We start from the raw sequence: 71,607 nt of genomic DNA on the forward strand, positions 1-71,607 counted from the left end.
TAGTATCATAATATAGTTTCACTGCCCTAAAAATCCTTTGCTCCACCTCTTTGTCCCTTGCTCCTTCCCCTCAACCCCTACCACCCACTGATCTCTTTGGTGGTTGTTTTTTTAAAAGATTTTATTTATTTATTTGACACAGAGAGAGCACAAGTAGGCAGAGCAGCAGGCAGAGGGAGAGGGAGAAGCAGGCTTTCTGCTGAGCAGGGACACGATGCGGGGCTCGATCCCAGCACCCTGGGATCATGACCTGAGCCAAAGGCAAATGCTTAACACCTGAGCCACCCAGGCGTCCCTGGTGTTTTTTTTTTTTTCTTTTAACATTAGTATGAACATTTACCTGAGTATTACATAGTCCCTAAAAATATGGTTCTGTTTTATGTATGTTATACTTAAGTCATTTATCTCTTTATTGTTGGACATTTAGGTTGATTCCAATTTATTTCTATTATAAAGAGTAGTACTGCAATGAATATATTTCTACCTAAGTATATTATGTATCTCTAATTTTTAAATAAGATTTTATTTATTTATTTGACAGAGAGAGACAAGACAGGGAACACAAGCAGGGGGAGTGGAAGAGGGAGAAGCAGGCTTCCCACTAAGCAGGGACCCCAACGTGGACCTTGATCCCAGGACTCTGCGATCATGACCTGAGCCGAAGGCAGATGCTTAACACCTGAGCCACCCAGGTGGCCCTCTCTAATTTTTTCTTAGGATAAAGTCTTAGAAATAGAATTACTGAGTCAAAGAGTTTGAACCTTTTCAAGGCTGTTGATACATGTTGCCAAGTAGTCCTAAAGAAAGATTGTACCCAATTATAAGCCTTCTAGCAATATATAAGAATGATACTTTTCCTACACTCTTGCTAGCACTGGGGATTACTTTTGTTAAGAATATTTACCAATGTAGGGACACCTGGGTGGCTCAGTCGGTTAAGTGGCTGCCTTTGGCTCAGATCATGCTCCCAGGGTCCTACATTCGAGTTACACATAGGGCTCCTTGCTCAGCAGGGAGCCTGCTTCTCCCTCTGCCTGATGCTCTCCCTGCTTGTGCTCAGCCTCTCTCTCTCTGAGAAAGAAATTAAATCTTTAAAAAATATTTACCAGCTTGATAAGTGAAGGATGGCGCTTTAGTTTTATTTTGCATCTGTCAGAATACTGTAATTTGGGGAAATATTTGTTTATGTCCTTTGCCTTTTTCTATTCAATCATTAGCCTCATTAATTTATGTAATGTATTTCTTTTCTTCCAGATCCTTTTATCCTGCCACACCAGCAAGTTGATAAAGGAGCCATCAAATTTGTACTCAGTGGAGCAAATATCATATGTCCAGGCTTAACTTCTCCTGGAGCTAAACTTTACTCTGCTCTAGTAGATACAATTGTTGTATCCTTCCCAGACTGTAACTGCTGAAAAAATGTATTCACAGTATTTTTGTCATTACTGAAAGATCTTTTGTTCCAGAAAAGATTAGATGTACTTTTTGGAGGTTACTGTTACTGTTATCTCATCCCTTTCTGGTTACATTTCAACATGTGGGAAATAATATCTTTTCTTGAGACTAAATTATGTCCCATCTTAGAAGTTAAATGGAAACAAGTAATAAAAGAGTCCCAGCTGCATTGCAGCCCAGTTATGGCCCAGTGTTATCAGACTCAGGACACAGTATAAAATTTGATTATGGGGGCACCTGGGTGGCTTGGTTGGTTAAGCATCTGCCTTTGGCTCAGGTCAAGATCCCAGGATCAAGCCCCGCATGGGGCCCCCTGCTCGGTGGGGAGTCTGCTTCTCTCTCTGCTTCCCCCTCCCCCGCCCTGACCCCCACAACCTGGCTTGTGTTTTCTCTCTCGCTCACTCTCTTTCTCTCCAAATAGATAAAATCTTTAAAGAAAATAATAATAAAACTTGATTATTAATGGAGAGGATATGTATGATATGACTAGATCACTTCTTTGGACATCGGCTTGCTACTTTTACTGTTGGCTTATCCATGTACACTGCAGTAAAAGCACTCAAAAGGGAAAAGAGCTTAAATATCAGGTAGGGTGTTAGAAGTGGGTAGTGGGAAATATGGACAATTCCCAACTTTCATTTTAAAGTTCATTTTTAAGTTGGCTGGGCCTCAGAACATACTTCCTCAAAAAGAAATGTTTAAGTTTCAGGTAGTCCTTAAAACTCAATGATATGGCTGAATAATTGTACATTCTTTTCATTTCTACAGCGGTGGTTAGCTATATTCTAGATTAACTAGGTTTTTGTCAACTATCTGGACAGGAGGATGTCTTGTCATGGATAAAGTGGCCATTTGTTTCAGGTTGAGAAAATACTTGGTAGGAATAGGGAAATCACTGTGGAGTGGGAGGGCTGTTGGAGTGGGTTTAAGAGTGTGTCCTGTACTCAAAAGGACAGTATCCTCTGTTGTGGCAGTTATATTTAAGGGGTAATATAAAGTGTATGTTTATATCTTAGGAACAGCTTATATTCACATAGATACTGGTCGCATAATAGGTGCTCAAATATTTTTGGAACGTCGAATGAATGTATGAACTGAAAGTGAGGTGGAGAAAATGGAGAATAGTATTCTGTGAGGACAGGGTTTTTTTGTTTATGTTTATGATTTTTCTAAGTGTTGTAGATTAGTAGTTCTGGAGTTTCCCTTAAATGGAAAATTTAAAAAGCCTTTGCTTTCTTAACAATTTTTATTTTGGAAATAATTTTAGACTTTTAGTTACAAAACTAGTACAGAGAGATACTGTGTACCCTTGAACATTTACCTTGTAGAATGTGTACTGCAGTGTTTAACATTTTATGTTTTTTTAAAGATTTTATTTGAGAGAGAGAGAGAGAGCGTGCGTGAGAGGGCACAGGCGGGGGTAGAGGCAGAGGGAGAGAGAGAAGCAGATTCTGCACTGAGCAGAGAGCCCCCTGTGGGGCGTGATCTCAGGACAACCAGGATCATGACCTGAGCTGAAGGCAGACACTTAACTGATCGAGCCACCCATGCGCCCCACCATGTTTAACATTCTAAATGCTTCAAATGATAACCAAGAACATTTTGGTTGTTCTAGAAAGGTTGAAACACTGAGTTCTTAAAGATAGATTGGAGATATTATTTTAATGTGTCTATTACATAAAACCATCATTCAGTGATTAAAACATTAGAAAAATTCATATTTATTTCACAGTTTTTAATACTTACATGCAAGAAATTTTATCTCCTTTTTTGCATGGCTTTGTTGGCATTGAGTTATAGTGTTAGCATTTAACTTAACAACCAAGAATGATAATTAGATTCATTCATTTATCGTTTATTGAATATTTACCATGAGCCTACAGACTCTGCTAGGTCCCTGTCCTCAAGGAGTGTTGATGGTCCGGGTGAGAATACAAGATGGGTTCAAAGTGACTTTTACTAGTAATGTGATCATTGTTTGACACCCCCCCTTAAGGCATTTTGATAGATAATTAGTTTTCTTAGCTGTGTGTTTTCAGGCAATCATGGCAGAAGGAAAACAGCATGCTCTGTGTGTTGGAGTCATGAAGATGTCTGCAGAAGATATGTAAGTCTCATGTTAGTCTCCCTTAAGCTTTTGAGATATGGGTAGCCTACTCAGGAAGCATCAGAATTACAGGTGAAATTTGCTCTCATTCATACCACATCTTACAAATATTTAAGCACAGAAGCCTCATTTCTGATTTTTCCTAACACTTAAGAAGCCATTGAAACCCATTTTCTTTTTTTTTTTTAAGATTTTATTTATTCATTTAACAGACAGAGAGCACAAGTAAGCAGAGAGGCAGGCAGAGAGGGTTGGGGGGGGGGAGGCAGGCTCCCTGCTGAGCAGAGAGCCCGATGCGGGGCTCGATCCAAGGACCCTGAGATCATGATCCGAGCCGAAGGCAGAGGCTTTAACCCACTGAGCCACTCAGGCTCCCCTGAAACCTATTTTCTCTCCCAGATTGCATTATTTCTTAAGCACTCAGACAAGAACTGTGTGCCAGCACAGCTGTTCTATATGTATGTATGTGCTATTTTAGGAACATCTTATTTAGTATGGTTTAAATTGGGTGGGAGGAAAGATGTTTTGCTATTAGTTTCTTTTATTTTTTAATTAAAAAATATTTATTTATTTATTTATTTATTTAGAGAGAGAGAGAAAGAGAGAAGGAGCAAGGGGAGGGACAGAGAGGGAGAGAGAGAATCCTTGAGCAGACTTCCCACTGAGCACCGAGCCCGACGTGGGGCTCAGTCCCAGGACCCTGAGATCATTACCTGAGCCAAAATCAAGAGTCTGCCACTTAACTCACCGAGCCATCCAGTCGCCCCACTGTTAATTTTTAAACCAGCGACATAGTTCAGTACTACAAGTGTTTATCTTCTCTTTTGACCTGGTGGTATAGAATATTAAGGAAATATTAAAGATATATTACCAAAATATAGTCAATATACTGAAAAACTTTGGAACTCATTTGATGACCAAATTATTCCTATTAATTTTGTTTCACGGTTAGGTATAACACTTTGATGTTCTCCTGGTATGGTGACATCATTACTTTGTTTCTTTCTTTTTTTTTGTTTTATTCATTTGACAGAGAGAGAGAGAGAGAGAGAGAGAGATCACAAGTAGGCAGAGAGGCAGGCAGAGAGAGAGGGAAGCAGGCTCACTGCCGAGCAGAGAGCCCGATGCAGGGCTCGATCCAAGGACCCTGAGATCATGACCTGAGTCAAAGGCAGAGGCTTAACCCACTGAGCCACCCAGGTGCCTCTCATTACTTTGTTTCTATAGACCAACTAGTTAGATCACTGGAATCACTTTAAGACAGGAACTGCAGCAGAGTAATGTAGTTTAATGTAGTCAATAATGTTAATGTAATATAAGTAAATTCCCTATACGTGGCTCAATAATTGCAAAATAGCAATTCATTTTGAATTATATTTACCATAAGTAAGCCTATAAAAATTCATAACAATATGTTTATATGCTTTTTTCCTTCTACAGTGAGAAAGTCAACAAAGGAATTGGCATTGAAAATATCCATTATTTGAATGATGGGCTGTGGCATATGAAGACCTATAAATGAGCCTTGGAAGAAATGCACTTGACTAAATACGGATATTGTGCTGTATCTGTGTTTGTGTCTGTGTGTGACAGCATGAAGACAATACCTCTGTGGTTATGCTGAATAAATTCAACAGATGCTAAAATTCTGTTAGCTTCAAAAATTAATTTTTCTTAAAGTCAACTTAAAATTGGGTGGCAAACTTGGACATTAAGAGGTATCTGGTAAGTAATCAAACTCAGACAACTTGATGTCCTTTCTTAGGCTAATGATGTAAAATGAAGGGCAGGACTTGGTAAATGAACTTGATAGTATATGGCTGACCCTCAGAGACTCTGCCTACTTAATGGGGCTGGAAGATAGACTGGAAATTTTCTCCCATTACTCCCTGAAAATGCCCTTTCTCTTTTGTGTGTTTTTTGTTTGTTTGCTTGTTGTTTTTCAACTTTTCATTATGGAAAATTCCAGACATATATGAAAGTATGTGGGGAATAGTATAATGAACCTTTTCTGTATCCATCACCCAGCTTCAATTCATGGCAAATCTTACTTCATCTGTATCTCATTACTCTTTCCCACTCTACTCCCCAATTATTTTGAAGCAAATCCCAGATATATCATTTTATCTAAACTTTAATGTGTATCTTTACAAGATAAGTGGTTTAAAAAAACTATCATCACACCTAAACTTTCGTTATCACACCTCAAAAATTTAACTGTTTCTTAATATGATCAAATATCTGGTTCAAATATGTGACAAGTGAACTTGATTGCCTCTTTATTTTTTTAACCATTTGTTTGAAATTGGTCCTAGACAAGGTCCATATATTGCATTTGGTGGTTATTTGTTTAAGTCTCTTACGTTAGAAATTCTCCCTTTGTCTTTTCCCCTTTAAATTAATGATTGAAGAAATCTGGTTGTTTTGTCTTACAGAGTTTTCTCCTGCATTCTGGATTTTGTCAGTTGTATCACTGTAAAGTCATTTAATTTGTTTTTTATGCCCCCTTGTGTAACCCATAAACAGATAGGCTTGATGAGATTCAGGTTGAATTTATTTAGTGCCCTGTCCCAAAGCTGGGGAAACTCGTACTTGGAACTTTCAGATTTGCATCCCCACTGTATGCCCCAGAGAACATGTATCTCCTATCATAAGTATTCTATGAAGGCCATGGACCTATTTCAATAAGAACAATGAACTGTTTTGGGAATTAAATGAGAATTAAATGGGAATGTACATAATGACAGTGGGTATTTCTCAATAACCTTGCTGTTCTAGTGTCTCAGTCATTTTCATTTGGTTGTTTACCAATATATGACATGTGATTTTATTTTTCAGATGGATACAGACATTTACAAGACTGTGGTGATCCGTGTTACAGTTAGAAGTTGGTGAGAAAGGTGAGGGTGGTTAGTAAAAAGAGAGAGGCCGTTTGGCTGTTGCAGCTTGGCCCCCAAGATACAACATAGGTGAAGGTTATTGATCCGGGCTCTGACCCTCAGACTGAGAAACTGTTTCCCACTAATGAAACTTGTAGGACTTGAGGACTCTCACATTAAAATGTGAATGTGTTAGTTTATAGCGGTATGTCTGCTTAGGGTACACAATTAGGGAACAAGAAGTTTTCTTTTTTTTTTTTTTTTACCAAGAAGTTTCTTGATATACATAGATAAGAGTAAAGGAAGGTTGAAATTTGGAGGAATATTTCATCTGGGCTGGCATAAGGCTTAGAGAATTTTTCCTATTTCATCATTAATTAGAATGCTTATGTCTGCCACAATCTTTCTTTCCTAGCCCGTGGAGGAATCCTGATATTTTACTTCCTATATCCTTTTTAAGTTCTATGTAGAATATTTTTCTTCATCATGACAGTAATATTCTACAACTGAGTATATTTCTATATTTTACTATTTATTCCTGATGGAAAAAAGTGTAAATAGTTTATAAATCATCTTTAAGGGTGGGTTTCTTCAACAGTCTCATTTTATGCTGACTTACTGGTTTCAAATTCTGATGTCTCTCCACTTGATGGATGAGGCACCCTATTTGAGGCCTGTAGCACCTTACATTCTTAAAAAGAGAATATCTGAGTCATTTATGTCATAATCAAACATTGAACTTCTATTTTTGGTGCTAAGTTAATGTTAATTGACCAAGATTGCCTCTAGAGTGTTAGCAATAAAAAAACAAAGCACACACATATTAGAGAAATGAAAACCTTTAATTGCCTGGTTTCTGAAATAATTTATCCTTATTTCTCACCACTGTTAACAGTGGGTGTAGGGAACACTTTAAAAATATTTAACATCATCATCTGTGCTTGTTTTTCCTACTATGCTGAGGTACAGTGACTCTGTTGCCTTGGTGATGTGGACTAAATATATATGTTTTCTTCTTCCCCCTGGGTCTGAGGCCTCAGGTCATGGTGTTAGTCAGGGGTGTCACTCTACATGGGGAGCCTGGTCAGTTTCTCAACATGAGGTCATGCAGAAAAGCCAATTCAAAGAGGTTAAACTAGCATCTCAGCCTCTTGAGGTCTTACTCTTAAAGGAACCTAGTCTACCCACATTCCTGAGAGTAGGAATACAGGGAGAGCCTGTTTTCTCTCAGGCAATGTGTCTTCAGTTCATTTTTAGTTTCAAAATTAACTTTGTGTCAAGCCAGCCTACAATCTAGCCATTTCTGTGTATCTGACATACTCAGCCAAGGTCAGTTCAGCTCAATGAACATTTATATATTTTTTAAAGATTTTATTTGTTTAGTTGACAGAGAGAACACAAGCAGGGGGAGAGGGAGAGGCAGAGGGAGAGGGAGAGGGAGAAGCAGGCTCCCTGCTGAGCAGGGAGCCCGATGTGGGACTCCATGCGGGACTCCATCCCAGGACCCTGGGATCATGACCGGAGCCAAAGGCAGACGTTTAACTGACTGAGCCACCCTGGCGCCCCCAACGAATATTTATTAAATACCCGCCAGGTTCTAGGTGATATGGGACAAAGATGAATAATACACAATGGCCCTTGCCCTTAAGGAGCTTCAGGCTAGTGCGTAAATTTACATTTAAAAAAATCTGGGTAATGGTGATAGCCCAATACCGATTGATAAAGCCACTGGGAAGTTATTAATACTTTTCCAATTTCGGTGACCAAAATTTCAAAATTACACATGAGCTAAATATAAAAGTATTCCTTAGATTATATCCAGTGTGAGAAGGTTAAGAACATCCAGATGTCTTGGAGTTGCAAGGATTCAGCATTCCAACTCAGATGGTCGTCCCATTGTGCAGTAATAGAAAGGCCTGATCAGCCCTCTTCTAGGAGACTATTACAGTGGTTTGGTGGTGTTCTGTTGGCAGCTGCATTTTTTCTTTCTTTTTTTTTTAATTTTTTAATGTTCTGGACCCAAAACAGACAGCTGGATTCATCCCAGGGGTAGTCTTGAACATTTCCAATTCGAGGGATTTGATAGTCCCCAAACAGAAGGTCATATGGCATTTGTCAAATAATGATTATATCCAGCCAAGTTCCTCCTCTGGATACAAATCAGCTACTGAGGATACAGTATTTCTAAGCATAGTAGTTCAAAAAATATAAGAATGGCAAATGACTCAATTTGCACAGGTATTTCATTACAATAAATATTTTACTTTTTATTCATGAGAATATTAATAATGTAGCAATCATCTATTAATGGGAATATGAAATGAATGTATGTCCAAACAAAATGTGGTAAATATTTTAACTTTGTTTATCTAGGTTCCTTAATTTTGAGACTATATTTCTCAAGGCTCTTCATGAAACTCAAAATGTTCCAATTTCTAGGAGTAGCCACTAGAACTGATTTATAATGAAAGGAAAAAAATGAAAATGTATGCATCCTGTGTCAATGTAACCATCACTTCTGAGGTCTCAAGCAATCGGAAACTTGCTCAAGTTATAACCTGTAAGAATTAGGCCATTAAAATATATTTGGAAAGCCCTTCAGAACACTTACATTTAGAATGTTATTGGTTGTATTAAGGCAGTAAAAATTAGATTAAATATAATTGTTCTTAATATCCCAGTCTCTCAGCAATAGTTCCTAAAGAAATCATGCCTGTCAGCATGGAGACTGATACATGTAAAGGTATACTTTGTATTGTATGTTTTTATATTTTGTATGTATACTTTGTTACCCTCTTTGTAACAGGTAAAAGAATGATGATATATAATGAACTATAACACTACTTTAATATTATATTAAAATTAATTAAGTACTTGTAAAGGACTACAACTCCATCAGAACAGGAGTGAATAAATGTGATTGAGAACCAGTTTTTAATCTGGAAGACTATTAGGCAGGCAGGTTGGTTGGTTGGTTGGTTTGCTTAAGAGGCAGGCCTCTTGGAGAATATAATTTATGTATGGGAAAACATACAGGAAATGATTCACTGGAATTCTCCTAGTAGTATCCCGTTCATCCAAAGTACTTAGTACTATTAATATTTGCCTCTTGGAGTAAAAAAAATGAAAGGACACTCAATCTTATCCTTGAACACTTTGACAGTAAAAGATCCATTAGTGAAATAATTTCTAAATAATACCCTAATTGTTACAGAGAATGACATGCTTCACTATTGTTCAGTTCTAATTAAACAGGTTTTCTTACACATTTTAAAATCTCATTTTAAAAGTAAAACAAATTATGATTTCCACATCCTATTTTTTATTGCTCTTGTTCCATTCCTCAATTTTAAAGTACTTTAATTTCAGCCAGTATGTGAATAGAGGGGACTTTTGGGGCATAATTATTCATTCTCTTCAGGTTCATTCTAAGTTTTCCCAGAACTCTACCATAGGGGGAAATAACTCTCTAAATTTAAAAGATGCAAAGGTTAGTTTTCTTTCCTTCTAATTTTATTTTTTTTTATCACAGGACATGATTGTGAATGATAACTATGAACTTCCATTTAATCTTCTTTGGTGAAATAAGTAAATTCTATTGATTTTCACAGGTGTATGAGCAAAAGACTTCTAATAAGCAATAAATCATGTAAGCACTTGCTTGGAGGAAGTGCCATTTCTCCAAACATATGCCTTGGAAACAAATAAAATTCAGTTCCCTTTTTGCCTCCGGGAAAGCCATATTGGAGAGACTTTTGAGGTCAGGCAATCTTTTTATTCTTCCCACTCTATTTCAAAAGGGGACACTCTCGGTCTTTGTCACCAAATGCTGGGGTTGTCCTTCTATGCTGATGCATGATGAAACCCTGAGGCTTGGAAATTTGCAAACTAATGAGATGGTTTTGTGATGAAAGTGCATGTTGGATTGATACTGCTTAAATCTGAGACAACTTTTAAAAGGAGCCGTGCACTGTCTTCTAGTTTTGCTTCCCTATCCACGGGGCTTGAAATGTCTGTTTCTGCATACAGATGTCTTAACAAAAATTTTTAGTTTCTCATGATCTGAAAGATTTTGTGTGCACTTCTTGGTCTAAATTCTGTTTTTATCAGGTCTAATCCTGAATAACTCATTTTGTAAAGTCAAAATTCACTGTTCACTTAAACATCTGGACTAGATTGGGCAGGATGAGGAGGATGGGAGGAGAGTCCTTTTTGCCCTGTAGGCTCTGGAAGGTTTCTTGGAGAGTTGTCTTATCCAGGATTAGGAAAAATTAGGCTTTTTGCCTGACTAAGATATTTCTAAAAGTTGCTTGTGTAAGCATTTTAGATTTCAGAAAGTTCAACCTGAAATGTGAATATAGAGTAGAAACAGTTTCATTTAGTGGGATAACCCGTGTCTCTAGTCCATCAAGTTAGTATGTCTCCTAATTGCTTTCAAAAAGTACAGGACTAGAAAATATTTTTCACTGGCAATGCTTTATTCTGTTTTAAAAAGAGTAGGGGCTAAAGTCTAGTAAAAACTTGGACACTTATACGGTACTTATTTTATTATTTTTACTGTACTTATTTTATATTGTGATTTATAAGGTACAAATTTTATATTTTGTAAAATACTTCCAAAAAGTCTATGAAGAAATTCCCCTTTCTTGCTCCCAAATGTGGAAACCTAAGAGAAGGCACATGGCCTCATGAGTTTTTGGGTGTCGTCAAACCCAATTCTCTCTGAACTACCAAATGCCCAGATACATTTACTGGGGATGCAGAAGTCTCACTTAAGCTGTGGTTTTTGCCTGTATAAAGAGAAACATCTTGATTAAAGTGTGAGCAGATAGAAACCATACCGATTTGGGCAGTTTGGGCTCAATAATATCTAATTTGCTGTGAAAGGGGAACTTGCTCTAGATTAATGTTCTTAAAAGCAACTTCTGAACTTCTCCTAAAGAAATATTTACTTTATAAAAAAGCTGTTTGAGGAAGAGCTGTTTTATTGCATGGCACAGATTAAATGTACAGATGTTATCTTAAAACTTAAGGGAGTTCCCTTATGAACTTGAATATTCAATGCCAGCTGTTATTCTCATCAACATTTTACTATTTTACCATCTAGGTATTTAATAAAAGGGATTGATACATATTTAGCTGTGTAAAGTGTTAGTTGAACTTGTTCATGGGGCTAAGGAAAGGGAAATAACATTCCCTGAGCGCCTACTGTATGCACAAGCTCTACTTCCAGTACCTTGCTTCATCTTTAGTATGATTCCATGAGGTACATTTTAATTCTCATTTTATAAATGAGGAAACTAAGGCACCTGAGGGGTTATATAACTTTCCTGAAGATACATGACTAATAAATGGTAGATTTGGACCTAGCTCTTCCTGACTGCAAGCCCTGTTTTGCAGAAACTCTCCCCTCATATTTCAAAAAATTACCTCATCCCACAGTCGTTTCGCCGTCTTTATTTATGGGTTATTGGAGGGGAGTCTGAGTTGGCCAAGCCTCTGTTCCACAGTGGGAAATAGGAGTAGGATTTGAATGTGGTGAGAATGGGCTGCTTGCATGGGGTCTTCTTTGTGCTTCTGAGGGAATGTTTTCCTGTTTCCCTCTTCATCAGTGGGGTATATGAAGAGAATCTTTTGAAATTGGACCCAGTCCTGAGGCCTGAACTTTTTCTATTAGTCACCTACAAGCCAGATGACTTGAGACCATTTAAATTTTATGCCATTTAGAAGCCTTGGCTGATAGGCCATTTAGAAAAGGATACGAGGGGGAAGGGTTAGTTAAGTGCAGAGATTATGGGGTATAATGTGCAAGGGCAGGGCTAGCAGCTGCTTTGTGACTATTGATATATCCAAAAGATAAATGGGGGAAAGGAATATTAAAATATTAAAATTAATGACAGGAGCAGTTTGGTTCAGTTTTAATCTAAGGAGAAAAGCTGAGGGGGTCTAATCTCTCTATTGCTCCAGATCCAGTCATTGAATTTTCAGAAGGAAAGTCTAGTGATTAAACTCATGTGAGGAGATGGCCTGGGGCCTACTAAAAGTCAGGTTGTAATTTACATAGCATTCAAGACAACGAGAATAATAAACAGGACTTTTAGAAGGAACTTCAAGTTTTCTGCCATTTCACGTATGAGCCTTGGGGGTGGGAGTGGGGTGGGGGGGGTCTTACACTTCTGCAACTGGCTAGACCTGTGCTATAACTCTAAAATACATACTGGATTTCAAAGACTTAAATAAAAAAGTAATGTGAGGTATCACTAATTTTTTTCTGCTGATTACATGTTGAAGTGACAATACTTTGGATATACTGGGTAAAATAAAATACTAAAAGTAATTACACCTGTGCCTTTAATTTTTTAATGTGGCTAGAAAATTTAAAACAACATGCGGCTCACCTGTTTCTGTTGGATGGCACTGGAGTGGAGAATGGGCAGTAGTCCCTGAAGCTTCCCTCTAGTGGCGAGTGCCTTAGAGTAGTAAACATGGATAAGATTCCCAGTGCCAGCATTCCCTCTTCCATCAAGCTAGGAACAGCCTTTCCCTTTTCCTTTCAGATCATATGGGGCTGGTGTTTTGACTATTAGAACATCCCCATTTATTCAACACTCCAAGTACCTATGTGAGTGTCTCTTAATCACTCACTAGATCAAAGCATTCCATTTCTTAAAAAATGCAAGCCCATCCCATTAAAGACTTCCTTATTCCATCACTCCCATCCATCCATGCATCCTGTGAAAATCTGAGTCTTATATTTAGGTCTTGCTCTTCCTGTTAAGGCTTTGGCCAAATTGCCAAAGCAATAGCCTCATCAAATGTGGCCGTTCTTGCATGGAATCAGTGAAAACAACAAAGGAAATGAGAATTATGTGGATTAAAATATGTAGCATTTATCATTTTAAGGCAAAAGGACCACCATATTCCAATAATAAACAATAGCTTGTTTCATTGCTCATGCAGAGCTTACATGAAGTGACTGTTTGACTCCCTGTGTGAATTCTAGGAGTTTGCTTCCCACAAAATACCAGGCCTAGTGTTGAGCTCACAGATAATTAATTTACTCAAGGAATATTTACAGTATACAGGTGCCATATGAATAAAGTTGGATTTGTCTTTTTTAAAAAAATTAAGTAATCTCCACATCCAATGTGGGGCTCAAACACAACGACCCCAAGATCAAGTCTCATGCTCCTCCCACTGAGCCAGCCAGGAGCCCTAGAAGTAGATTCATCTTTTTTAAAAAAAATTATGGTAGAGACCCCAGATACATACCATCATTTCATACCTTCCAAACAAGTAATTTCCCCCATTGTCTTTTACATATTTTTTCTCTGATACTAGAATTATTGACTGATTATTTTTTAATGAAACTTCAAGGGACTCCTTTGTGGGGAGGTTGGCAAACATTTCTGAATTTCTTTGTATGCCAAAAAAGCACTGAACTTCTACAAACACAATGCTCTTCACATAACCACTCAGACCTTCATCATTCCAAGTCAGCTGGCAGTAAAAGGAACACAATATTCTTAACAAATGAGGGGAAATTAGTGGTACATCATCACTAGACTCTGTGCTTTCAGTGACTTTCCTAATCTGGTGTGGCCTGCTTTAAGAAAGCTCAGTAGATGGGTTTAAATGCATTACAGAAAAACCTGGGCATTATAATTCAGATTGGATACATAAGCAACCTTTTAGCTACATAAAACCCAAAAAGCCAAGAGGTCTAATCTATATTTTCCCCCAAACCCAATGTTTTAATTTGGAGAAAGGAGATCTAGTGATTAAATTCACACAAGGAGATGGCCTAGGGCCTGTGAAAAAGGCAGGTTGTAGTTTCCACTGCATTCAAGATATCCCGGAAAATAACTTTTAAAAGAAAGCTTAAATTAAAAAAAAACCGATTTTATTTATTTGAGAGAAAGATAGAGTACGAGCTGTGGTGGGAGGGAGGCAAGAGGAGAAGCAGACTCACCCTGAGCACGGAGCCTGGCCTGGAGCTCAATTCCAGGACCCTGAGATCATGATGTGAACCAAAGGCAGCTGCTTAACTGAGCGACCTAGGCACCCCTAAACTTTCTCTTTCACATCTCATCCAGTGGATCTCACACTTCTAGAACTGGTTAGGCCTGTGCTGTCCAATGTGGTAGTCACTAGCCATTTGTAAAATACATTCACAACCATCATTAACTTCCATTAACCTCCACTCTTTGCAATTCTTTCCCCAGTAACAGGTAACGTTAGGGTTACAGTTTTTGGCTACTGAATGCACAATGATCAAATCTATAACCATGACCCCAGTAGTACTGTTTTCTGTATTACTGAATCAAATTTTATCTACAAGACTGGGTACAAATAAATTTAAAGAGAGAGCATGTTAAGACAAGTAACATTTCATAAAGGAATACTTGTGTATAAAAATACAACCAAGAACATCAATTTGTTTATTATAATTGTTTAAAAAGATTTTATTTGAGAGAGAGCATGAGTGGGGGAAAGCAGTGGGAGAGGAACAAAGCAGACTCCGGGCTGAGCGGGAACCCTGACAGAGGGCTAGATCCCAGGACCCTGAGATCATGACCTGAGCTGAAGCAGATGCTTAACCAACTTAGCCACAGAGATGCCCCTTAAAAAACAAAACAAAACAAAAAAACAAAACAAAACAAAAAAACAAAACAAAAAAAACTTAAGTAATCTCTACACCCAATATAGGCTCAAACTCACAACTCCAAGATCAAGAGTTACATGCTCTACCAACTGAGCCAGCCAGGCACCCCCGAGGAGCACCAATTTGGTTTAAAAAGCAATTGTTACCTTACCACCCACCAGGAACTCAAACAATGGAATGTATTCTGATATATTTATTACAATTATATCTCGATACACTAATGTAATTGAAAGTGATAAATGCATAATTCTTTAAAATATATTGTTGTTGGGGCAAGGTGACACTTATAAGTTGGGTGTCACATTCAGGGACATGCTGTTTATCATTTTACTTACACTGAACATGACTTGATCTTTATTAGTTGCATCCGAGACCATATAATAGAGTGCTTGATAAAAAGTTTTATTATTTTTTAAAATTAATAACACTTCATTTTAACCAAAAGCCCCAATAAGGAAAATCAGATACAATTTTTAAAAAGCACTTCATGCACTGATGATCGATAATTTGAAGCCTGAGGCCCTCTTGAGGAAATTCTCTTCCTGGTTTGTAAAAGCTGTGGGAGACCATTAACATCATGAGGCCAGTTTCAGGAAGCATTGATCTCTAATATGTCATGGTCTCACACCCCGTGGGGGGGCTTATGGATTTTACTTAATATAGCATGTACAGTCCCAATTCTAGGACAATTGAGCAGTGGATATTTCGTACATTTATACGCCCAAGAGCTATTGTATTCATCCCTAGATAAGCTTTCTGGGTAGCCACTGCAATTAGGCAAAGGGTATGGTCCAAGATGAATGGTGAGGTTGGGGCCTCCGCACCTGAAACCACTGGATATGATGCAACTATGAATATGGGGAAAATCTCAGAATTTGAACAGGTGAACAAAGACCAGATGCCACTCAGGTAAGTCAAACTGCCAGACCATCAAAACAAGTTCTTGAAAGGAGACTTCCACAGAACTCATTTGCCCAGCAAAGTAAAGAAATTTCAACGGATATAGATTCTTCATAGTGACCACTTCAATTTCAGTGTCTGCACAGAGAAGTAGAGTGTCAGACAACTTGTGTATGCTGAGGAATGCCACTAAAATTAGCTCCTGGGTAAATGATTAACCTTTATAGGTAATTTTCACTTTTTCTCTCAGGGACAGAATTCAACTTTCATGTCAACATTAGTTTTGGGAACGAATTTCCTTTGTTGCTTGGTTGTGTATTTTGAGAAAGCAAATCCATGAGCACTTGCAGAGGCTTAGAACACATAACAGCATTACAAGTAATGGAAACACATAGCTCCAAGTTTTACTTTAATCACAAATTCACAACTAGAGACTGTATTTGCATATCTTAGAAAGCTAAAAAGACAGTTAAATTTTTTAACCGATCAGCAAAAATATGTGCCACAGATCCATAATTTAGGATTTATCACATAAATATAATATTTATAAATATACCTTTTATTTGCAAAATTAGCCTTAAAATATTTCTTTCCAATATGTTTGAAATTTTCATGTGTTTTAAGGAGAAAAAAACCCCACCCTCTTTCAAAATGCACCACTAAACTTCAATGTTCAATTAAACCAGTATCACCAAACTAAAAAAAAGAAACATACTGTTATGTTGGATATGTAGTTGTAACTACAAACAGTGACAATACCTGTCCTATACGGTGATCATATACATGCTCTTCTTTCCCTTCTCAGTCATTGTCAGAACCATTTGGAGGTAAGAAAACCAACGCATCGTGGAAAATATGCCCAAATGCCCTAAGACGGTATACCCCATACATCATCACATGCATCTGATTAGGGGTCAGTCCATTAAAAGTAACAGCCATATCTGAACAGCATCCTTCTACAACAAGGTTGGGGTGATTAGTCATTGCCTCTTTAATAAAAAGCCCAACGGATTTGGTATTAAATACATCCTTTCCTTCCGAATCTTCTGCATTTTCTGCAAACACTCCAGCGTATTTCAGGCAGACTGCTAGCTGCTTATCTTCAGATATCTTCCAAATCATCCCTCCCTGTTCAGGACACTTTTCAGGGATACTGAGGAGGCTGTTAAGCCTTTTTATTGATTCTATACTTAAGACGATGCCTCCTTCAACACTCACATATTCAAGGTCTCCAGATTTTATAGTGTGACCTAGATAGAAAGGTTGTGATGGATCCTTTTTTAACAAAAAATATTTTAAGTTTTCAATAATAGCAAACATAGTGGGGCGTGCAAGAAAGAACCAGTTGTATTGGTCTCTGTATTTATCAAAGGCATATTTGTAAGCTTTTCTCATCATTAGCCACATGTCATCTGTTTCCATGTTAATTGACTCAAACACTTTAACATTTTCAGAACTGAAGAACTCTGCTTTGTCACAGTGTTTGGTCCAAGTCTCTCTCACTGCAGCCCAAAGACTCACATCTTTGGGTTTTACAAGGATGATACAGTATACCCGAAAGCTCTTACTGAGCTCCATGCGTTCATCCTCTGAAATTTTCAAGATATCTTCTTTATTAGGCGCTTGTAGGTGATGATGCTTATGCTGGTGCATTCTATCTCCATGACCAATCCTAATGTGTCCTAGCATAGTGATCAAGGCACAGAAAATGCTTCCAAGCATCATACCCTTCAAAAATGAACTGCTTTCAGAAAGCATTTTTCCTATAAAAAAAGAAAAAGATCCTTAGGATACTTAATAGAAAAGGATTAGTCTAGCAATTTGATTGGTATACCTTATACACTTACATTTTGCTCTTAACATAAAAAAAGTTCCTAAGTTTGAAATCAAGTTAGCTGCACAGAGTGCCAATACTAAGAGGTCTAAGAATCTTTAGCTTCCAATGGTATCTGACCACTGTTCTGTATAAACTGGAAGTTTACAACAACACCTCTGTGCACTAGAATTTTCTGTGAGGCCATTTTTGCACTTCTTCTATGGGGATTTAATTAACTGAGTACTAAATCAAAACATTAACCCTAGAAACCAATGTTAAAGAGGTTGTCAGTCCATCATTCTCTTTGAAGGAATTTCATTTCACAAGCTTGCACTATTTAAATACTTCTGTAGATGTAAATGGACTTTACATGAAAACCTTAAATTGAACAGCTAAAACCACCTACAATTAGCCAATCACCAATGGTATCTGTGTTGGCATTTCTGTTCTTAACATAGTGCTTTATTTAGCTGATGGCTGCTGTCCTTAGGTGTTTGAGTACATCTACAGCAAATTTCTTGAGACTGATACATGTTCATATTACTCTTTTCGTTCCTAAGACTAAAGGGCTTCCAATACAGTATCCCAGCCAACTTATGTAATAAAAGCCCATAATGAAAATAGTTAAATTATTTGGATGAGAACTGACTCAATATAGGCATATCTGGGGAACCACTAATGAACATTTTTATTTCCTCCAAAGGCATTTTCTTATTCTTTGGGGAAGTAAAAAGGGAAAGGTCTACACTTTGATTTCAATTAGAAATTAAAAGAAAAGCCAACCTTAAATACACTGTTGAGATTTCCCAATCTCCTATCTCCACAAGGAATGATCTACTGAGCTCCTTAGATTTTCCCCTTTGCCTCTTAAAGTTGAAAGAAGCCTTAGAAGCTACCTAATATCACTTCTCCCATTTTACAGACAGGCAAACAGAGGGTCCACAGAGGTTAAGTAACTGACCCAAAGTCACACAGTCAGTGGTAGAACTGAACCAGAAATCAGATCTCCTCACATCAGTGTAATGCTTTTCCTATTACAGAATAATGATCTAAAGAGTGCTTCCACTCATATTGTTGGAAATTTAGTAGATGAGTTACCGAATAACCTTGTTTTCTTATGAATGTGGGATTTGTAACCATAATTGACATTTCACACCCATCTTATCATCCTGCTATAAGGAAACCACCCCTTGGTTTTCTTCTAGAGGAAATGGACTTTGACTTCTATTAGAAGGTCAAGGTGTGGAATGGCTTGGCAGAATACTTCCTGAATGAGGGTGGGGGTGGGCAAAGAGGTAGGATGGTTTTCCTGTGTCACTCAGAACTTGGTCAAGAAACAGCTCTAACGAAGGAAAAGAGAACTGATAGAAAACAGGCTCTGCTTAATATCAGAACTATAAGATGAACTCTAAAAGTAATTTATATAGGACTTTGATTATTTCTGGCCCATATACGATAACTCACACGTGTCTCTTAGCTTGAGAATAGCATTCAGCATTCTTCCTGGAGGGAATACTACTCATGGATCACATGCGCAAATTACTCGGAGTAGATTTTTTTCCCATGGGGGGGGGGCAAAAAAATGTAACACTGGAGATGTACGTGATAGGCTACCTGGTGCGGAGGAGAGGGAAACTTAAAACTGCACAAGGGCACCAATGAGGCAAAAACTACCAGAATGGTTTCTGCGATGGCAACTTTTTAGAAGATGAAGATAGTTGGGTGGAGTATGGAAAAGGGAGGAGGACGAAATGGAGAACAAAAATGAGAGGGAGGACGTGGTCTCCTCAAAACCCACCGAGGGGCCAAGACAGTACCCCCACGCAAGCGACTCACTCTCCTCCACTAACTACCGCTCCCACTGCACCTGTCCGGGTACCCCGCGTGGTGCATGATGGGACCCGGCCAGAGCCCAGGCCTTCCCCCAGGAGAGGGGCGGGGTCGGGCCGCTCCCGGGTCCGCACAGGATGCTGGCGGATGCCCCAGCACTCACCGGCGTCTAGAACGGTTCAGGGGCGGGAAAGCGCAGCTGCGCACGGCTTTCCTCTCACGTTCGCGCGCCACCCGGTTACGCTGCCGGTCGGGCTGCTCTAGATGCAGGGGGTGTCCTCTCGATGGTTTCACTAAAGGCGGGGAGGGCCCGGAAGTGAACGCCGCGACCGCACGGGAGCGAGGCGGGGCAAATGAACCCGCCGCCCGGCGAAGCTGCCTGCCGGTGCCGACGTCGGAAGGGCCCGTACGCACGCCGCGCTCCCTTATTCCCCGCCTCCTGCTGAGTTCAGAGCAGCGCGTCTTGCCGGCGTGACCCGTACGCTTGCCTGTACCCAATGGGACGCCGCGGAGGCGTGCGTGCGTACGACCCGCTGACACCGCCCACCTCTTCACCTTCTCGGCGTGGAAACCGCGAGAGCGAGGTAGAGCGTTGATGCCTGTAGCGCTTGTTTCAGGTTTCTCAGTGGTTTATGTAATGTGCTACTGCATCGTTGCACCGTCAAATCGATGAGAAGGGTGCATCACCCAGTATTTCTGGGCTGGAACCAAAATGCAGGCCACTGAAATATTCCTCGAATTACGAGGGCAAGGATTTTCTGTGGTTATTGGAATGGCATCTGAAGCCCCACTGACTGGAATCCAATCATGTCTTCACCGCGTCCTTTGGTATGCTGGGAAAGTTACTTTACCTCGCTATGCCTCAGTTCCCTCCTTTGTAAAGTACAGAAACGATCACGGTAGTGTTCGTAGGAGATAAATGAGAGTGCATAGGACTCCTATTAGTAAAAGACCAAGCACAGAGTAAGCATTCATTAAATGTTGGCTGTTATTAGTATTCATCCCTGTATCACTAGCACCTAGCCTAGTGCCAGCGCGCAGTAGACAGTACATACTTGTGGAATTAATGAATGTTAGAGCTACAGATGAGGACCCCAGGACCAGAAAGGAAAGGAATTTCTTAAAGGCCACATGGTAATTTATGTTGGAAGTGGGACTAGAATCCAGGTTTCCTAATTATAAGTGCAGAACTCTCTGTTAAACACGTGATCTTTTTAAAATTCGCTGGTTTTTTTTTGCTAAAAAACACAAATTTCCCCAAATATTTAAAATGTACTGTCACTAGGTTCCATCCAAATAACACTGAGTGGTGGCTTTCCTGGGGCCTGAGTTCTTAAAGATAAATGTTGAGTATTGACAATGACCCAGTTTAAGTAGACTGAGGTTTCAGGAAGCACTGAAACAATGAACAAATAGATTTTGGGCAATTACTCTCCTGGCAGCACTATCCTAAATTCTGGAGGTAGAGGGGCGAACAAAATTGGCCCCCTGCCTTCATAGAGTTCTCAGTCTAGCAGGGAAGAAAGACATTGAGAAATTCATTACAAATAATTATAGTGGTAGTATGCTCTCTGAAGGAACACAAAAGCAAATTTTAGAACTGGAAAGGAATCTAAGACTGGAGTATCTCCACTATTTTTTGTTAAGTACTAGATATTGTCACATATATAAATATATATGTGTGTGTGTATATATGTACATACATAGTTGAGTGAAACAAGTTGCAGAACAATGTGTATAGTATGATTATACTTTGGTGTAAACAAAATTTTGTATATGTGATCTGTTTGTATGAGCAGGGAAAGTTGTGGAAGACTCAGTAGGCTATTAGGAGATGGAGGTGATGAGCTTTGTCTTTATACATCCTCATATTGAACTGTTTGACTGGTTCTAACAAGCAGTTGTTACTTTTGAATTGGAAGAAGAGCCATTAAAGGGATCTTCAAGATTAGAGGGACAAAAAATAGAAGAGGGGAAGTTACTAATGAAAATACCTTTTGTGGGGCACCTGGGTGGCTCAGTCGGTTGAGCATCAGACTCTTGGTTTTCTCTCAGGGCATGATTTCAGGGTTGGTGAGATTGAGTTTCTCCTTGGGCTCTGTGCTCAGTGGGGAGTCTGCTGGAGGTTTTCTCCTTCTGCCCCTCATTGCACTCTGTCTAAAATAAATAAATCTTTTTAAAAAATACCTTTTTATTTTATTTTTTTTAAATATTTTATTTATTTGACAGAGAAACAGAACACAAGCAGGGGGAGGAGCAGAGGGAGAGGGAGAAGCAGGCTCTCCCTTGAGCAGGGAGCCCGACGTGGGGCTCGACTGCGGGGGCGGGAGGACTCGATCCCGGGATCCTGGGATCATGAACCGAGCCGAAGGCAAATGCTTAACCACTGAGCCATCCAGGTGTCCCTAAAAAAGTACCTTTTTAAAGAGTGCAGAGAACCAGTCTCTCCTTGCAAAAAAAGGACCAAGAAGGGACAGATTGAAATGGCCCACAGAATTCAGAGACTGACAAGGTTACAATTTAAAATGCCACTTTCTGGGGTGCCTGGGTAGCTCAGTTCTTAAGCGTCTGCCTTTGGCTCAGGTCATGATCTTAAGGTCCTGGGATTGAGCCCCGCACTGAGCCCCACATCAGGCTCCCTGCTCAGTGGGAAGCCTGTTCTCCTCCCACTCCTGCTTGTGTTACCTCTCTTGCTGTGTCTCTCTCTGTCAAAAAAATAGATAAAATCTTAAAAACAAAATAAAATGCCACTTCCTGATGCAGGAAGATATACCAGACTGGAAGTACTGATACAGTATGCTCTGAAATAGAATAAACCATGGAATTTCTAACACCAAGGGCACTGTTAATGGGAAGTTGTCAGAGAACCCAGTTCTTTACTTAAAGCAGAGCTGAAATTTACTTAGCATTTGTAGTGAAGTTAGTTAAGATGATTGGCTTGTAGTTAAATAATTTAAAATGCAATTACCGATTATTTTAAATAAAGATTTATTTATTTGAGAAAGAAATTGAGAACACGAGCCAGCTTGTGGCAGGGAGGGGCAGAGGGAGAAGAGAATTTCAAGCAGACACTGAGTATGAAGCACAACACAGGGCTTGATCTCAGGACCCTGAGATCATGACCTGAGCAGAAACCAAGAATCAGACGCTTAACCAACCGTGCCACCCAGGTGCCCTCGGTGATTGCATTTTTAGAACACCATTGCACATTTGTAGCCCTAATTTAGAAATACATGCAATTAGTATCTATTAAAATGAAGAATATTTATACTCTTGGCCTAGCCAACCTACTTCTTATCTCTCTCCCAGAAATTAAAGCACCAGAATGTAAGGCTAAATGTAGAAGGGTAAATGCATTGTTGTCTATAGTAGCAGAGGTGGGAAACATCCATCAATAAGAGAAATGGTTGAATTAATTATAATGTATCCATATAGAGGGATATTAAGCATAAGACAAATAGCTTATTTCACGTACCTACACTAAACACTTCACTAAACACATTAGCCTACACCTTGGGCAGGAGATTGCTTTCGAATTTGGTTGTCCTCATGTACCCAGCACTTAAAGCAAGACTGCATTTAAAACGGACAATACTCCATTTTTGATAAAGACATCCTGTCAAGCGCATGCATTATTTAGCATGAGAAGTCATTAATTTCTAGTAACTGGCAATTTATTTGCATGTGAGCACTCAAATTTTCAAAATCTGTCCAAAGTCCTTTGGGAAATTAATATGACTTTCTACACAGTTCACTGGAATATGTCATATTGAAGAAAACCTAAGGTGGATTGTTTTCCACATAACGTCTTTTTGGAGGGTTAAAAATGTCTTGTGTGTTTACCCAAATTAAGTTCCTGTAATACATACCTCTTCTTCCCAGACTTTCACAACTGTTCATCTTCAATAAACAAATTCCCTTGTCTGGGCAAATTCATTATTGTTTCCATTTGAGTATAGTTTGGTCCCTAAATGAATCTCATTTGTGTTTTCAGGCATATTCAAGCTTGTAATCTCATTTCCAGAATGTTTTTCCATTTGATGGCCATCTGAGAGCTTTCTTAAAAAAAAAAAAAACCATTTGCCTGCCAACAGATACATATTAAGTATTTACAGTATGTCAGTCACTGTGCTAGGTATTGCTTCATTTAAATACTTTTTTATTATGGGAAATTTTAAACACACACAGAAATAGAAGAGTGTAGTGAAATCACATGTACTTTTGAGGAAGCTTTAAGCCAGTCTTGTTATATCTAGATCTCATCCCCTTCCCTCCCTTCCAAATTACTGTGAAGGACCTTCAGAACATCATATGATTTCATCCACAGACATTTCAATGTTTATCTGTAAAAGATAACTTCTTTAAAAAAAAACTCACAATATAACTAGACAACTGAAAAATTAATGATTTCTTAATGTAATCAAACATCTAGGGAGTATTCAGATTAGTATGTTTCTCAGTCCTTTGCGTTTCTTATAAATGGGTAGGATTGCCAGGGCCCTTGGGTGGCTCAGTCGGTTGAGCATCTGCCTTTGGCTGGGGTCATGATCCCGGGGTCCTGGGATCAAGCCCTGAATCAGGCTCCTTGCTCAGCGGGGAGTCTGCTTCTCCCTCTTCCTCTGCCTCTCCCCCCTGCTCATGCACCCTCTCTCAAATCTGTGAATAAAATCTTCAAAAAACAATAAAGTAGGATCACCATATTTAGCAAATAGAAACACAGAGTACTCAGTTAAAATTGAATTTCAGATGAACAATGAATAATTTTTAGTAAAAGTATGCCCCAACTATAATGCATGGGACATATTAAATATTGCACAGAACATGCTTATACTAAGAAAATTATTTGTTGTTTATCTGAAATGCAACTTTAATTTGGTGTCCTAAATTTTATCTGGCAACTGTAACCCTAATCTAAAAGCTTTGTTTGGGGGCGCCTGGGTGGTTCAGTGGGTTAAGCCTCTGCCTTCGGCTCACGTCAGGATCTCAGGGTCCTGGGATCGAGCCCCGCATCCGGGTCCCTTCTCAGCGGGGAGCCTGCTTCTCCCTCTCCCTCTGCCTGCCTCTCTACCTACTTGTGATCTCGCTCTCTGTCAAATAAATGAATAAAATCTTTCAAAAAAATTAAAAAAATAAAAGCTTTGTTTGATTCAAGTTCCATTTGGGGTGTGATGGGGGCAAAATTAACTTCATAGATGGTGAACGTGAGAACCTCAGGAGCCGTATAATGTCTGGTTGTTTCTGTGGTAATAGCTGCATTGATGCTCGATGCCTAGATCTGTAATTCAGTAGGGTTATAATATGGTGATCTTCTAATTTTCCCAGGCATGTTTTCCCACTGTTTTTTAATTTTAAAATTTTTAAACTCTAAGTCCATTGTGGGGCTTGAACTCAGGACCCTGAGATCAAGAGTTGCATGTTCTAAGGACTGAGCCTTCCAGGTGCCTCTCAATGCATACATATTTTTTAAAGGACTAATTTCTTTTAAAAAAAATTATTTATTTATTTGTCAGAGAGAGCTCACAAGCAGGGGGAGCAACAGGCAGAGGGAGAAGCAGACTCTGGTGAGCAAGGAGCCTGATGCGGGACTCGATCCTAGGACCTTGGGATCATGACCTGAGCCAAGGGCAGATGCTTAACTTACTGAGCCACCCAGGCACCCCTTTCAAGACATATTTTTAAGAGGAACTTTGGTGCAGTGACTAAGAGATCCGTTTCGGGCATAGGAAAGACTTGGCTTGAGCTTTGGCTCACCAGTTTCCAAGCTGTGTGACCTGGGGCAAGTTAGTTCACTCCTCTCAGCTTCAGCTTCCTCATCTGTAAAACAAGACTCATAATAGTACCTATCTATACGATTTTGAGGGGGTATGTGGAGGATATATTTTATTTTTTAAAATATTTTATTTATTTATTTGAGAAAGAGTGAACATGAGCAGGGGTGCGGGGAGGGGGCAGAGGTAGAGGGAGAAGCAGACTCCCTGCTGGGTAGAGAGCCAGATGTGGGGCTAGATCCCAGGACCTGAGATCATGACCTGAGCTGAAGGCAGAGGCTTAAACCACTGAGCCACCCAGGTGCCCCCTTACACAGCCTTTTAATGGGAAGGACTGGTCTTACCTGTTTTTCACATTTGAAGAATGTTAGGTTTACAGATATGATTTGCTTAATGTATAGCACAGCTAGAAAGCCACACAGTAGAGCAGGGACTGAGATTTAGCCCAAGACTCTTTAAAAAATATATATATATATTTTATTTATTTATTTGACAGAGAGAGAGAGAGAGCCAGAGAGGATAAGTGGAGGGAATGGTGGAGGGAGGGCGAGAAGCAGGTTCTGCACTGAGCAGGGAGCCCTATGTGGGGATGGATCCCAGGACTCTGGGATCATGACCTGAGCTGAAGGCAGGTGCTTAACCATCTGAGCCACCCAGGTGCCCCAGCCCAAGACTCTTTTGATGGAAAACATGAAGCAAGCACAATTACGTGGTTCTCCCTCTGTGTAATGCTTTCATTTCTTGGCTCCGGTGACATCACTATCTTGTTTTCTTTTTCAGCTTTTCACTTCTTTCTCAAACTACTCCCATCCCCATCCCAGGGGGCTCTTTTCTTCCTGAATGTAGTTGTTCCCCAAGGTTTTATCCTTGAGCCATTCTTATTGCTATATTCTCCTTCTAAGGTATCTACTCAGCTTCATTTATTCAAATAGCTTCATCATCCCTCTGGGAAGATGATTTCTAAATCTGTATTCCTGGCCTCTACCTCTTCATTGAGTTTTGGACCTGAAATTTTAGTTGCCTGCTTGATATGTCTACATGGCAGTTTTAGACGGAATCTTACATTCGGTAGGTCTTGTTTATCTGGATTCTGATTTTAGCCAATCAATTATAAATAAACAAGGAGACCATTGAGGAAATTTGGATACTTATTGATGACATTAAGTATGTGATGATTAATTTCTTTTAGGTAAGATGATTCTATGTGGCTATGTTAAGAATATCTTTTAGAAATACATACTGAAGTGTTTATGGACGGTATCATGTATCTGAGATTTATTTCAAAATAATCTAGTTGGGGAAAGGAAGAAAGGAAGAAAGGATGAAACAAGATTGGCCATAAGTTGATAATTGTCGAGCTAGGTAATGGGTACGTGGGACTTCAATATCCTATTTCCTTAATTTTTCTCTATGTTTGAAAATTTGTATTATAAAAAATTTCAGGGGCACCTGGGTGGCTCAGTGGGTTAAAGCTTCTGCCTTTAGCTCAGGTCATGATCTCAGGATCATGGGATCAGGCTCTCTGCTTAGCGGGGAGCCTGCTTCCCCGCCCTCTCTCTCTGCCTGCCTCTCTGCCTACTTGTGATCTCTGTCTGTCAAATGAATAAATAAAATCTTTTTAAAAAAATTTCAAGGGGGCACCTGGGTGGCTTGGTCGGTTGAGCGTCAGACTCTTGGTTTCAGCTCATCTCATGATCTGAGGATTGTGGGATAGAGCCCCCTGTCGGGAGCCACACTTATCTCAGAGTCTGTTTGAGATTCTTTCCCTCTCTGTCTCCCTTCCCCTTTGCCCCTCCTCCCACTCTCTCTCATTCTCTCTCTCTCTCTCAAATAAAACCTTAAAAATTTTTTTTAAAGATTAGATAGGTCCAGGGCGCCTGGGTGGCTCAGTGGGTTAAGCCGCTGCCTTCGGCTCAGGTCATGATCTCAGGGTCCTGGAATCGAGTCCCACATCGGGCTCCTTGTTCAGCAGGGAGCCTGCTTCCCTCTCTCTCTCTCTCTCTCTGCCTGCCTCTCCGTCTACTTGTGATCTCTCTCTGTCAAATAAATAAATAAAATCTTAAAAAAATTTGTATTTATAAAAAGATTAGATAGGTCCAAAACCAAATTGATCAACCTCGCCTATGTCCATCTCCTGACAGTCATTTTCCCATTAATGTCCCCTATCTTCCCAGTCACTTATTATGAAAACCCAAAGCTCTCTTGGTTTCCTCTTCCCTGACCTCTGCATCCAGTCCATTGGTAAGTTAGGCTGAAACTCCTCTCACAGTGAATCCTATTTCTTCTTTCTTTTCCATTCAAACTGCTATCATTCTACTAAGTCCTTCATTACTTCTTGCCTGAATCCGTGTCCTAGCATTCAAAAATTTCTCCTCATTTCCAGTCCCACCTTCCTTGGTATATGTAAAGCATCTAGCATAGTGCTTGGTTCTTAGCCCCTTCTCCCTTCCTCCTGAATAGTGAACCATCTCCCTTACTGCTCCCTGCTGAACCCTGTGATAACGTCTCCCTTCCCTGTGGTGACTGCTCCTCTCCACTCGGCATTGCCTTCCCCCTCACCCTTCGTGGCTCCCGCAGCCTCTCTGCTGCCACCACTCCACCCCAGCTGCCGTGCTTTGTAGAGAAGCGTGTCTGAACAAAGACTGATTTCTCAGTTCCAAAGTTAGATAGGAGAGCAGAATTTTTCCTAGCTGTAGGTGAGTGGGCCTTTACATCCAGACAAAACAGGCATACTAAGTGTGAGTAAAAGAGAAGCAGGTTTTACAGCTGCCTCTTTTCCCTCCAGCTCAGTGGGGAAGAAAAGGGTGGATGTCCAGTCCAGATGGACCAGCTTCTAGATCCCGGCAGGGTCGGGTAGATGCTGATGGCAAAGAAGGAGCTGCGTGGATAATATTGCAGCAAGCCGGGGACCTCTTGAGGAAACACAACTTGCCTAGTCTGGTCAAGGGAGGAAGAACACGAACTGCCTCCCGTGGGCCCCAGAGGGGCAACATCAGCAGTGTGGTTTGGGTCAAAGTCGTGTGGCTCAGGCCTGTCCTAGGCAGATGGCTACGGAACCCTTGCTTTCGGGCGCCCACCTGGGTGTCATTCTCTCTGTTATGGAGAGCAGCAGCCAGGCTTCCAGGGGCTGGGCTGATCAAGCGCAAGGAACTTTCATCCTTTAAAAAGAAAATGCTATAAGTCAACCACATTCTTACATTTTAAGCCTAACACTTGCGATGAAAACCAAGCTGCAGTATTATAATCAACATGCATCCGCCTATTTTATATTTAAGGCCCACAGGCTTCAACTAATTTAGGGGACCATCTGGTGAGAAAGAGAGAAAGTCTCATTACAAAGTGGCATTTGTTTGCAGGCTGAGCCCTCAAAAGAGATTGTCCTGGGGACCCTGACAAATGTCCTGTGCCACTGCCCAGTGCTCCCAAGCCCCCTGCTTAGGTAGAAAGAGCATGACTTCGGAGTCACATACGATTTAATTCCTCCTCCAGCATTCACAGACTGGGTGCCTGGAGCCACAGGATTTCTGAGGTTTGAGTTTCCTCAGTTTCTTCATATGTAAAATGGGAATTCAGTTGTACCTGAAATTGTTGGGAAGATTAAAGGAGATCAAGTGTCAGTGGCAGCCCAGAAGTATTGCTTCCTTTTGCGAGACCCGTAACTTAATTCTCCATCTTATTCCCTCTGAACCTTGCTCTTCTTGCCTTCTTTGCTTAATACCCACTTTCTCATGCATAGACATAGCATAATTTTAAACAGATCTTTTTAAAAAATGTATTTATTAGAGAGCACCCGCATCCCTGTGTGCACAAGTTGGGGGAGGGGCAGAGGGAGCGACTCTTCAAGCAGACTCCCCACTGAGCACAGAGCCCAGTGGGGGTCCTCCTCAGGACCCCGTGACATCATGTCCTGAGCCGAAACCAAGAGTGGAAAGCTCAACCAACTGAGCCACCCAGGCGCCCCTAAACAGATCTCTGAACAAAAGCTCTAAAAAAAATTTTTTTTTGTTTCAATGCTGGTATTTGTTCACCTCTCCAGAAGGTGAAGAAGTGAAACGGAATTGCCCTGGGGTGCATGGGTCAGAAGGCAATTTTGCCTCTTCTGCAGAATGCTGAACAAATGTGTTCTCTAAGTCTCCCTGTCCCGTGTTCCCATAGTTGAAAGGAGAAAGGATTAGATCATTCGATCAGTTAGCTGGGACAAATGCCAGTTGCAGCTTAGGGGTGAAAAGAGGGGGAGTTGTGGAGCAGGTTGGTTAGAGATGGGGAATCTGGGAAGGGGGAATGCGTTTAGATTCTAACTAGATAACTGCTACTGAGGGGACAGCTTTATTTCAAGTGAGACTATGAATTTGGCTGTATTCCTAGTGAGAACCCAATGCTCAAAATTTCCTCTAAATCAAGAAACAGAATTAAAAAGGGATGATTGAGATTGGCAGAATGTAATTGCTGAAGGTGAGTAATGGATACCTGGAACTTAATTGCATCATTCCCTATACTTTTATGTGTATTTGGAAATATCCAAAATTGAATTTTTTTTTTGTTGTTTATGTGGTACGTGTGGCACAACAGAGGTGACTCAAGAACTGGGAATTTTGACTTTCCTGTCAGAAAAGCTAGTAGAAGATATTTGGACCAAAAGAATTTCTTAGAGGAGATGGGATTTCTATAATGCTTATCTAGTTAACTGGATTTATTTGAAGGATTAAGTAGCATGCAGATAAAATGTTTGGTGGATGTAATATAAGTTGACCTCATGAAACTTCTGATGAGATGTCACAACCGCTGTTTTAAAGGGAATTGAGTCACTAGTGGGCTGTGGCCCTCTTCTGAGTAGATGCTGCCTTAGAAATAGGAAACAAAGGTAAAGATAAAGGAGGTTAAGGATATTATTTTGACATTTCAAAAGCATGATTTCTTAGGGATGGGGGGGTAGCTAGTTTTTCAAAAGATAAATCTTTACAAAAGATCTAAAGGGAGGCATGCACAGTGAAATCACCGAGTGGAGATGAAACCATTTGTGACAATGAAAAGCTTAGTTGATGGGAATAAACTGTAAGGAAATCTCATGGCCACAGTCACGGGCTCATTACTGAATGACCTAAAGACAATATACATAGGTAATGTACGCATATGTGTTTGACGCTAGAGTAGTTGCTGTGATCGAGTGTGTTACTCCGAAGAACAGGTTTTTCCCCTGCCAGGATTGGTGTTTTGGAAGGTATAGGCAGATATTGTAAGGGGCACCAATGATCCATCCTGTTGGGGGCTGGGAGAGAGTGTAAAGCTAAAATCTAATAGGGAAGAAAAATAGTCTGTCCTCAGAGGCTTTCCTTGTCCAGGGAGAGGGTTGATCAATCAGCTGACGGTGGAAAGAGTGAGTCCAAAGCCTCCTTGGTGAGAGGTTTTCCTTTCTGCGTGAGGGAAGGAAAATGAAAACAGCCAGTTCTCAGAGTGGTGACAGTGGCAAGATCCCACACTTCAGGACGACAGCTGAAGAGGCAAGGTGTACTCCTGACAGGGCCCACTACAGAATCTGCAGGAGCCAGTGCAAACTGAAAGTGTGGGGCCCCTTATTCATGAATTATTCAGAATTTCAAAACCGTGACAGTAGAATATTAAAACATGGGCTTCTGTAAGGATGGAGCTGTGTATGACACCATAGGTCGTGTGCCCCTCAAGCCCACCTTACCCCTGCTTCCCAGGAATAGTGATAGCAAAACTTCAGAAGGCATTCATGGAAAAGTGTAAGGCAGAAAATCAAGATCATCTAAAATCCTACCACCTGGAAATAACCATTGTCATCATTTTGCTCTATATCCCCAAGATTTTTTAAAAAAGATTTTATTTATTTGAGAGAGAGAACACAGGCAAGGGGAGCAGCAGAGGGAGAGGGAGAAGCAGGCTCCCCGCTGAGCAGGGAGCCCACTGTGGGTCTCAATTCCAGGACACTGGGATCATGACCTGAGCCAAAGGTAGATGCTTAACTGTCTGAGCCACCCAGGTGCTCCTCCCCAAGATTTTTCTACATACATATCCATATGTAGATAGGTATTTATTCATGCAGTTTTTATACAATAGAAATGGTACATCATATATTCTCTTCTGTAGTCTTTAAAAAAAAAAAACTTAACTAGGGCGTGTGGGTGGCTCAGTGGGTTAGAGCCTCTACCTTCGGCTTGGGTCATGATCCCAGGGTCCTGGGATTGAGCCCTGCATTGGGTGCTCTGCTCGTCAGGAGCCTCCTTCCCTTCCTCTCTCTTTCTCTGCTTGCCTCATCTGCCTACTTGTGATCTCTGTCTGTCAAATAAATAAATAAAATCTTTGAAAAAAACCAAACTATATTTTGAGAGCTTTTCATGTGGTAAATACAGATCATTTCAGTCCTGTTGTCTAGAGAGAGGTTCCATGATCCATTTAACCAACCCTATTGTTGGGGGTCTGAGGAGTCTTGAGTTTTCATTATTACAAATGATGCACATTGAATATCAATAAAGCTGAGTGAGAATTGAATAACTTAATCAGTGCAAAGCACACAGAGTACTTAGCAAAGAGCAAGCTTATTATAAGTGTTAGTGTCATTTTTATATTGTCAAGTAGCCTTGTATAAAGGTGAACTAATTTCTATTCCCAACAGCAGGGTGAGAGGGATTGGTTTCCCTAACTCCTTGGCAGTTGTTTCAATTTTTGCCTTTCCGAATTTCTTTCTTTGTGAATGGCCTGTTCATGGTCTTTGCCAGTTTTTCTGTTGGATTCCTCATGCTTTAAAATTTTTAATTGATTTCTGTAGTGGTGCTCTCCTTTGTAATATGAATAACAAGTACTTTTTTCCCCAAGGGGTATTTTTTTTTTATGTTTGGTTTTGTTTTAACCTCATGGATGTTTTTAAGTTTAGTATGGCTAAATCCATCCCATCTTTTCCTTAGGATTTCTGTCTTTGCTGTCCTCCTTTCAGAAGTCTTTGCCACAGAACAGGTTTAGAATTCAGTGGTGGGGAAGGCTTTCCTGCCATAGATTAGCTCCAGCAGTTTTCCTCTGAGGCTTTATTCTTCTGGGACATGGTTTTCCCAATTCTGTCAAGGGAATTCACAACATTAGACTACTTTAAATGTATATGAGAGGGGAACACTTTTATTAACTTTAAATCTACTTGTGAAGACACAAGATGTATTAAAAATAAGTGTTGTCTATCTTCATCCAACCCAGAAAACACTTTTGCTCCTTTTATATTTTCTGCCTTTGTTTGCTTTCTGTGGGGAGTTCTATTTTTACTGGAGCTGTTCTTTTTTTTTAAAGATATTTATTTATTTATTTATTTATTTATGAGAAAGATAATGAACAGGGAGGAGGGGCAGAGGGAGAGAGAGAGAGAGAAGCAGACTCCCTGCCAAGCAGGGAGCCCAATGTAGGGCTGGATCCCAGGATGTGGAGAGCATGACCTGAGCCAAAGGCAGGCGCTTAACTGAGCCACCCAGGTGCCCCTTTACTGGAACTATTCTTTTGGTGATCCAACCAAAGAGAAATTGTGTTTCAGATACATTTATTTGGGGTTAACAGGATATATTTATGTGGTTTCCTATCACTTCTGCATATAGTTAAGCTATGGGTGGCTGTACCAGTGTAGAAATGACTTGAGGGAACACTTTTAAACCAGTAAGTCTAAAGCTTATCTAAGATTAGTCATTACATAAAAAACTTGACATAGCCTAAAATCTTACAGCTTATATAGACAAGAAATAATATAGAGGTTTTCCCAGATTTGATAGAGGTTTTCCCAAAATTGACAACCCAGAATATATATGTGACATTAATCAGTGATGGGTTGGGAAACCAAAAAAAAAAACCAAAACTTTTCTGTACTCTTGGAAATACTAAATTATTTCCCTGTTCTCTCTATAGACATTATAGTACAAAAGTGGTATCAGATGAAGAGGTGATCAAATGATGCAGGCAAAAAATATAGAAAGGGTAGCAAGGAGTTGTACCAGTTAATATAAGGAAAAATACTGGTTTTTAAAAATTTTGCATTTGACTCTTGATTTTGGCTTAGGTCATGATCTCGGGGTCATGGGATCGAGCCCCACCTTGGACTCCATGCTCAGCGCCGAGTTTGCTTGTCCCTCTCCATCTGTGCCTCCTCCACTCCTGCCCTCTCTCTCTCTCCCTCTCAAATAAATAAAATCTTTAAAAAAGTACAACATGAGGGATCCTTGTGATGAAAATGTTCTAGATCTTGATTGTGGTGGTTGTTATGCAAGGCTATACATCTGATAGAATTATATAGAGCTAAACACTCACCCACACACAACACCCAGACACAAATGAGTACATGTATAATGGGTGAAATCTGAATAAGCACTGAGGATTGTACCAGTGTCAATTTCTTGGTTTTGATATTGTGCTATAGTTGTATAAGATACTAACATTGGGGCTACTGAGGAAACAGTGCATGGGACTTCTCTCTACATTCCTTGTAACCTTTGTTGAATGTGTAATTATTTAAAAAAAAATAATAGTACAAGTTACCAGAAGTGAAAAGGATTAAAACTGTTAAACACATTTACAAATGAAAAACTATAAATGTCTACATTAGGAGAAGCTGGGAATATTGTTACTCTTTGATGTTTTAAGGAAGACAAATAGTCTTTCTCAGGGAATATTCCATTTAAAAAATAGACAATTGCATTGTTTTTTCCCAATTAAAAAAGAATGTTTCTTGTGGAAATTTAGAACATTTAGCTTAAAAAAGGTCATTCATATTCCTATCATTTTGATACAAACATTTTCAACATTTAAGGTAAATCTTTTCAGTCTTTTTCTATGCATAAAATTAAAACAAAAATTTTCACAATCAGGGGTGCCTGGGTGGCTCAGTGGGTTGAGCCTCTGCCTTCAGCTCGGGTCATGGTCCCAGGGTCCTGGGATCGAGCCCCGCATCAGGTTCTCTGCTCGGCAGGGAGCCTGCTTCCCGCCCCCGCCCCCGCCCTCTGCCTGCCTCTCTGCCTACTTGTAATCTCTGTCTGTTAAATAAATAAATAAAATCTTGAAAAAAGTTTTCACAATCAGCAATAGATTTTTCTTGTTGTCAAAGAATCTTGTGTTAATAGGAATTTAATGTACACAACATTCTATCATATGAATACAGAATAAATTATTTACCTTGCCCTCTATTTTGGATATTTAGATTGTTTCAGTATTATAAATAATGTTGTAATACACATCATTGCACTTGGATCTTTGTAAGTATCTCTTATTACTTCCTTAGCATAAATTCTTAGGAGTAAAATTATAGGTCAAAGAGTGTGTAAATTTTTAAAGTTTTTCTATGTTTGTCTAAAAAGCCTGCCAGAAAGGTTGTTTGAATGTTCCATCTCTGTTTTTTCTTTCTTAAAAAAAAAAAAAAAGATTTTATTTATTTATTTATTTATTTCAGAGAGAGAGAGAGAGAGAGAGAGAGCGCGCGCGAGCGTGCGCATGAGTGCGCACATAAGCAGGGAGAGGGTGGAGGGAGAACAGACGCTCCCACTGAACATGGAGCCTGACATGGGTCTCAAACCTAGGACCTTGGGATCATGACCTGAGCCAAAGGCAGACAGACACTTAACCGACTGAGACACCTGGGCGCCCCATCTCTGTTTTTTCCAGAGCATGTCCTTTGTTGATAATGTTAGCTACTGGGTAGTAGGCTGGATAGATCCAGTGTGGCAATTTTTATTTATTTATTTTTATTTTTTAGATTTATTTATTTATTTGACAGAGATCACAAGTGGCAGAGAGGCAGGAGGAAGCAGCCTCCCTGCTGAGCAGAGAGCCCATGCGGGGTTTGATCCCAGGACCCCGGCATCATGACCCGAGCCGAAGGCAGAGGCCCCAACCCACTGAGCCACCCAGGCGCCTCCAATTTTTCTTTTTTTATAAAGTATTTTTAGAAGATTTTATTTATTAGGGTGAGTGTGCAAGTGTGTGAGCAGGGGGTGGGACAGAGGGAGAGAGAGAGGGAGAGAAGTAGACAGCATGGAGCACGGAGTCTCATGTGGGGCTCAATCTCACGACCCTGAGATCACCACCTGAGCCAAAATCAAGAGTCAGATATTTAACCGACTGAGCCACCTAGGCGCCCAAGTGGCAATTTTTCTGTTCTTTGATACAGTGCTATAGGATCTAGGCCAATGCCAGGTTCATACTAGGTCCCTAAACATTTTGCTGATTTAATATTCTTCATAATACATCCCTTGAAACTCTTATGTGGGGCACGTGGGAAACAAAATCATCAAAATATTAGTATGCCTTAACCCTGAATTATATCACTGACATCTAGTAAAGAGTATGGCCTTGAGGGAATAAACAGGTACATTTTGATTGGGAGGAAGGACTTGGGAAAAGTCCAGAGGCTGTAAAGTGGGAAGTGTGAAAATAAAGGAAACCTCATTTAAAATGGAGTCAGGAGGTGCCTTGGTGGCTCAGTCAGTAAAGCATCCCACTCATGATTTCGGCTTAGGTCCTGATCTTAGGGTTGTGAGATTGAACCCTGCACTGGGCTCCATGCTCAGTGGGGAGTCTCCTTGAGATTCTCTCCCTCCCCCTCTGCCCCTACATGCCCCTACGAGCCATATGTGCTTGATCTCTCTCGCTCGCTCTCAAATAAATAAAGAGTAAATCTTCAAAAACAATTTAAAAATTGAGTCGGGAAGCCCTGAAGGGGGAGCTCTCATGAATTATTGCTTGCTTGTAAGAAGAATACTTCGCATTCCCCAAGAGGAAGCCGCTTACCTTATAATGCCCCAGCAGGAGGAAGAATTTCTCATGGCCCAGCAACAATCCAGCCAGTGAGAACTCAGCAAAACAGCTCCTCCTAGCTTCTTCCTTTCCCCCCCAAAAAACAAGCCCCTCTCCTCTGTTTTCTGGATTTGCCCGTGGTTCACCGTAGTTTTCTTGTCTTGAGTTTCAGTTCCTCTCTATTCCCTTATGAAGTCATTTTGCTGGTAGAATAACTGGCTCTTTTGCTTTTTAAGGTCAGCATTACATGGTGACCCAGATGAGACCCAAAGGAGAGGAACCCCTGAGGAAGTCACGACCCCCAGAACCATGTAAAGTACCTACGTTAGTGCCTTGTGCTTTCTGCTTCTGTGAGTCACCTTGCCTTTAGTTCGGTAAGTCCACTCTCGGATCTGAGCTCCCTCCTTCTGGTTGAGCTCTCCGACTTTATTTGGATCTGTTTAAAAATTTTTTTTTAATGAAACTATTGTCCTTCCTCGTGAGTACTCTTCTGTTTCCTGAACCTCTGGTTTTGAGTAATGGGTTCTCAATCTGCTAAATTCTCTCAGGAGGGTCGTCCTTCTGGACCCCAGCCAGTTTTATGTTTAAAACTATGGTCCCTCCTCATGTGCATTTTTAACTAATTGGACCAACTTAACAAAAAATTACTTAGGACTCCAGTGGCTGTTATGGGGAACGTTGGGTCTTCCCAAACTTGATTTTCTTAGAACCAAATTAGAAGCTCTAAAATAAAATGAACTAAATGGGATACCTATTTCAATTAATATCTTGAAGCTTCCAAGAGTATCCAAGACTCTAAAATCATCTCTTTAAAAAAAATACCATTTTAATTAACCAAGGTGAACAATTGAAAGAAGACAAAAAAACCCTTTCAGGCCTCTTTCTTCCTCCCCTGTCCTCTTTGTCTCCGTCTCTACATCCTTTATACCCTCTGCTTCCTCATTCTTGTTCTCTCAGTGAACTTCCCTTTTTCTCTGAACCTCTCCCCTCTCCCTTCTCTGAACCCATTAAAACTGGCCCCTTTAATTACACTCTTAAGAGGATCCTGATGCTAAGCTCCTGATTTCCCATGTCCCCTGGACTAAGGCTGAACTATGAGCCATGGTGAAAGATTTTCCGGGAGTTACTGAAGATCCTCATAGGTTTGCCAAAGAATTTAATGTAGTCATTCAGACCTACCAACCAGCTTCCTCAGATTTGTATCGGCTAGTTCACATGCTTGTTGAAGGCCAGGCCCAGCACTGGATGCAAACAGCTAATTGGGATGATCCTGAAAAATCTTTAGAACTTTATTTTTCAAAGACTTCATTTATTTGTTAGAGAGAGAGCCCCAGGCACACAAGCGGGGTGGGGGGAGGTGCATGGGAGAGGGTGGCAGGCAGAAGAAGAAGCAGGCTCCCAGGTGAGCAAGGAGCTCCATGCGGGACTAGATCCCAGGACCCTGGGATCATGAGCTGAGCTGAAGGCAGGTGCTTAAGACACTTAAGCCAAAGGTGACTGAGCCACCCAGGTGTCCCATCTTTAGAACTTTATTATTTTTTTTAATTTTATTTATCTATTTGACAGACAGAGATCACAAGTAGGCAGAGAGGCAGGCAGACAGAGAGAGAGGAGGAAGCAGGCTCCCTGCGGAGCAGAGAGACCGACGCGGAACTCGATCCCAGGACCCCGGGACCACGACCAGAGCCGAAGGCAGAGGCTTTAACCCACTGAGCCACCCAGGCGCCCCTCTTTAGAACCTTAAATGAGAGACCAACCCCAGGCCTTTTTATATGATCAGGCTGGGCAATTGCTAAACAGCTTCACTGGGCAGTCCCTAGGGCTTTCCCAAAACCTGTTGATTGGAATAAGATTGAAGCTTGCACTCAGAAACCCCATGAACCTTTGCAGGACTATTACAGTCACCTCCAAACTGTTTTTCAGGAAAATTGTGGCCTCCCTATGGATGTTAAGTCCACTCAGGTACCCTTCAATTCTGTGTTCATTAAAGGGCTGAATCTGGATTTTTCCCTTGTAGTTGAAAGGACTAGGATGAAATGGGAAACTGTCTGCTTCAGATTCAGTTATTTTAGCAAAGTGGCCCACCCACACCCCAGAGAATTCAGCTACAAGGAAGACCACTAAAATCTTTAATTTTCAACTCTAACAAATGGAAGCGCCTTAAGCAAAAGCAACCCCCTCCTGGTCTCTGCCATTATTGGACATTGGAAGAAAGATTGTTCCAAAGGTAAGTGTTCTAAGTGCCTTCAGCCCTCCAACCAGCCTTTCCAGTGCCCTCCGAACTCCCAACTACACAACTCTGAAGAATTACAGGGGCTTTTCCCAATTCTTCCTCTTTACCAGCTTGGAGAAGAAACTCTCCAGACTGGGGATGAATCTCTTTCTGTCCTTGTCGACACCAGACCTGCGCTCTCAGTGCGCAGTCCTACTGTTATTAAACAGCCCCTGCTCGAAGTACTGAAATGGTTCAAGTAGTGGGGGTCGCTAATAAACCTCAGCCCGTTCCTATCTTTAAACCAATTCCTTCTTGTTTCCTTTAAGAGATACTATTTCTTTTCTTCTTAGTTCCTCTGCCCTATTCAATTTTTGGGCTGAGATTTCTTAGAAAAATAACATTGGAATTTTTTTCCCCTGAAAGGGGGAGATAATTCTAGAATTTGATAGCAACAACCAAAATTGCCAGCTCGGTGAATCAGATGACCCTTCAACATCTTGTATTTGTTCCGTCAGATTTTTCACTGTGATTGATTTCTCTGTGGATAAGGTCCGTCAATTATCTCTTTGCCTTTTGGGGAAGAAGAGCAGTGTACCTGGGCAGTAATGCCCCAGAGTTTTGCTGAAAGTCCTTCCTACTTCTCCCAAACCTTAAAAGTGGATTTAGAAGATACAAAGTTAACTAGAAGTTCTGCCTTATTACAATACTCAGGCACTTGCTTCTCTGATCCCCTTCTCAGGCGTTGCATGGACAGCATCCACCTGTTTAGGCTGTTAGCCTTAAAGGAACGCAAGGTTTCCATGGAGAAACTGCAGTTTTCTCAGACTCTGGTTTGATATTTGCAGCACCTGAGCTCAGAACAAAAGCTACACATAGATCCAAATAGGCTTCGTGGCATCCTGAACTTCCCAAAACAAAGCCAGTTGTAAGGTTTTCTTAGGCTAGCTGGCTGCTGTGAAAAATTGGATTCCAGACTCTCTTGCTGTACTAATCTTAACCTTGCCACCATTCTTCCTTCTCTGTGGACAGTCCTCTTCATGACTGTCAGACTCCCAGTGATGCCTTACAGAAAGCTCCTTTGCATAAAGCAGACTTTTGGTGGTTTACCAATAGTTCTTATTTAAAAGGTGGAAATGGTAAATATTATGTTGGGTATGCTATACAGGTTTTTTTTTTTAAGCCATTAAGACAGCACCTTTGCCCTCAGCTATCCTGGCCCAACAGGCTGTTCTTGCTCGGACTGCATTTTAGCCAAGGGCAAAACTGCAAATATCTATACTGACGGTAGGTAGGCCTTTGAAGTAGCTCATGACTTTGGAATGCTAAGGAAACAGTGAGGCTTCCTCACTTCTAGTGGGGACAAAATTAAAAATGGCCTTTATGTTCAGAAATGACCAGATGCCATACACTTGGCAGGTGCTTTGGCTGGTGTTAAGGTCCCTGCACATTCTAAGCTGGATTCCTTGGAGGCCAGAGGAAACCACCTAGTTGATATTTCCGCAAAGAATGCTGCTCTTGAAGGAACCAACAGCCAAACCTCTGTCATGGTCAAAGGGATGTTCCCCTCCCCAAATGATAATCTAGAAAAATTGACTAGAGATGCCCAACCATCAGCCCCAGAAAAGGAAAAAACAATATTGAAAACCTAATGACTGCTGGTTTAATTAAAAAAAAAAGAAAACTCTGGGTTGGGCCAAATAATAACCCAGTGCTGCCACAGACTCTAAAATTCCTAGTACTGACTACTGTATACATATCCAATCATTGGTCTGCTGATAAAATGAAAACCTTTGAGCCAATACTGGTGGGTAAATGTTAACAAGACCACACAGTGCCTACTCTGCTTGCCCTACCTGCCTTTAAATATAATTTGGGAAAACCTGTGTGCACTGCTTCTGGACACTATAAATTGCCCAATGGATCAAAGTTTGGCAGATGGATTTTATTCAGCTTCCTCCATCTCAGGCATATAAATTTGTCTTGATAATGGTTTGTATGTTTTCTCACTGGACTGCTATTTTTTTGTGGCTAAAATCCTGCTAGAAGAAATCATCCATACCTGGGGAATTCCCCTCAAACTTCATAGTGACCAGAGAACTTGCTTCGACAGGTTTGTGTTGTTTGGGTATTGTTACAACATTTCTCCTGTGCTTGCTACCCTTAATCCTCAGGGCAAGTCAAACACACTAATGGTATTGTTAAGCAAAATTTGTAGAGGATCTTCAAATAATCCGGCCAAAAGCACTGCCATTAGTTTTCCTACATTTTAGATCTACCTCTTTGGAACCTATAAACTCTTACCTTTTGAGATAATCACAGGATGGCCCATGTACTTGGCTCCTGCTTTCAATCCACAATATACTTAATATTGCACAGGCCCAGTTGCTTCTGTTGAGAATAACCACGCTTTAGTAGAACAATCTTTCCACAGTGCGTTCCTGGGAGACAAAGATCTAAAGCGTCATACCTTGCAGTCCAGAGATTTCATCTATTGGAAAAGACAGCTACAGAAAGACTCTCTTCAACCCTGTTGGAAAGGCCCCTTTCAGGTACTGTTAACCAACCCTTGTACTGCGAAACTCCAAGGAATGACTCTTGGATCCATGTGTGACATCCTTTTTTTTTTTTTTAAGATTTAATTTTTAAACTAATCTCTCCACGCAACGTGGGGCTCGAACTCACAACCCCGAGATCAAGAGTTGCACACTCCTCTGACTGAGCCAGCCAGGCAGCCTCCCGTGTGTCACATCTAACGAAAGCGCCAAACCCTGACTAGATCTGCATATCCCCTGAGTACCTGGAAATAAAGATTTCCAGGAATTGAAGCAGACGACAGCTGAAGGAGACAGCTTTCCCAAGATGACTGGACCAGACCTGTATACCTTTTTCTCGCTGTTGCTTCTTCCCTTATTTCCTCCCTTTCTTTCTAATCTATTGCAAAAAGGGAGCCTTTCTGGCTGTTGGATCTGACACCAGAAACTTCGATTTGTTCTTCCCTATTTATTATTTGTTTCCCTGTATCCAAGGGAAATACAAATGAACTAACTCCTCTTTGCAAGGCTTTTTAAAAAAAGATCTTTATTTATTTGAGTGAGAGAGCGCAAAAGTGAGTGAGCAGGGAGGGGCAAAGGGGAAAGGAAAAAGAATCTGAAGCAGATTCCGCACTGAATATGGAGCCCTACTCGGGGCTGGATCCCGTAACTGCAAGATCATGACCTGAGCCAAAACCGACTCTGATGCTCAACCAACTGAGCCATGTAGGTGCCCCTGCAAGGCTTTTGGAAAAGACCCCTTTAGCCTTGCAGAAGTTCTGCTCATCTTATTCTGTATAATCTTTTTTTTTAAAAAGATTTTATTTATTTATTTGACAGAGATCACAAGTAGGCAGAGAGGCAGGCAGAGAGAGAGAGAGAGGAGCAGGCTCCCCACTGAGCAGAGAGCCTGATGCAGGGCTCGATCCCAGGACCCTGGGATCATGACCTGAGCCGAAGGTAGAGGCTTTAACCCACTGAGCCACCCAGGCGCCCCTGTATAACCGTTTTTTAAAAGATTTTATTTTATTTTTTATTTATTTATTTTTTTTAAGATTTTTTATTTATTTGTCAGAGAGAGAGAGCAAGAGTGAGCACAGGCAGATAGAATGGCAGGCAGAGGCAGAGGGAGAAGCAGGCTTCCTGCTGTGCAAGGAGCCCGATGTGGGACTCGATCCCAGGACGCTGGGCCGAAGGCAGCCGCTTAACCAACTGAGCCACCCAGGCGTCCCGAAGATTTTATTTTTAAATAATCTCTACACCCAGTGTGGGGTTCAAACTTACAACCCTGAGATCAAGAGTCAGACTCTCAACTGATGAAGGCACCCAGGCACACCTTTATAATCAGTTTTAAGCCTTATACCTATTGCCTCTCAAACCTTCGTAGAAATAACGTGCCCAGTAGGGTGATGCTAGCTCAGCACTTTGAGATGATCTTCACCATTTATCTCAGACGGGAAATGCCTGACAGTTCTCCCTCCTACTCTTCCCTGTTACTCAAATGTGACTTCACCGGTTTCCATTCTACGCACTTTCCCTCTCATGTGGGACATGACCACCAGGAAAGATCTTTTCTGACACCAAGGTCTGAATACACTAAATATGAAAAAAAAAACCCACCACAACACAATCCTGACTTTTGATTAGCAGTGCTTTTGAGAAAGACCTTGATCAAAAGGGGGAGATGTGAAAATAAAGGAGACTTTATTTAAAATGGAGTCAGGAAGCCCTGAAGGGGGAGCTCTCATGCATTACCTCTTGCTGGAAGAAGCATTATCCCACAATTCCCAGCAGGAAGCAGCTTGCTTTTGGTATCCCAGCCTGAAGAAGGATGAATTTCTCCTTGCCCAGTAACAGCCCAGTCAGTGAGAGCTCAATGAAACAGTCCCTCCAAGCTTCCTCTTTTCCCCTGGGAAAGCAAGCCCCTCTCCTCTGTTTTCTGGGTTGCCACAGTTTGCTTGTTCTGAATTACAATTCCTTTGCTCTTCCTCAATAAACTCATTTTGCTGGTAAAATAATGGCTCTTTTGTTTTTTAAGGTCAATGGAAGCTGAAACCACCTGAGGTTTCTGGGAACAGACTGACGGGGTCTGAAAAACTGAGGTTTGCTGGGAAGGGAGGTGGTGTCTGGAGCTTTAAGTGTAGTTATTGTGGGGGTTGGGAGAGAGCAAAACTCTCGCCAGTTACCCTCTTCCCACTATCCCACTCCTTTAAGCACTCAGGATGTTAATTGGCCTGGTGGCCTTTATGTAAAAATTAGTTTGCAAACTTCTCCCAGCAGATATCTGGGCATAATTATACTGAGTTGTCCTTTTATTTTTTATTGGGGGGGGGGTACGAGTTTCATCTAAGTTTCCCCTTTTCTGTCCTCCATGCAGTATTACTCATCAAATGGGACCAGTGGCCAGAGGTCTGCGTTTCCGCTTCCCCTCATTGCTGCTCCATCCATCCCGTGCCTGAAATACAAGTAGGGTGGATAACCACATGGGCCCCAGTGCTCTCTAGGAGGAGCCCATTATGGTTCTAGAAAAGAACAAGCCATGGCTGCTTCGATTTAATTACCAGATATGATTAAATAATAAAAATATGTGAGCACTCAAATTCTACCAGACTCTTCTTGGATGACTTTGTGTCATCTCATTTAATCTTTCTAACAACCTGCTAAGATAGATCCTTATTATCCCCATTTTACAGTTGAGGACATAGACTTAATTAACTTACCTGGATCACCCGGCTTGTATGTTGCAGATCTAGGATTTGAAATTGGATTTGAAATCTCATCCATCTAATTGCAGACAGCTGCTCCTAACCGTTGCCTGATAGGAAGCACACAGGGCCATGTGCTCCTCCTGAGTCCATTTCCTGCATCGCACGTCTTATTTTCTTAGATTCTACCATTTGAGATTCAGTCCTTTGACCATGAAGACTTTTCCTACCCCAAGATCCCTTTTTTCAAGGTATCTATCCAAAGGAGCAGCAATGACTTAATAAGGCTATTAGATAACATTTGAGTGGAGGAAAATTGGTTATTAGCTAAGTTCCCCAAACGAAGGACATGGACAGTTGTTTCCTTGAGGTAATCAGTTTTGGCAAATCAGGGACGTGATGGTACAAAGAACAGATAAGGTCAAATATGAATGTTAGATCAGTATCCTCAGACTTTTGCTACTACTTAGGAAGCCAACCCTTTGGGGCCTAACCCATTGTTTTTTTGCATTCCAGATGACTTAGCAGCACATAAGGTAAATAGTACATTTGAATTCTCAGAGGCCCCCAACTTTACCTTCTGTAGCCTTCCTTGCCTCTTTCAAAGTTCCCTTTATTTCTCAAGATTACAGGAAGATTCCATCAAGTTCATATATCCTGAGGGAGATTTTCCCCCAGCAGGCGGAGATAGCATGCTGTCACAGATCCTTTGGTATTCTGTTTTTGCTGTACATTTTATTTTTTATTTATTTTTTAAGATTTTATTTATTTATTTGACACAGAGAGATCACAAGTAGGCAGAGAGGCAGCAGAGAGAGAGGGGGAAGCAGGCTCCCCGCTGAGCAGAGAGCCCGATGCGGGACTCGATCCCAGGACCCTGGGATCATGACCTGAGCTGAAGCCGGAGGCTTAACCCACTGAGCCACCCAGGTGCCCCTTGCTGTACATTTTAATAGGTACTTGTTCAGATTAATCAACAATCTGTATGAGGTAACAGTATGTTATTGAGGCATGTTATATTCCAGACTCTGTACTAAGCACTTTCCATGCATGATCTCATGAAAGCCTCATGAGTTTGAAAACAAAATCTATCCCAGAAAGGCCACCTTGTTCGAAGTCACAAAGATAGTAGCAGAATGAGGGTTTAGGCCAAGTCTGACTTCAAAGTCTCATAACCATGCTGGGTTGTAGCTATAGTTAGAACATAATAATTGAGCTAAATATAGAAATAGGGGCTCTGGTAAAAGGTGGTAGGGTATTTACTGACCAGCAACATGGTCTGTGCTAATATTTTGCTGGTTCCTGTGGATAACAATGAAATGGCACATTTATAACAATAAAATAATAATAAATAATCTGTTTTGTTTTTAAAGATTTTCATTTATTTATTTGACAGAGAGCGAGAGAGGGAACCCAAGCAAGGGGGAGTGGGAGAGGGAGAAGCAGGTTTCCCGCCGAGCGGAGAGCCTGATGTGGGGCTCGATCCCAGGACCCTGTGATCAGGACCTGAGCCAAAGGCAGACGCCTAACAACTGAGCCACCCAGGGGCTCCTAAATAACAATTATTGTTAGTATTGTATTATTTGTAGCAGTAGCTAACACCTCCCTCATTTAATGAACAAGTATTCATTGAGTGCTTCCTATATGTCAAAGATTGGGCAAGGTTCTGGTGATCCAAAAGTAAGCAAAAAATATGTGTTTCTTACTTTCTCATGTTTATAGTTTAGTGGCAGAAACAGACATTAAACAATCGCTCTGATGAGTGTGTAATTACAGAGATAAGAGATCAGAAGAGAAATAACATGGTTCCCAGTGGGCAAATAAGAAAAGAATGTGAAATAGGTGGTGGCTTGGGATCAGGAAAGGCTTCCCTGAAGAAGAGAAGTAAAGATGTAAGGGTGAGTTGGAAAGAAGTAGGTGAGGAGTGAGGTGGGAGTTGAGCTAAAATGCACATCTCAGGGAGGGGAACTGCATTAGCATGTGTCTTAAGGATGTGGTCTCTATGCTAAGAGCACTGAGAAGTCCCTGGAAGGTTTTTGTTTAAAACATTTTATTTATTTATTTGACAGAGATCACAAGTAGGCAGAGAGAGAGGAGGAAGCAGGCTCCTTGCTGAGCAGAGATTCAGGGCTCTCGATCCCAGGACCCTGGGATCATGACCTGAGCCAAAGGCAGAGGCTTTAACCCACTGAGCCACCCAGGCACTCCTCCCTGGAAGGTTTTAAGCGAAGGCCTACTGTGAGCCAATTTAAATTTTAGTAAGATCACTGGAGTTGCTGCAGGAATAATGCATGGGAGGGGAGCAAAGGTGGAGGTCAGGACTAGTTCGCAATTGTCCAGGCTAGAGATGACGACTTAGACCAGGGTCATGGTTGTGGAGATGGAAACGTATTTAGGAGGTGACGGATTTTTTGGAAGTGGTGCTGATAGGACTTGATGATAGATTCAATAAGGAGGTGTGGGATGAGGGAGGGCAGTGATGCGCTTTCATCTAAACAGCTACCCTGTGAGTGAGGTGTTGCTATCCCTTCTTTTATGAAGAAGGAAACAGACTTCTCATGGCTTTAGTGTAAAGACCGTAGGCTTTCTAGGCCTGTCAGGACATTCTCTTCATCAGGCTCTATTGACTTACATATCCTGGTCTCTGCCATTATCCTCCTAGTTCTCTGTGCTCTAGCTACCGTTGCCATTTAGTTATTTGCTCTGCCAAGCTCCTCCTAGTTTTTTTTTAAAGTCTTGTTTATTTATTTAACAGAGATCACAAGTGGGCAGAGAGGCAAGCGGAGTTGGGGCAGTGGGGAGCAGGCTCCCCACTTAGCAGAGAGCCCGATGCAGGGCTCCATCCCAGGACCCTGAGATCGTGACCTGAGCCGAAGGCAGACGCTTAACCCGCTGAGCCACCCAGGCACCCTGCTCCTCCTAGTTTTAAAGCCTTTTCATATACTGTTCACTTGACCTGAAATGCTTTTTTCCTTTTCTTTGCCTGGCTCATCTTTCCTTGGGGAAACCTCTGATCTGTCAGACTGGATTAGGCCTTTAGGTTATCTACTCTCCTAACACTCTGTACTTTGGCACTGATTACACTTGCATTAGTTTTTTGTGTGATTATTTTTGGACGGTCCCTCCTATAAAACTGTAAGCTCCGGAAAAGAGATCTTGCCTGTCTTGTTTATCTCCCTATTGCCAGTGACCAAATTGCCTGCCTGAAGGCCATAGATATTGGCAGCCTCAATAGATACCTTTATCTTTTATGGTGGGCATCATTCTAGCAAAATCAATGGAGATCTAATTTATCTCAATTATTTCAATCTTGTTTACCCAATATCCGTTTGTTATAACCAGGTTAGTCTCATCACTGACGTGGGCACTTGTGCTCATTTTTACTTCAAGTCGCATGATCCACACTGGTCCTTTTGCTTGGGATTAAGTTTTTCTTTCTAACCTACCTATTGATCCTTCAAGCCCCAGCTCTGTTCTTCTCCCCTCAAGGCAGACTTTCCGGCTCACTGTAGTCATACGGCAGTGTGTGTCGCTTACTTGGCCTCTAATCACACAGTAATGTGTGTTTTCTTTTACATGTTCTTAGGTGTTTTTTCTTCTTCGCAGACCGCCCTTACCCCAAGCTTCTGAAGGACAGGAACCATATCACATCGTTCACCTCTTTTATAATCCTTTTGATCCCTAGAAAGCACTCTGCACATTTTAGACACTCAAAGAATAATTCTTGAATGAATGAGTGAATAAATGATGTAAGCAAGAAAAAATGAAATGGTAAACTCTGCCATCTTGTGGCTATCAGTCTTTAGTGTTGCCATTTCCACTGTGGTTTTCGTGTTGAAATTAGAAGAATGGTACATGGTAATAAACAAGGGTGATGGTGGCGAGGTGGGAAAGGTTTCTTTTCCTTTTGCTCAGTGTGCCACCAGCATGGTTACTGAAATATAACAGAAAATGGAGGAAAACTAAAAACCAAACTAACCATGTAAGTAAGGACTGAGGAGTATTGATTGGATTTCCTCAGGTACAAATCCTACTTTGAAAGGGACAAGTAAAAGAAATTGTTCCAACATGTCCAACAGAACTCTGATCAGATGACTAACCTACTCATTGAAGGGGATCAATTTTTTAAAAATATTTTATTTATTTATTTGACACAGAGATCACAAGTAGGCAGAGAGGCAGGCAGAGAGAGAGAGAGAGAGGAAGAAACAGGCTCTCCGCTGAGCAGAGAGCTCGATGCGGGGCTCGATCGCAGGACCCTGAGATCGTGACCTGAGCAGAAGGCAGAGTCTTTAACCCACTGAGCCACCCAGGCACCCCGAGGGGGATCTATTACTAGATCTTTTGTGAGTGTTATCTGGTGAAGAGAATCTCTGCCTTGAGTTATTGGTCCTAAGATCCAGTCTTCCTTTTGCTGAACAACCTTGTGCGATCAAACAATGTCTTGTCTCAGTTTTCTTACCAGTAAATTTACTGCCCAGTTTACTTCTAAGGCTGTTGTAAGACTCTGTGAAACCACAGGCACAAAGATTCTTAGAAACATTTTTTAAAAAGGGACATACATGTTTAACATTTTCATAAAAGAAATGTTTCCACTTTCCATTTGTACAGCACCTAAATGTTTATAAAGGGCCGGTAAGGCTGTTACCCATTTTTAGTCTCACGGCAACTCTAGGAGATGGGCAGGCAGGCAGGTATTATTAGCCTCAATTTACAGATGAAGTTTGGAGATTGATATTCAGAGTTAATGAACCTACACTGAGGACCTGTGACATGTCAGGCCTACTGACAGGTATGTTCACGTTAGGGAAGTTAAGTTAGTTGCCCAAGATCACCTGGCTGCTGAGTGGTAGCGTCTGTCATCTGACCCAGGTCATTTGACTTTGGAAGCCAGTGCTCAAAGGCCACTCTCTTTAGGTCAGTCGAATTCCTCTTCTGGGGCCATTGCATTTCTCTCTCTTTTGTAGAATGAAATATTTTGTTACCTGTTAGAAATACTTAAGGTCTGAAGAGCAGACCTGGGTGTAGGTTACAAGCCTGTACTCTGCTTAAGGCGATGGTTCTTAGCCCTGGTTGTACATTAACATCACTTGGGGAGTTAAAAAAAAAACAACTACCCATGTCCTGGCTCCGAAACAGAGTAATTAAATCAGTCTCTGGGGGTGGAGCCCAGGAAAAAAGGTTTTTTTTTTTTCTTTTTTAAAGCTAATTCCAAGGTGTAGCCGGAGTTGAGAACCACACTGCTCTAGTCCCACTGTTCATGTCTGTCATCCAGCCCCTCCAAGTCAGTGTCATCCTGCGGGACTAGGGACATGGAGAGCTGACACCATGATGATCTTGCTTTGCTGCCGATGTAATAAGCTGTCTGTAGTCATTTGGACTCATGGTCTTCTTATTGGCCCAATCTATGCCGGTGTAGTGAGCCAGCCGAGCAGCTGCCCACACGCTGCTGTTTCAGGACTGCCTGATGGCTTGAGAGTACTTCCAGACTGTATAACTGGATTGGAAAAGCTTAACAGTTGGCAGAACCTTCGTGTTGGTTGTTTGGCCAGTAGAGTAAGAGCTGTTGTAATAGGAAAGGCCAACTAGAAGCCTCAGAAACTCCCCACCACCACCTACCACCATAATAAGTAAATAAAAGTTAAAAACCGCATTGCATCCTAGGGAGAATTGCAGAATTTAGTGCTCTCAGAGACTTGTACAATGCATTCCCCCATCAGATACCTATTAAATTCACTAGTGTGGCCCCCCCAAAAGACAAACAGATGTGTCATGGCAGGTGACAATAGGAGGTACCACAAATTTTACTGAGCAGTGTCAACGGCTCTGTCGGATGTGGTATCTTTGCTAGAGCAGATCAACACAGCCATTTGTATGTGGCTATCTGCTGAATGTGTTATTTTCTGTACCCATCAGAAGGCAGATCAGAAAGCTTATGTTCACAGAGTATGGCCATCAGTGCACGTGGTGAATGCTGTAATGTGCCACCCAGGTCGCCTTTCAGCAGTGTGGACATGATTCCTCCAGCTGCTGGGAGCACATCTAGATGGCCTTCAGGTATCAGCCCTCTTTATGGGATGCCTCAGCTAAAGAAAACTGCTCCACCTAAGATCATGCCTCCTTCCAAGGGAAACCCACATCCAATGACTAATAAGTTCATGGGTCTAAAGGCCCAGCCCTTTTAACCCAGTTTGGGTCAACCAGATATTCTAGTTCTACAGCCTACCGTGGCGCTGGCTGAGGCCTTTGTTGGAACTGTAACATAGCGTCCCTCCTTCCTCTGTCCAGTGCTTTCCCTCCACCTCTTTTCTACAAGTGTTGATCCCAAAGACATTCCCTAACAAACATCCTGTGCACCAGTCTCCTTCTTGAGGTCTGTTTCCTGGGGAAGCCAGACCCTATGACAATCGGTGCCAGGAGCAGGTGTGATGATGGGATTTTTGATCGGGGCCACTCATTGCCTGGCTGGCACTGGGGACCCCACACTGGTGGTAGGTGGAGCATGGATAGTTCCTGACACAAGGCAGCCGTGCAGTTAAACTTCCTTTGGTCAGAGGGAATAAATCAGCTATTGGGATATATCAGACATTTGACAAATATGGGGAGAGTAGCAATCTTGAAGAGAATGGGATTTGGTGGCTATTCCTAAGTTTGATGGGCACTCTGGAAAAAGATCACAAAAAATCAAAGTGATTAGTTGGCAATTTAAAGTTCAGTGGGAAAGTCACAACCTCCTTTTTTTTTTTAAAGATTTTATTTATTTATTTGACAGAGACAGATCACAAGTAGGCAGAGAGGCAGGCAGAGAGAGAGAGAGAGGGAAGCAGGCTCCCTGCTGAGCAGAGAGCCCGATGCGGGACTCGATTCCAGGACCCTGAGATCATGACCTGAGCCGAAGGCAGCGGCTTAACCCACTGAGCCACTCAGGTGCCCCTCACAACCTCCTTGATAGCATATACAGAGGCACACCTCCTGCAGCAGGATGATAAAGAAAGTGGATGACTGGACCCAGGACGTGAACCATAAAAGTAGTCAGTCTCTAAGGATGGTTAAAATCCCAACTAAGGCAGGTCTGCTATGCCAAGGTCAGGACTCTGGCAGGGAAAGAATGGGACTCTGACATATGAGAGAGGGACTTCTAGGCCTTGAAAACCTTGACTTCCCCTGTGGGAAGTGGCCTACTCCTCCCTATGAAGAGCTAGCACACCCTGTTTGTTTGAACACAGTACAGAGGCCTTTCCCTTGTCCTACTCCTCCCAGACCTTAGGCCAATAACTAGGGTTAAATCACAGTGTCCTCTGATGAGGGATGTGCTCGGCCGCTAAGAGAGGAAAGGGACAATACCCTGATAAACCCGCAGTATCTAGTCAAAATGTCGCAGTAGGAACTGAGACAGTAGGTATGGGCAAGAGTTTTGCTGAATCAAGGGAAGTGGAACACAAATTTGGATACAAGGTCGTTTGTAAATATAGGAGTAGTGTCCCAGGATACAGGATGTAACAGCCAGGCAGAGATCCTGAAAGACGGTATAGACACAGTGCTAGGATGGATCCTAGAAGCACGGAAAATAGGTTGGCTAAGTTGGGTGGAAATCGCCTAAATCGTCATGACAGGCAGTGGATTAGAAGGCTCAGGTTGGAGCCTGCTGAGTGGATCTGGTGTGTGAGGCCAGAAGATGTCCTGGGGGACCGTGTTGTAGAGAGGTGCTCAGGGAACACACTGTTCACCAAGGCCATGAGGTGTGTGCTGGTCGGAGAGGCACCAGCATGACTAAGAAGTTCATGTGCAGGCCACATGCAGGCCAGAGTGGACGGTAGGTGAAGCAACAATCACAGAGGTGAGCTCATCACTAGCAAAGGGGAGACAGGGAAACCGAAGGAACAGGGGCCAGGAGGTGATGGTCAACTGCAGACGCGAGGGGGAGTGAGAATTCATCATCAGGAATCAGAGCGCAGGTCTCCCTGACCTAGATAGAGGGAGTTATGGAGCTTAAGAGACTATAGCATCCCTAGGGGTGAAACAGATGGACAGATGACAGGGACCCTGCTCAATCTGCAAAATAAAAAGCCAAGTGTGAACAGGAGGCTGAAGGTAGTTGCTCCAGTATCAAGTCATGACCTCTTGCAGAGTTGCCTGACATAAGCCAGTTTTCAGACCCAGAACCCATGGACTAAACAGGTTCAAGTCCCTCCTGGGAGGGGGGACCCTGCAGTAGCACTGCACGTCATGAGTTCATCGGTCCTTTCTCAGAAGGACTCATGGCCATTTACTTGGGTAACTGTGCTCTGGAGAAAGGAACTCCAACATTTGGAGAACCATTTGACTGATGGACATGGGGGTACAAAGGTTATTTCCTCAAGTTGGTTGTGGAGGGGAGGGAATACTCTGTAGCACAGTTTATACTCCAGATGGTCTTAATGGGATCAGACTGAGGCTAGTCTCCAGCTAAGACCAAATTCTTGCCTACCTTTTCCTCCTGGCACTATCCTGCTTGACTTACTGCCTTTTCCTGAGAGCACCTCCCCAGTAAATCCTGGGCACAAGAATCCTTGTCTCAGGCTCCATTCCGGCAAACCCAACCTGAGACAAGCTGTTTCCATTCGTACACGAAACATTCATAACAATGCACAGTATGGTTGTGTCCTAGTACATTTAACCATTCTCCAAGTGATGGACATTTGGGATTTATCTAGTCTTTTTCTGTTACAAACAATGCCTCAGTGACTGTCCTTGCATCTGACTCTTTATGTCCCATATGTCCTGGAACCTCTTTATATAACTTGCCATCAGAAAAATTCACCTGGGATTCCAGGTAGTCCCAAGAGGACTATGAATATTAGTTTTGTGGGCTGTGGCTATATCCAAGGAAACCAATTTCCTGAGGTAAATCATAAAAGAGTCCATGACTTCTGGGGCTACACAGAGGTATTTGTGAAAGGGTCACAAATTAGGAAAATGGAAAGGATGAAGGATGGTTGTAGAAATAAGTTGAGATAGAATAGTCCAGATAAGCTTTAAAGTAGCATTTAGGAGTCTTTTCATTAGAGGGAAATTCGAATTTGAGGTGAGGTAGGATTAAGTGGCAAACACAGGTTAGAATGTTCTGGTTCATTAAGAGACAGACGAGATAAGGCGAGGGACTAAAGTGGGAATCTGAAAGTACGGTACTGGAAATTACAGTCAAATTGGCTAAAGTCAACGGGCACACCTAGGAATGAACTCAGAGTGAATCAGTGCTTAAGAATCATTTTTCTGGAACTCATTTCCTGTAGTGCTTTTCTGAAAGAACACCTTGCTCCTTTCCAAGCTTATTTTATTTGTTTTGATCATCATTCCTCCCTCACTTTCTGTCTTTGTTGCCAAGATCCAAGAGGCAAAGATAAGTGAGAGAGCAAGTCATGGACTATAACTAGACAAGCTGTGTGTCTCCAGAGGCCAAACGAAGGTTGGGGCATGGCAATCCTGCTTTGGCTTTGCTCCTATACAAACTGGGGCACCTAGGCTATTTTTTTGTTAAATGTATTCATTAATATGACAGTGTGTGTTTTGTGATTGTTCCATTCCATGTGTTCCAATGGCATCCTGCTTTAAAATTTTTTTATTATGGGGTGCCTGGGTGGCTCAGTGGGTTGAACTGCTGCCTTCGGCTCGGGTCATGATCTCAGGGTCCTGGGATCGAGTCCCGCGTCGGGCTCTCTGCTCAGCGGGGAGCCTGTTTCCTTCTCTCTCTCTCTCTCTCTGCCTGCCTCTCCATCTACTTGTGATCTCTCTCTGTCAAATAAATAAAAAAAAATAAAAATCTTTAAAAAATTTTTTTTATTATGTTCAGTTAGCCAACATATATTCATCATTAGTTTTTGATGTAGTGCTCAATGATTCATTGGTTGTGTATGACATCCAGTGCTCATCACCATCCATTATACCCCTGTTTTCATTCTGACTTGCGTTATAGTTAAGTTGTTTACTATTCTGAGTTCACAGAGTGGTGGCTTATGGGACACCTCTGGCTCATACATATGCTTCATTAAGCTAACACAGTTCATATTAAAAAAAAATAGTTGCCAGTATTTCAAAAATAGGAGGGTTCATATAAAAATATGGATTCCTGACTTCTGAAGAAGCAATATGGCATACAGGGCCTCCATTTCCTCATGACAATGGGAACTGAGCCGTGGCTACTCCTGTTATTAACTTGACATTGAATCTGAAAGTCCGCCGCCATTTTTCATGGGCCAGGCATTGTTCTTATAGTGACATGCAGAAGAAAGTGAAACTTTTTTCTATATCCAGTATATATAAAATCTGGGAAAACGGGGCACCTGGGTGGCTCAGTCTGTTAAGTGTTTGCCTTTGACTCAGGTCAGGATCCCAAGGTCCAGAGATCCAGCCCTGAGTATGGCTCTCTGCTCAGCAGGGAGCCTGCTTCTCCCTCTCCTTCTGCCTGCCGCTCCCCCTGCTTGTGCTCTCTCGCTCTCTCTGAAATAAATAAAATATTAACAAAAAAAACCAACCCTGAGACAACAATAGCTAGGTTGAGAGGGGAGAAGACTATTGTGACTTAAGAATTAAAGGACAGAGCTGGGGCACCTGGGCGGCTCAGTGGGTTAAAGCCTCTGTCTTCTGCTCAGGTCATGATCTCAGGGTCCTGGGATCGAGCCCCGCATCGGGCTCTCTGCTCAGCAGGGAGCCTGCTTCCCCCTCTCTCTCTGCCTGCCTCTCTGCCTACTTGTGATCTCTCTCTGTCAAATAAATAAATAAAATCTTAAAAAAAAAAAGAATTAAAGGATGGAGGTGGGGTGAAGACTCTTGGGCTGGCTTGGACAAAACTGCTGAGATGGCAGAGGGAGAAGGTAGAGGAGCTGGCTCAGGCACTTCTCTTACCAGGCTTTTCATGAGGGAAACCGCACCTGGGACATATTATACTGTTTCTCTGCCTTCCACCGCAATTTTCATTGTGTACACTTTGCCAGGCGCTGGGGATACGGAGGTGAGCATGGGAGACGTAGCCCTTGCTCCCCCAGAGCTCACAGTGGAGCAGGGCAGCCAGATAGACACTAATAAATACTATGAGGGAAGATGAGAGGACACGAGGGCAACAAACACTGGGGAAATGCTTTTCTAATGTAGGGGGTCAGGGCAGGCTTCTCTGGGGAAGTGACACCTGAACTGGAGCCTGACAAGTAAATGGGAGTTTGTGAGGCAAAGAGGCGGGGCTAGAGCTTTAGGGACTGAGGGCGGAGCATGCGCAAATACCACAAGACAGGCAGGGGTCTGGCACCCCTGAAGACCGATAGAAGGTCAGGTGACTGCAGTTAGATGGGAGGGTGGCTGCGAATGAGGCTGGCTCTTCTCTTCCGAGTGGCAAGAGTGACCAACAGGTTTTGAGCAAAATGCACCATGATGAGAATTTTAATTCTCACTTTGCTACTCAGTAGCTAATGGATGGGAGAGGGACTTTGTTACTCCTTTAAAGGCCCTATCTCTAAATACAGTCACGATTCTCAGGTATCGGGAGTTTGGGCTTCAATATATGAACGGGGGGCATAATTCAGCCCATAACAATGAACCACATGCATTAGATGCATCTCTGGTCTGTAAAGAATGTTAAAAATCTTGGGGCACCTGGGTGGCTCAGTGGGTTAGGGCCTCTGCCTTCAGCTCAGGTCATGATCCCAGGGTCCCAGGGTCAAGCCCCACATAGGCTCTCTGCTCAGCGTGGAGCCTGGTTCACTCTCTCTCTCTCTGCCTGCCTCTCTGCCTACTTATGATCTCTCTCTCTGTGTGTCAAATAAATAAATAAAATCTTTTAAAAAAGAAAAAAAAATGTTAAGAATCTTGTGCTTCATCCCAGATCCACTGATCCCGGATCCACCTGTTATGAGTCTGAAGACCTATGGGTTGTTCAACTCCAGAAGCCCTCGAATTGGCAGGACTTCACACTCTCCTCCTCACCAGAAGTACCTACGTCTGAGGGGAAATCATGTGTCCGCCTTTGTTCCTATCACTTCTAGGAGGGAAGAACTCTACCCCTTTGTTGTGCTCCTCTTAACCTCTTGGCGTAGGTTAGGCCCTGGGATATGCGTTACCTCTGCCTTGTAACCCTGGACAGAAACCCCTGCCCAACTTCTGCAAGATCAGAAGATGTATTACTATCTGTGCTGTTTCAGTTGCTTTAAATAGACCTCATATTTTTACATATGTAGGAATGTCAATAATAATAGTAATGGTAATAGAAATTTGTCCAACATATACTGGATGATACTATGTTTCAGGAATTACATTAAATAAACATTTTAAATTATCTCATTTAATCTTTACAACAAAGCTATAGAGTTATAGTCATTTACATTTTACAGAAGAGAAGCAGGATCAGAGAGGTTGTTAATGAAAGTGGCACAGCTAATAGATGGCAGACTCTGGTCTCTAACCTAGGTCTGTATAGATATACTAGGTTACTAGGTCTGTAACCTAGTACATGTTTTTCCACCGTGATGAGCATCTTGCCCCTAGGTTCACGAGAAGTGCTTGTCTGTAATTTTCTTTTCATTAATTATTTTAATGCTGGCCTCACGAAACAAAGTTTGCTCCTCTACTGTTTTCTGATAGAGATTGTGTAGAATTGATGTTATTTCTTCTTTAGATGTTCTAGTGGTGAAACAGTCTGGGTCTAGATATTTCTTTTTTGGAAGGTTTGTAAAATATGGCTTCAGTGTCTTTAATAGTTACAGGAATATTTAGGTTCTCTATTTCATCTTGGATGAGTTTTCATAGTTTGTGGTTTTCAAGGGATTTGTCCTTTACATGTTAAGTTTTCAAATTTCGAATAGAGTTGTTTGTAGTCTTCCCTTATTTGCCTTTCAATGTCCGAGGCATTTCTGCTGATAGTCTCTCTTTCATTTCTGGTATTGGCAATTTGTATTATCTTCCTTCTTTTATCAGTCTTTGTCAGGTATATTAATTTGATTGATTTTTTCAAATCATTAGTTTTTGTTTTCATTTATCTGCTCTATTGTTTTCTGTTTTCAATTTTATAAGTTCTTCCTCTTTATGATTTCCTTTCTACTGCTTGTTTTGGGTTTATTTCATTCCTTACTAGTTTCTTGAGGTGGGAGCTAGATTATTGACTTGAGAATTTCCCACTTTTCTAATATAAACATTTAATGCTATAAAATTCCCTCTAAGGATTGTTTTCACTGCTTCCCACAATTTTGATGTTTTACTTTCATTTTCATTCAGTTTTAGGATCTAATAACCCTTATTAATTTCTCCATCTTTTTTCTCTCTGTATATAATTTTGAATAAAATCTATTGCTATTTCTTCAAATATACTAATTTTTCTTCTGTGATTATTTGCCTCTAATCCAAGTGTACTTTTCAAATGTAATTTTTCACCTCTAGAAGCTCCATTTGAGTCTTTTTTATATCTTCCATTTCTTCATCTCATCATGCTCATGTTTTTCTCTGTCTTTTTGAATATATATAGCATATTTACAATAGCTTTTTTTTAATGTTCCTGTCCGCTATTTCCATCATTTTGGTCATATCTTATTCTCTTCTTATTGACTTTTTTCCTTATTAGGAGTCATATTTTTCTGCTTCTTTGTGTGCCTACTAACTTTATATGGAATGTCAAACATTATGAGGTTTTTGTTGTTGGTTCCTGGATTTTATTTTATTCCTTTAAATAATGTTGGGTTTATTTTTTCTTTTTATTTATTTACTTATTTTAAATTTAAATTAAAGTTAGTTAACATATAGTATAGTTTTGGTTTTGGGAGTAGAATTTAGTGATTCATTGCTTACATACAACACCCAATGCTCATCCCAACAAGTGTCCTCCTTAATGCCCCATCACCCATTTAGTACATCCCCCCACCCCTCCCCTCCAGCAACCCTCAGTTTATTCTCTATAGTTAAGAGTGTCTTATGGTTTGCCTCCCTCTCTGTTTTTTATTTTATTTTCCTTTCTTTCCCTCTATGTTCCTCTGTTTTGTTTCTTAAATTCCACATATGAGTGTAATCGTATGATATTTGTCTTTCTCTGATTGACTTATTTTGCTCAGCATAATACACTCTAACTCTATCCACGTTGTTGCAAATGGCAAGATTTCATTATTTTTGATGACCAAGGAATATTCTGTCATATATCTATACCATAATTTCTTTATCCATTCATCAGTCGATGGACATTTGTGCTTTCTATAATTTGGGTATTGTTGATAGTGCTGCTATAAACATTGGGGTGTATGTGTCCCTTTGAATCATCACTTTTATATCCTTTAGATAAATACCTAGTAGTGCAATTGCTGGGTTGTAGGGTAGTTTTATTTTTAATATATGAGGAATCATCATACTATTTTCCAGAGTGGCTGACCAGTTTGCATCCCGCCAACAGTGCAAGAGGGTTCCCCTTTCTCTACATCCTCACCAATACCTGTTGTTTCTTGTGTTGTTAATTTTAGCCATCCTTAGAAGTGTGAGGTGGTATCTCATTGTGGCTTTAATTTGTATTTCCCAGGATGATGAGTGATGTTGAATATTTTTTCATGTGTCTATTACCCATTTGTATATATTCTTTGGAGAAATGTCTGTTCATGTCTTCTGCCCATTTCTTAAATGGATCATTTATTTTTGGCATATTGATTTTGATGAGTTCTTTACAGATTCTGGATACTAGCCCTTTATCCAATATGTCATTTGCAAATATCTTCTCCCATTCCAATGTTTGCCTTTTAGTTTTGTTGATTCCGTTTCCTTTGCTGTGCAGAGCCTTTTTATCTTGCTGAAGTCCCAGTTGCCTCTGGAGATGTATCTAGTAGGAAGTTGCTGGGGCCGAGGTCAAAGAGGTTGCTGCCTGTGTTCTCTTCTAGGATTTTGATGGTTTCCTGTCTCATATTTAGGTCTTCCATCCATTTTGAATTTACTTTTGTGTATGGTGTAAGAAAGTGGTCTAGCTTCATTCTTTTACATGTGGCTGTCCAGTTTTCCCAATACCATTTGTTGAAGAGACTGTCTTTTTCCCATTGGATAATCTTTCCTGCTTTGTCAAAGATTAGTTGACCATAGAGTTGTGGGTCCATTTCTGGGTTCTTTCCCATTGATCTATGTCTATTTCTGTGCCAGTACTATACCGTCTTGATGATTACAACTTTGTCATACAGCTTGAAGTCTGGGTTCATGATGCCTCTCACTTTGCCTTTCTTTTTCAACATTACTTTGGATATTCAGGGTATTTTCTGCTTCCATACAAATTTTAGAATTGTTTGTTCTAGTTCTGTGAAAAATGCTGGTGTTATTTTGACCAGGATTGCATTGACTGTGTAGGTTGCTTTGGTTAGTATAGACATTTTAACAATATGTTTTCTTCCAATCCATGAGTATGGAATGTTTTTCTGTTTCTTTGTATCTTCTTCAGTTTCTTTCATAAGTGTTCTATAGTTTTCAACATACAGCTCTTTTACCTCTTTGGTTAGGTTTATTCCTAGGTATCTTATGATTTTGGTGCAATTGTAGATGGGATCAGTTCCTTGATTTCTCTTTCTACTGTTTTATTATTGGTATATAGAAATGCAGAAGATTTTTGTATATTGATTTTATATCCTTTGACTTTGCTGAATTCCTGTGTCAGTTCTAGCAATTTTTTGATGGAGTCTTTAGGGTTTTCTACTTAGAGTATCATCTTGTCTGCAAAGAGTGAAAGTTTGACTTCTTCCTTGCTGATTTGGATAACTTTTATTTCTTTTTGTTGTCTGATTGCTGACGTTAGGACTTCCAGTATTATGCTGAACAACAGTGGTGAGAGTGGACATCCCTGTCATGTTCCTGATGTTAGGGCAAAAGCTCTCAGTTTTTCGCCATTGAGGATATTAGCTGTGGGTCTTTCATATGGCCTTTATGATGTTGAGGTATGTTCCTTCTGTCCCTACTTTCTTGAGGGTTTTTATCAAGAAAGGATGTTACCTTTTGTCAAATGTTTTTTTGTGTGTCTACTGAGAAGATCGTATGGTTCTTATCCTTTCTTTTATTAATGTGGTATATCACACTGATTGATGTGTGGATGCTGAAACTGCCTAAGTGCCTCAGGAATAAATCCCACCTGGTCATGGTGAATAATCCTTTCAATGTATTGTTGTATTCAATTAGCTATTATCTTGTTGAGAATTTTTGCATCCAGGTTCATCAGGGATATTGGTCTGTAATTCTTCTTTTTAGTGGGGTCTTTGATTTTGGCATCAAGGTAATTCTGGCCCCCCAGAATGAGTTTGGAGGTTTCCCTTCCATTTCTATTATTTATTTATTTTTTTAAAATAAATTTTTTAAAAGATTTTATTTATTTACTTGACAGATAGAGATCACAAGTAGGCAGAGAGGCAGGCAGAGAGAGAGAGAGAGAGAGGAGGAAGCAGGCTCCCTGCGGAGCAGAGAGCCCGATGTGGGGCTCGATCCCAGGACCCTGGGATCATGACCCGAGCCGAAGGCAGAGGCTTTAACCCACTGAGCCACCCAGGAGCCCCCATTTTTCAGAACAGCTTCAGATGAATAGGAATTAATTATTTAATTGTTTGGTAGAATTCCCCTGGAAAGCCATTTGGCCCTGGACTCTTGTTTGTTGGGAGATTTTTGATGACTGCTTCAATTTCTTTGCTGGTTGTAGGTCTGTTCAAATTCTCTGTTTTTTCCTGTTTCAGTTTTGGTAGTTCATATGTTTCTTGGAATTTATCCATTTCTTCCAGATTGCCCAATTTGTTGGCATATAATTGCTCATAATATGTTCTTATAATTGTTTGTATTTCTGTGGTGTTGGTTGTGATCTCTCCTCTTTCATTCATAATTTTATTTATTTGGGCCCTTTCTCTTTTCTTTTTGATAAGTCTGGCTAGAGGTTTCTCAATTTTGTTAATTTCAAAGATCCAGCTCCTAGTTTAGTTTACCTGTTCCGTTTTTTAAAAAAATTTCTATATCACTTTTTTCTGCTCTAATCCTATTTATTTCCCTTCTGCTGGTTTTAAGCTTTATTTGCTGTTCTTTTTCCATCTCCTTTAGGCCTAAGGCTGGGTTGTATATTTGAGAATTTTCTTGCTTCTTGAGAAAGGCCTGTATTGCTCTGATCCTCTTAGGACCACCTTTGCTGTGTCTCAAAAGTTTTGGACTATTGTGTTTTCATTTTCATTTCCTTCCTTGTATTTTTAAAAATTTTTTCTTTAATTTCCTGGTTAACCCATTCATTCTTTAGTAGGCTGTTCTTTAACCACCATGTATTTGTGGTCTTTCCAAATTTTGTCTTGTGGTTGACTTCAAGTTTCACAGCATTGTGGTCTGAAAATATGCATGGTATGATCTCAGTCTTTTTGTACTGCTTGAGGCCAGATTTGTGACCCAGTATGTGATCTATTCTGGAGAATGTTCCATGTGCACTAGAGAAGAATATGTATTCTTCTGCTTTAGGATGGAATGCTCTGAATATATCTGTTAAGTCCATCTGGTCCAGTGTATCATTCAAAACCATTGTTTCCTTGTTGATCTGCTTAGATGATCTGTCCATTGCTGTGAGTGGGGTGTTAAGGTCCGTGCTATTTTTGTATTGTTATCAGTGAGTTTAAGTTTGATATTAGTTGATTTCTATATTTGGGTACTTCCAAGTTGGAGGCATAAATAGTTACAATTGTTAGATCCTCTTGTTGGACAGACACTTTTATTACGATACGGTGCCCTTCTTCATCTCTTATTACATTCTTTGGATTAAAATCTAGTTTGTCTGATATAAGTATGGTTACTCCAGCTTTCTTTTGATGTCCATTAGCATGATAGATGGTTTTCTACCCCCTCACTTTCAATCTGAAGGTGACTTTGGGTCTAAAATGAGCCTCTTGGGGTACGTGGGTAGCTCAGTTGGTTAAGCGTCCAACCCCTGATTTTGGTTCAGGTCATGATCTCAGGGTTGTGAGATCAAGCCCCATGTTAGGCTCCGTGTCAGTGGGGAGTGTTTGAGATTCTCTCCTTCTGCCCCTCCCCATGCTCTCTCTCTCTCTCTTTCTAAAATAAATAAATAAATCTTGAAATGAGTCTCTTCTAAGCAGCATATAGATGGGTCTTGGGTTTTTTTTTTTTAATCCATTCTAATACCCCGTGTCTTTTGATTGGAGCATCGAGTCCATTTACATTCAGAGTAATTATTGATAGATATGAATTTAGTGCAATTCTGTTACCTGAAAAGTTGTTGTTCTTTGCAGATTGTCTCTGTTCCTTTCCAGTCTTTGTTGCTTTTGCTCTCTTTTTCCCCTCAGAGGACCCTAATGTTTCTTGCAGAGCTGGTTTAGTGTTCACAAACTCCTTTAGTTTTTGCTTGTCTTGGAAACTCTATCTCTCCTTCTATTCTGAATTACAGCCTGAATAAAGTATTCTTGGCTGCATATTTTTCCCATTTAGCATGTTGAATATATCATGCCACTACTTTCTGGCCTGCCAAGTTCTGTGGAGAAGTCTGCTGCTAACCTTAAGTGTCTACCCTTGCAGTTAGGAGGTTAGGACTTTTTTCCCTAGCTCCTTTCAGAATTTTCTCTTTATCTTTGTATTTTGCAGGTTTCACTATGATATATCTTGGTGTTGACCTGTTTTTGTTGATTTTGAGAGGAGTTCTCTGTGCCTCTTGGACTTGAATGCCTGTTTCCTTCCCCAATTAGGGAAGTTCCCAGCTTTAATTTGTTTAAATAAAGCTTCTGCCCCCCCTTTTCCCCACTCTTCTTCTTCTGGGACTCCTATGATACAAATATTATTGTGCTTTGTGGAATCGCTGTATTCTCTAAGTCTATATTTGTCCATCTAGTAGTTTTCTTTCCCTCTTTAGCTTCATTATTTTCCATAATTGTATCTTTTATATCACCTATTCAATCCTCTGTTTCTTCCATCCTTGTGATTACATCCAGTTTTGCATCTCAGTTATCACATTTTTAATTTCAGCCTGACTAATTTTTTAAAGATTATTTATTTATTTATTTGACAGACAGAGATCACAAGTAGGCAGAGAGAGAGGAAGGGAAGCAGGCTCCCTGCTGAGCAGAGAGCCCAACATGGGGCTCGATCCCAGGACCCTGGGATCATGACCTGAGCCGAAGGCAGAGGCTTCAACCACTGAGCCACCCAGGTGCCCCCTGACTAATTTTTAGGTCTTTTATCTCTGCAGCCAGGGTTTCTCTGGTGTCTTCTATGCTTCTTTCAAGCCCATTGAGTATTCTCATGACTGTTCTAAATTCTTGTTCAGATATATTGCTTATATCTGTTTTGAGCAAATCCCTGACTATGATTTTTTTTTCTTGATCTTCTTTTGGGGAGAATTCCTCCATCTTGTCATTATGTCTAAGCTTCTGTCTTTTGTGTATTATGAAAGGTTGTTATGTTTTCTACTCCTGAGAGTAATACTGTATTAAGAAGGGGTCTTACACTGTGCATGACCTGGTGCTTCAGGAAGTGTTTCTGGTGTATACTGTGTGAACTCTGCTATTGTGTTTTGGCTGCTCTTTCTCACAGGTCAGTCCTCTACAAAGTTCCTCTTTGTTTGCTCTGGGGAGCGTTTAGACCCTCAGCTAGATGTGCTTTGATTTGTTTGTTAAGATAAGCCTGCTTTTGAAAAAAAAAAAGTGTGATCCAAGAAAAGAGAAAAAGAAAAGGAATAAAAAAGCAAACAAAACAAACAAACAAAAAAACAATAAGTCTGATTCCAAAGAAAAAGGAAGAAAGAAGAAAAAAGAAAAGAAAAAGAATAAAAAGGAAGCCTGATCCAAAAAACAAGAAAAAGAAACAGACAAGCCAACAAATGAACAAAGAACTATAAGCCTGATGACAAAGAAAAAGGAAAAAGAAAGAACATTTTAAAAGTTAAAAATTAAAAAAAAAATTTAAAGATAAATAAATAATTGGGGCACGTGGGTGGCTCAGTCGGTTGGGCATCTGCCTCGTGATTTTGGCTTGGGTCATGGTCTCAGGGTTGTGGGATTGAGCCACACATTGCAGGTCTGGGCTCAGTGGGGAGTCTGCTTGCAATTCTCTTTCTTCCCCTCCCTCTAACCTCTCCCCGCCCCCAACTCTGTCTCTCTAAAATGAATAAATAAATCTTTTTTAAAAATTAGATAAAAAGAAAGCCTGCTATTTACACCAGAACTGGAAGTGACGCTTTGGAGCACTCTATAATCAGTAGCTATGGTCTGGTCTCTGCGGGGAGCTTGTGTTCATCTTCTGAGAGGTCTGCTTTGCTGGCTCGCAGTCTGACCCGCCTTTGCAAAAATGCCCCTGCTGGGTGCAGGGAGGGGTGGGATTTGATATAAGCAACTCCAGCCTCCACTGGAGACTGTTTCTCTCTGCAGTCTGACAGGTGCTGTTGGGCAGGTGTGGAAGATGGCATCACACTGCCCTCTCATTCCCAGGGGCAGGGATGGGGGGAGATCCCATGGCACCCACTGCCCAGAGGCCCTCCCAGTAAAGTGAACAATCTCCCTCCTGTGCCCCAGGCTTTTGGCAGATCCTTGCCCTCAACCTGTCTGTACCTGGGCTGTTGGCACACCTGGTGCCCCAACTCTCTCGTGCTTCATGGCTGGGATTCAAAACTCCAAATCTTAAAGGACCCATCAAGCATGGACTTGTTTCTCTCCCCTCAGAGGGAGAGCCTTGCAGTGCACCTGGCACTATTTCTGTCCCAGAAATTCAGTCACACAACGTGTACACAGTGGCTGGAGTCAATGGTGAAGCACTGACCAGGTTATCTGTCCTCTATGCAAGCCTCTGTCCGGTGCTGTTGAATGGCTGTTTGGCTCCTGGCAGGCCTTTTGTCCTTGGGGAAGCAAAATACCCTCTTCCAAATGTAATCCAGGAAGGGGAACATTCTTTCCAGTGTGACCTAGGGGATCCCCACCCTACTGCATCCTGTGTGAACCCTACCTGCTGCTGTCTCTCCTGCTCTCTCCCACTCTCCCTGACTTCCACGAAAAGGCCTCACTCCCATTTGCAGCACTGTGGCTTTTCTCTCCCCCAGTTCACACCTCCAAATCTTGCATCTGTCATGCTGTCTCCCTCCAGGTGTGCAGATTGTTTCTTAATCCTCAGATCGATTTCCTAGTTGTTTGAAATGATTTGATGTTGATCTAGCTGTGTTTGGGGGATGAGGCAAGCTCAGGGTCTCCCTCCTACTCCGCCATCTTAAGTTCTCCCTTGGATTTATTTTTAAGATAGGCAGTTAAGTTACTTAGACTTAGTTTGACCCTTTCAAGGCTTTTAAACTTTGTCAGGACAAGTTCAGAGCAGCCTTTATTCTAGGGTTAATTTTGCTCCCCTATATCTTCTGAGGATTCCACTGGATGGTCTGTGTGTTAGGATATTTTTCTACTGTGGCTGGTGAGGACATGATGTATTACCAGCCTTATGTGAACTCCAAGTATTATTCTAGTTTCTTTTCCTTTTCTTTCCTTCTTTTTTTTTGAGTTTTTTTTTTTCTCCTGGCTCTGGGTGTTTTCCTCTCACATCTGTGCATATCAGTGCTCAGCCAAAGACTTAAGAGGACACTTCTGCATACCTCTGGCACTCTTTCTCTGTGTAACTCCCTCCTCTCTGATTGTCTGGCCTACAAATCATAACTGCCTTGACCTCCCTGAACACCAGTCTCTGTCCCCTCAACTCAATGAGTGCTCTTTTTGGGTTCCTTTTCCTTGAGCTGCATCATGGAAACTGCCTCAAGGCAGTAACCTCGCTTTGTTTACATACATTTGAAGTTATAGACCTTCCCTGCCCAATGTGTGAAAAATACTCCTTCATAAGTTTTGTACAGTTCTATAGTTTTTTAAGGTAGGAAGATAAATCCAGTCCCTGTTCCTCCATCCTGGCTGGAAGCAGAAGTTCAGTTAAAAGAATTTTAACATATAAATTTTAGCTTTGTTTTTCTTATCTTTCTATGCCTAGCTTTTGGTAGAAGGAGGCAAACAATACAAAACCAAGGCTGTATCAGGAATTTATTTTTTAAAATCAATTTGTAGAGCATGTCCCAGGCTCAATCCACACTCTGCCAATCTGACAACTGTATGCCCTCGATGTCTAATTTTTCATAATGGTTAATAATGACCCTTAGACTCTTAACCAGTAGAAAAATACTGTCTCACTTAGAGTCTGCTCACTAAGAAAGGATGAACTCAAATTTTATAAAAATCACTTTCCACGGGCAGTGTGTGGTTGTGGGGAGTAATCCAAAGGGGTTTCTGCTTAACACTTAACTTGCTAGAACTTTCTATTGCCTGTAAGAATTACCCCAAACTTTCCAGGTAGTATGGGTTTTTCCTGTACTTGGTATTTATACCTAGTTTATCATATCTACAGATAGTTGCTTCTTTTTTAAAAAAAATATTTTATTTATTTTTTTGACAAGGAGAGATCACAAGTAGGCAGAGAGGCAGGCAGAGAGAGAGAGAGAGAGAGAGAGAGAAGCAGGCTCCCTGCCAAGCAGAGAGCCTGATGCGGGGCTCGATTCCAGGACCCTGAGATCATGACCTGAGCCAGAGGCAGAGGCTTAACCTACCCAGGCGCCCCGGATAGTTGCTTCTTACCCTCTGCTGTTCTTCCTCACCATCCGTGCCTCTTCCCCATAGATGCCATTTTCTTCCTGGCTCCAGCATGTCAGAAGCTGAGCTATGTCCCAACTCCTATGAGGCTTAAATCTTACTCTAGCCGTACTCTCCACTGCACTCTGCCGTGGTCCCTCTACAGGCTGGTTTCCTCACTGACTTTCGACTATGTTGTACTCATTTGGAATTGGAAGTTCATGCTCATGCTGTTGCCACTGCCTGCAGTGTCCCTTGCCACCACAAATCTTGGTCATCCTTCAAGGGTCAACACAAGTTGCATACAGGGGCAAATGCTCAGAGTCCGAGAGTGCAAACAGATACTCCACTTCTGGCTCAGGGGTTTAGTGGGTAGGTTAACCGAAACTTATGGGGAAAGGAAGTAAGAAAGGGAATCAGAAATTGACCTGTGCCAGTGGAGAGCCAGGGAAGGAGGTGAGGACATGGGCAGGAGCATTTTACATCACTAAACTCACTTGGGAAACTGCAAGAGACCATTTTCAACTGCCTTTGAGGAAGGAAGGCCAGACGGCTAATGGGAAATTCTTCAGGAAGAAGAAGAGGTGAACCTGGCTAGGAGGGAAGAACAGCCAGTTCCTTTTTTAGTAGAGGGAGAAAGACAGAACACCAGGTTTTGCCAGTGACCCTACAGCGACAGTATGACTGTTTACAGCTCAGAAATCACCTGCGTGCCCCCAACCCTTCCTCCTTCTGCTCCTTGACTCTTGGTGTGGGTGCCAATCCCTGGCTGGAGAAGATAGACAGGGCTATGGCCTGGAGCCCTGGCCATTCTTTTGTGCCTCTGGCATGGCGGGCAGAGGTAGCCTCGGCCTGGGACTCCTGGCTCTTGGGAGTGGGTGGGGGACCTTTTCTTCCTGGTAGGCTGCTCAGTATTGCCAGCCTGACCTCATTCTCCTACTCCCCTTGGTGAGTGAGGCTGGAGACACAACATCTTCAACCTCTTTCTGGTTTTTCTTGAAGGAGAAGCCTCTATTTAAAGGGCTCCAATAAGGGAATTATTTCTCTTCTTTCTTCTCCTCCTCTTTTCCCACCTCTCTTTCCTTCTCCTTCCCCTCCTTCTCTTTCTTCTCCTTTCTTCTTCTAAGCGGCTTAGGGACTCTTTCTTGGACTCAAGAATGAAAGATTCTGGCTCAATGGCACCCCTGGTGGCCTGAGCTGTCTCATCTGTGCTATTCAGGATGAGGAGACCCACCCCCACTTTGCCTATGGATGTTAAATCTTTACAGCTTTTCAAGTGGCCGTTCTCCTGTCCTTTGTCATTGGTGGTGGGGTGGAGGAAGTGTTTACCTTGCCCTTGCCCTAGGGTGCCCAAGAGCTCTGGATCCTTACACTGAGGGTTTGTTAGAAGATACTTAGGGTTTCCCCAGACCCACACCCCTGGAGGGAGTCTGGTGCTAGCAGAGTAGATTACTGAAGGAGTAGAGTGTCAGGGGAGGAGCTGTTCCAGAATTTCTTATTTAATTCTTACAACGCTATGAGATAGATAGCTATTGTTATCCCCAAGTCTCAGAAGAGTTTAGTAACTTGTCCAAGGTCACACAGCTAGTGACTTAAATTAAAACCTGTGTGTGTTAGCTAACACCTCTATCACATCACATAATTACCATTTATTTTTTTGTGGTGAGAATATTTAATATCAAATCTCTTAGCAACTTTGACATGTATAATAGAGTATTATTAACTATAATCACCATATTGCACATTAGATCCCCCAAACATTTATTTTATAACTGGAAGTTGTAACTTTTTTTTTTTTTTACAACATGGTAGTATTTACTTGTCAATATGTAAATGTATCAACACATTGTACTCCTTGAAGTTACACAATGTAATATGTCATTTGTATTTCCATATAATTGGAAAAAATTATCAGGAGCAAATAAAAAAGAAAAAATATATATATATAAAAAATAAAACCCATGTGTGTTTCTAGAGCCTGTGTTCTTAACTAGGATAGGTTAGGCTAGTTTGATGCAAATCAAGAAACTATGTGAGTGCTGGTACTGACAAGTATGACTTTTCTTGCTGTTGACTGTGGGTATTGAGATGTGTTCTCATTGCCTCTTAGCTGTGTGTGCCTTTGTGGACAGAGACTGGCCCACCTACCGTTCAGATGTTCGGCAGATGTGACTGGGACCTCTGAAGGGAACTGGAGTAGTTATCAATGAGATGATCAAGTTCAAGTCACTATGTCTTGGTCACTGGAGCCATGGGAAGTGCTAAAGGAGACACAACGATTAGTTGTGCTCATGGAAGAGAAATACGCCTTGAAATAGAATTCTCCTCACTTGCCAGGTTTCTTACCAAAGGGTATCCCGATGAAACTCATTTGGACTTTGTGTCTTTTCTTGAGTGAGTCAGGTGGTTAGAATGCAGGCATCCAGCTGCCAGCAGGACCCTGCAGCCCCTATTGGAAGGTGCCAGCTAGAGTGCTCCTGTGAGGGCAGTAATTACTGAGCCATTAATGAAATGGGCTTTGGAAGAAAACTTGTTTAACGGTTTTATATCCTGGGAATTTTTACTCCTCCAATGTTATTAAAACCCAGTTTCTGTTTTCTCGGTTAGGCAAATGTTAGAGGAAATGAAATACAGAGATGAATTTCTTCCCTCTGACGTTTGATTTGCATTAGTTCCAAGTTTTAAAAGCTCTGTTCTAGGGCACCTAGGTGGCTCAGTGGGTTAAGCCTCTGTCTTCCACTCAGGTCATGATCCAGGGTCCTGGGATCAAACCCCGAATTGGGCTCTCTGCTCAGCGGGGAGCCTGTTTCCCCCTCTTTCTCTGCCTGCCTCTCTGCCTACTTGTGATCTCTCTCTCTCTCTCTCTGTGTGTGTTAAATAAATAAATAAATAATCTTAAAAAAAATAAAAACTCTGTTCTACAGATTTAATGTATGTAGTTTTTTCTTTTGAGATTGACAATGGACTTTAAAACTCATGTTTCTAAAAAAAAAAAAAAAGAGCTTTGATGTGACCTGCCTTTGTTTGGTTTATCCAACTGGTGTATTCTTGAATATGTCTCTTTGGGCAGAAAATAGCCACCAAGGAGCTCCCTCCACTCAGAGCTAGGCATAGCGTGAAGGAAGATATAGAAGCTTCCATAGGGGTATCCCCACTGCCTTGGCCATCTTTCTCCACCATCCTCGTCTGCCTCCAGCAGGCTTGCACCAGACACTGCTCACTGTGCCCTCCCACCCATTGTAGTGTGCGCCCCCCTTCTCCCTCTCTGTTTCAAGAACTTCACTCCCATCAAAATGTCCTCCCCCAGGACCTGTACTCTGCCCCCGGCTTTGTCTTACAATCCATTCTCTTTTCTTCCATCTGAGACTGGGAACTGACTCCTCCTTACTCTCTCTCCTAATCTGACCCCTACAGGACTCTGTTTTCGGCCTTGGTATACCCTACACTGTGCCAGAGGCAACAATAGGTATTTGTTGAATGAATGAGTAGGTAGAATGAATTTAAGTAATTCTGATCATTTTTTATTTATTTTTATTTTTATTTTATTTTATTTTATTTAAAAGATTTTATTTATTTATTTGACAGACAGAGATCACAAGTAAGCAGAGAGAGAGAGAGAGAGGGAAGCAGGCTCTCTGCTGAGCAGAGAGCCCGATGCGGGGCTCGACCCCAGGACCCTGAGATCATGACCTGAGCTGAAGGCAGAGGCTTTTAACCCATTGAGCCACCCAGGAGCCCCTATTTTTTATTTTTTTATTAAGATTTTATTCATTTGCCAGAGAGAGAGAGAGAGCAAGCGAGTACACACAAGCAGGCAGAGAGGCAGGCAGAGAGGCAGGCAGAGGCAGCGAGAGAAGCAGGTTCCCTGCTGAGCAAGGAGCCCGATGCGGGACTCGATCCCAGGACCCTGGGATCATGACCTGAGCTGAAGGCAGCGGCTTAACCCACTGATCCACCCAGGCGTCCCTCTGATCATTTTTTAAAGATTTTATTTAATTGAGAGAGAGAGAGCATGAACAGGGGAAGGGGCAGAGGGAGAGGGAGAAGCAGGCTCCCTGCTGAGTGGGGGGCCTGACACAGGGTTCCATCCCACGACCCTGAGATTATGACCTGAGCCGAAGGCAGATGCTTAACCGACTGAGCCACCCAGACTCCCCAGTAATTCTGATAATGAAACAGCATGTCAGATCCTTTATTTATTATTTCTAAATCGCTTTAGTATGAACAATTTCAAATATACAGAAAAGTAAAGAAGCAGTGTAAAGAACACCCGACTTCTCTAAGTTATCAACATGTAGCCACTCTGTTTTCATTTTCACCCCATCTTCCTTCTGTCAGGTCCTTTATCTGAGTGCCCGAGTTCTGGCGAGCAAGTGCATGATGGGAACACTGAAAAGGCCGCTATAGTATCTGTCCTTAATCATCTGAATTCATTTAGATCTCCTGCTTGGCCCTCTATTACTCTTTGTTTGGAACATTCCTGGAGTCTTATTTTGGCTTCTGCTTTACACTTCTACCAGGGGTTCTTAATTCAGGCACACAGATTCCCAAAGATCCATGGATAAAACCGTCAATTATATATCAAGGGGCCAGGGCACCTGGGTGGCTCAGTCAGTTGAGTGTCCGACTCTTGATTTAGGCTCAGGTCATAATCTGGGGTCCTGGGGTCAAGCTGTGCATTGGGCCCTCCATTCAGCAGGGAGTTTGCTTCACTGCTTCTCTCTCCCTCTGTCCCTCTCCCCCCACACCACATTGTGCACGTGCACTCTCTCTGTATATAAAATGAATTAATAAAGCTTAAAAAAAATTCAAGGGGTCAGTAAATTTGGGAAAAAACACAGCTTTGTTTTCACTAGCCTCTAACTGAAATTTAACATTTTCTTCTATCATGAGTGTAAGCAACTGAACCACAGTAGTATTCACAGTGACCTCAACTTTGAAGCTAGAAGGATTTTTTTTAATCAAATGACAGAAGTTGTAGCAATTTCAGAACACCTCATATGCTCAACACTGCTTTGAAATTATGGTAGCTATTATACCCACTACTAGGTCTTATTATTTAGTGTGTAAATAAAAAACACGTATATGACTATATCCTATAAAATATTATATAATTGTATAGCGTTATATTTGGCTTCCTTTTTAATTCATTGTGTTTTATTTTGTGCATGTGAAAATATTACTCTCAAAAGAAATCCATAGGATTCACTGAACTATTAGAGGGGTCTGTGGCTCAAAAATGATCAGGAACCCTGGGTCTAGACACTTTGATTGATAATGTATTTGAACTCCCTGTTCTAACTTTGATTAGCTCTCTTCCTCCCCACTACCTTTCCCCCCAACCCTCCACCGCACTGTTTATTGTTTATTTTCTGCCTGATACACAGGA

The 71,607-nt window shown here is 41.4% G+C and overlaps 2 protein-coding genes and 2 long non-coding RNA genes across 6 annotated transcripts in view; 3 read left to right on the forward strand and 1 right to left on the reverse strand.

Moving 5' to 3' along the window:
* The window catches only part of MCTS1 (MCTS1 re-initiation and release factor), a 10,963-nt gene extending 5,752 nt beyond the window's left edge, over nt 1–5,211 (forward strand). Inside the window, 3 exon segments of the mRNA XM_032882312.1 lie at nt 1,255–1,388; nt 3,495–3,562; nt 5,003–5,211. Of these exon segments, the coding sequence (XP_032738203.1) occupies nt 1,255–1,388; nt 3,495–3,562; nt 5,003–5,084 (284 nt within the window). The 3' untranslated portion in view covers nt 5,085–5,211.
* A 10,070-nt stretch (nt 5,212–15,281) lies between these two features.
* C1GALT1C1 (C1GALT1 specific chaperone 1) lies at nt 15,282–20,034 on the reverse strand. Its single transcript, XM_032882311.1, has 2 exons — nt 19,816–20,034; nt 15,282–17,769 (listed from the first exon to the last, which is right to left on the reverse strand). The coding sequence occupies exon 2, from the start codon at nt 17,762–17,764 to the stop codon at nt 16,808–16,810; it is 957 nt and encodes a 318-aa protein (XP_032738202.1). The 5' UTR covers nt 17,765–17,769; nt 19,816–20,034; the 3' UTR covers nt 15,282–16,807.
* A 264-nt stretch (nt 20,035–20,298) lies between these two features.
* LOC116882107 lies at nt 20,299–41,490 on the forward strand. Of its 3 annotated transcripts, none has more exons than XR_004385554.1 (5): nt 20,299–20,480; nt 36,430–36,567; nt 38,211–38,420; nt 40,824–40,957; nt 41,042–41,490. It is a non-coding gene; the product is annotated as an uncharacterized LOC116882107 (long non-coding RNA). The 3 variants fall into 3 exon arrangements; XR_004385552.1 differs by having other exon boundaries at nt 20,301–20,480; nt 40,840–40,957; nt 41,042–41,489; XR_004385553.1 differs by lacking the exon at nt 38,211–38,420 and having other exon boundaries at nt 20,303–20,480; nt 40,840–40,957; nt 41,042–41,489.
* Nucleotides 41,491–42,194: 704 nt separating this feature from the next.
* LOC116882108 lies at nt 42,195–48,919 on the forward strand. The gene is made up of 3 exons (XR_004385555.1): nt 42,195–43,041; nt 43,317–43,410; nt 48,850–48,919. It is a non-coding gene; the product is annotated as an uncharacterized LOC116882108 (long non-coding RNA).
* The last annotated feature ends 22,688 nt before the right edge of the window (nt 48,920–71,607 follow it).

The sequence above is a fragment of the Lontra canadensis genome, unplaced genomic scaffold, assembly GCF_010015895.1.
Source record: "Lontra canadensis isolate GAN:19392208 unplaced genomic scaffold, GSC_riverotter_1.0 scaffold81, whole genome shotgun sequence".
Classification (NCBI taxonomy): domain Eukaryota; kingdom Metazoa; phylum Chordata; class Mammalia; order Carnivora; family Mustelidae; genus Lontra; species Lontra canadensis.

What these genes read in the sequence shown, in the direction of transcription:
- C1GALT1C1 (XM_032882311.1), bottom strand. Translation starts at nt 17,764, where the DNA reads ATGCTTTCTGAAAGCAGTTCATTTTTGAAGGGTATGATGCTTGGAAGC.